Source organism: Mytilus edulis, chromosome 11 (assembly GCF_963676685.1).
Source record: "Mytilus edulis chromosome 11, xbMytEdul2.2, whole genome shotgun sequence".
In the NCBI taxonomy this organism is placed as follows: Eukaryota; Metazoa; Mollusca; class Bivalvia; order Mytilida; family Mytilidae; genus Mytilus; species Mytilus edulis.
In genome coordinates, this window is record NC_092354.1 from 72,210,594 (window position 1) to 72,282,682 (window position 72,089).

Sequence of the window (72,089 nt, forward strand, 5' to 3'; positions counted from 1 at the left end):
ATCTATTTACATGTTAAATTTCATTCTGTACAAGTTGCAGCACTCCTTGATTCGGGAAGTTCAATCAATATTATGTCCACAAGTTTATACAATTCTATTCCACAAGCGTGTAAATCGATGATTGATGTAAATAATGGTGACAATATAAAGTTAGCTAATGACCAAAATGTGCAGGTAAAAGGTACTGCTACAGTGAAAATGTACTATAAGGGTGATAAACATTGTTTACAAGTGTATATACTGGAGCAAACGTCCCATTCATTTATTTTGGGTACATCGTATTTAAAAGACAATAAAATTACTATTGATTTTGGAGAGTCCGAAGTTGTTCAAAAACATGCAAACATAAGGTGTCGAAAACGCATTACTCTAGATCCACACAGCGAAATTATAATATGGGGTAGACTACCGAGAAATATTCACTTCGGTTATCAAGGAATGTGCGAAAGTAGTACTCAGATATTGTCACATGGTTTAATTTCTAGTAAAGCCGTAGTTACTGTATCACAAGACAGAACCGTACCCGTTAAAATTTTGAATCCCGGCAGTAATTCTGTTGTTATTCCGAAAGGTAAAATCATTGCCAAATTTAGTCAATTGACCGAGGAGTACCAGGTCCGACATGTTAATTGCAAGAACAATGTTCCTGTTGTACAAAATATTAATTTAGTGAAACAATGTCCAGCTGAACAAGGTGACAGCATAAATTGCGAATTTCTAGAAAATTTTGAAATTAATCCGAATCTAAAGGACGATCAAAAGATTGCATTAAATCATTTATTATGTGACAATAAGGAGGTATTTGTAACAACGGATAGTCCGAATCTTGGCTGCACTGATATTGCTCAACACCATATCATACTTAAACCAGATATGAGACCTTTACATCAAAACCCGTATAGATTAACTCCTCACAAAAAGGAGGTATTAAGACACCATCTTGATGAGCTTCTACAACAAGGTGTTATTTGTGAACTCAACGCAACTGAAGAGGTACCGATTACGAGCCCAGTTGTTTTAGTGGCAAAACGTTCGAAACCGTCTTCTGAACAAATAAGTGAAAAAACTACTAGTTTAAGACAATTTAGATTTTGTGTCGACTTTCGTTATTTAAATACCCAAACGGAGCCTCTTAAATCATTTATTCCGGATATACAAGAGCTAACAGAATCCTTTACGGAACGAATTCCAAATTATATAGCGTCAATAGACATGAGTAGTGGATTTTTTCAAATGAAGTTGTCACCAAATAGTTCGAAATATACCGCATTTAATACATGTTTCGGGACTTACAAGTTTTTGCGAGTACCAATGGGTTTACACACAGCTCCCAACTCATTTCAGTTGTTAATGGACAAGATTTTACGAGGTTTGACATTTAAATCTTGCTTATGTTATCTAGACGACGTTCTCATTTGCTCCGAAACTTTCGAACAACATATGTCTGATCTTCAAGAAGTTTTTGATCGTTTCCGTAATGCAGGGCTTAAACTTAATCCACAGAAATGTACTTTTGCAAATTCGTCAGCAATATTTTTAGGACACCATATTTCAAAAGAAGGCATCCGACCACCTCCCGACCGTGTCAGGGCTTTGAATGACTTTCCTCCTCCACAGAATGTTAAACAGCTACGTCGTGCGTTAGGTATGTTTAATTGGTTTCGGAAATTTATTCCAAACTACAGCTCAGCGGCCGAACCGCTTACTCGATTATTAAAGAAATCTGCTAAATTTGTGTGGTCACAGGAACAGGAAACAGCATTTACAAGAATCAAACATTTATTGCTAACATCCGCAGTTTTGGCATTTCCTAGATTTGATTTACAATTTTTCCTAGCAGTAGATAGTTCAGCGACAGGTATAGGCTACATGCTTTATCAAAAACACCCAAGTGATACAGGTGAACAAATCCGAGTGGTACGGTTTGGGTCTAAATCATTGAACTCATGGCAGAAATCATACGGACCAACCAAATTGGAATTACTAGGAGTTGTTACAAGTATAGTTGACTGTGCTAGTTATTTACGCGGAGACAGATTCACCGTAGAATGTGACCATCAGGCGTTGCGATCATTATTTCAAAATCAGTTTAAAGGAGCCATTTACGACCGATGGTTAGCTGTGTTACAACAATTTAATTTTGATATCAAATACAAGCCTGCCGCCGATATGCAAGTTCCCGATGCACTTTCAAGAGTCGAAAATGCGCCACTACTGGACGTTAATGCGGAAGAATCACTTAATGAAAATGACCCCCATTTTCCGTATGAAGTCGAAGAAGTTGGAAAAATTTCATTTGTTAATTTTGCAAAACTCAGTACTGACGAAATCGAAACGGGTTATACAGCAGATACCGAGGAGGAGTCGAGTAAATTGACATTCAAACAAGAAAGTATTGATGGACATTCGTCTTTACCGTGCAATTCAGTGACTTTAGCCGATAGTGGGATTACTTCGAATTACCCTGATGATAACCGAACTACTAATGAAAACGATTCACTTTTTATCGATAGTCACTCATGTGACGTAGATAGTTCCGAAAACAATTCTTTTTTACAGAGGCACCCGACGGATTTATTCGATGTATGTGGAAATGAATGCGTTTCTGACTGTGCTTGTGACACTTTGTTTGTAAATAAATATGAAAATGAGACTGATGACTTACGCATTGATGACTTAACTCCTATTTTACAACGGCATCCTATTGATTTTATTGATTCTTGTGGACCTGAATGTGATCAAACTGGTGATAGTTTATATTTACATGTACATAACTCTGGATTTGGTACTGAATTCACAACAGTACAGGATATAAAATTTGTTGGCACAGCTGATAAGACACGTGATCAGCCAACTGATTTTAACAGAGAAAATATTAAACATTTACAAAGACTAGACGAAACATTACTTCCAGTTATTCTTTACTTAGAAAATGGAACATTACCGAAACTTCAGAAGGAAGCTCGTCGTTTGTTATTAAAAGCACCTGATTACAGCATGATCGATGACTTATTATTTCACTCGCGGGTTGCAAAGTCGAAACGCACCCAAAGAATGGGAGAATTTCAGTTAGTTATTCCTAAACAATTGATACCTAAAGTTTTAGAAACTTACCACCAAACACCTTTAGCAGGCCATATGGGTATACAACAAACAGTGGACAATATTTCGGAACAACTTTATTTTCAAAACTTGCCATCAACAGTGTCAAGTTATGTTCGTTCTTGTCACGACTGTCAGGAACGAAAGATGACAAAAGCTCATACGAAGTCCGAAATAATTTCTTTTCGAACGCCTACAGAACCTTTTCAAACTTGGCAGGTAGACTTGTTTGGACCATTGCCAATAACACAAAAAGGGAACGCATATGTTTTCACAGCAGTTGATATGTTTTCCAAACTATTATTTTGTGTTCCGTTACTCAGTTCAGACTCAGTTACAGTGTCACATGCACTTTTTCAATTAGTATGTACTTTTGGCGTGTGTGATTGCGTTATCAGTGACAAAGGTAGTGAATTTATTTCACAATGCACTGATCAGCTTTGCAAAATTTTAGAAGTAAATCAAAACTTTACCCCAAGTTTTATACACCATTGCTTGGGATTGTGCGAACGTACACATAGGACTGTTGCAGAACGTTTAACACCTTATACTAAAAAGGGAATACAGTGGGACAATATGTTACCTGCGATAACATTTTCTTTTAATATCTCGCCAAGTGACTCAACTAAATATTCGCCGTACGAAGTGGTTTACGGATTTCGTCCGAAATTTCCTCTTTCCGTTTCGAAACTTGGAATAGACCTTAATTCGCTTCATAGTGATTATCATAGTTATATGAACCAACAAATAGACAAACTGAAACTAATCCGAGAAGAAGCAGTTGTTAATGCACAAAAAGCAAGTGAAATTATGAAGGAACGCGAAAATAAAAAGACAAATCCGCTTAAACTTAACATTGGTGATTTTGTATATATGTTGAAAGAAGTAGTTGGACCAGGAAAAAAGCTTCAACCAAAATACGCGGGACCATATGTTGTTCATGAAATTTTATCGCCACATTTAGTTAAACTCCGAGAAAAGGACAGTGGTAAATTGTTTAAGAATCCAGTGCATTTGGACCGTCTTAAAATAGCGTTTGTTCGCGCTCCGAATCCGACCAATTATTTTATTCCAATATCAGTGAAAAATGAGCAAACTTTGAATGAAATAGAAAAAGGAGCTATCACTAATTCCGAACCTAATAGTAATGTCGTCTCTGACGAACCAAATAGTGAACCCTCAGTTAACAATAATTTAGGAACAAGACCCGTGAGACAAATTCGTAAGCCAGTGCGGTATCGATCAGAACTAGACAATATAAGTGAAAGTACAGTAGCCGATACTTCATCATCTGAACAGACTGACAATACTTTTTACAAAGTCAAACGCATTTTGGCTCAACGAAAACGGAACGAGTGTTATGAATATTTAGTGCAATATAAAGGTGAACCTGCACAAAATGCGATATGGACTGTGGAGAACCAGTTAAATGAAGCCGCAAAACAATCTATAATAAAAAGACCACCTCCAGTTATAGAATAAGACGTAAAGAGTGATGTTACATTCTTTTCATGGACTTTAAATACCATTTGAAATTACTTCGTTAATTGATATGTTGACAATTTAATAGACATGATTGCATTTCCATATCATAGACTATAGTTATTAATTTGACAAGTTTTTGTAGTTAGTTTTGTGTTTTAGCATTAGTTAAATTTTTCTTAGTCGTTAATTTGCTTTTTAGTAAAGAAGTTAGTTATAATTATAAGAAAAAGAAAAAAAAAAGATAACAATAGAAAAATATAAAGTCTGAAGTTTTTTTTTTTTTTGCTGTGTATTTGTTATGAAGTTTGTTTTTTTTTTTCAATTTATTGTGTACAACTGATATTGTATTTTTGATTATTGATGACTGTTTTACACATGTAGAATTATGACAAATTTCCCTTGAGATAACGAATTTAGGGTTCAATGAGATGAAAACAATTAGAACACATTGTTATCGGATGTCATAAAATATTTTGAGAGGTCAATGAACTATGTGGTTAATTCCGGTTTAAATCGAAACCAAAAATGGAATACCTATTTATAAACAGTTCTCTCGTAAAATCATCCGTATTTTTATGAATTTTCATTAATACCGTTGAAAACATGCTAAGTTTGCAGTGTTGTTCATTTTCTAAGGGTATACATACATGTTACAGTGTTAGGTTATTCACATTGTTGATAAATATTTACTGTGAGTCTAAATATACCACGCAAATGATATTATAGCATTGAGTTTGAGTCTTCGAAAGTAGTAGTATTTGATGATGATTGATCTGTTTGAATAATGTTTTTTAATGTTATGAAATCTCACTGACCATCTGAAACAAAATGGATTTGTTTTTTTGTTGGGCGGGGATGTTAGAATGTAGATTGCCATGGTCAGTTAGTTTTCATAGAGTTATCGTTCTTTGTATAGTTTCTTCAATATTATGGTCCGTTTATTGTTTTGTAATTAGAATTTAGAGATTAGAATAGAATGTTGATGAGAAACGTTTGTTTTTATATGTGCCTCAGCCTACCCAGAAAATGTGAGCTAGCTTCCCTAGATTTACGTTAAAAGTTTTATCTATTCAGTTTATTTAATTAATAAGACAATATATATTTCAAACATGTGTTTCTTGACATAAAATATTATCATCCACAATGCAAAATGCAAATGGACATTAAAATATTAATAATACACAATTTCATTCAAGACATTAACAGTATATTATAAAAACAAAATAAATTAATGTTAAAAGAAAGACTGACCTTAAAAAATTCCATTGCCGGATGTTAGCAATGTCGGGTGCTTTTTTGTGATTGAGAGACATTACATTACAACACGGTGAAATATATATATTTATTTCTTTAAAGAAATTCCAATTTCTTTTTTTAAATACTTTTCTAAGAAAGCCATTCCTTCTTTTAATTTTATTGATATGTAAAACTGTTTCCATTGTATTTGTGAATGTTTTAAAATTACCAACAACCACAATAGCTTATAAATAAACGTGCATTAAGTCATTGTGTATACAATTACAGATTATGACAGATTAAAACCCCTTTAACTTAAATTAGATATTTAAATGATAAATGCTCTCCTAATTCTTAGAAGTGACTAAACAATATGTGCATGTTGGTGCAAATATTCAATTGAATTTATAGAAAGGGTTATGTATCTATTGTATCCGGTTTTACATGAAATCAAATAGACTGAATATGTCGCATTTAACCGAAAAATTGGCACATATAAGTATCGGTGTTAGGCTCATGGACCTTAAATGACCGAAGCATTTTGTAGACAACAATACATATTGTAACAGTTTCATATTTAGTCAAATTTTGTAGTTCAACCCGTATACTATAGATTTCAATATAAATCTAACTGTGACTTTCAATTTTGAGGTAAAAAAAAATGTTATTCCGGTTGATTTATCGCTAAATTCAACAATTCATTGAAAAACAAAATAAATTAAGATCGATAGAAATTATGTTTCAGGAGTTGAATTTAAACGTTAAGAAAAAAAAAGTTCATTCCAAAACGCCTGTTTATTTTAAGACTGGGCATGTTCTTACGCGAAGAAAGTTGGAATATATTTAAAAACACTTGTATTGTCTATATAGTCATATAATCCGGCATGTCATCATTGCTAATAACCAAAGGCGTATGAAAGAGGGATGAAAGATACGAGAGAGACTTTCAAACTCATAGATCGAAAATAAACTTACAAGCTAAGTCAACGCTTAATTATCTAAAATAAAAAAAAATTCTGACAGACGAATACTACTACAAAAAAACTCATTTCGTCGAACAATACGCGTATTTCCCAAATTTATTCTGTGGATTCATTATTATTCGTTGGATAGCAATTTTGGTGGATTTCGTTGAAACCGGGAAAGCACGAATTTCAATGTCCAACAAGTTACACATTTTCTATAAAATGTTTGCAGATTTTTGCAAAACATCGAAATTCAATATCAAAGAAAGTGCAAGTGTTCACAATCGACGAAAATGTGTATCGAAGAAAATAAACGAATCCATAGTATGATTCAGAACATGCATATTTAACCTTCAAAAAAACTTACGCCTTCTAATTATAGTAAGCATTGGGAAAAACGAAACGTATAACATCGCGATTCTGCATAAAATTTCTATAAAAACTATAAAAAAAAAACTGCGTGTTGAGGTCGACCTGGAAAATTGTTCGAACAACTCTTTTATATATTTTATTTACACAAAAAGCAACACAACATAGAACAATAGAAAAAACAATATAAATATGGACTAAAATAAACTCTACAACGACAGATGTAATGTCAAAATAAAACAAGCGTGCTTGTCAACATGTTAAGGATTGTTTATGTGTTCCATATGTTAGAAATAAAATTCACAGAAAATTGAGAACAATATAAGACGAAACATTATCAAACATGCATGTGCATAATTTGGAGTTTAGTATGACGTCCATTATCACTGTACTAGTATATATATCTATATTTAAGGGGCCAGCTGATCTCATCAAAAACAGCGACAAAGTTCCACGCAATACATATTACCTGCATTTTACCCTGTTAAACTACCATATATGTTTTGACGAGGTCAATACGTTATATACGGACCTGTTCATATTATATTGACCGATGACGCTCTCAAACTGAACGTTAAATCCTTCCAATCTGTGACACCGTTTTATTTTTTCTTGTTCTTTCTCGGTGTTCTGGAATCTATATTTGATGGGTGTATATGTTTATCTCGAAATGTATCGTTTCGGTCGTACAAAGCAGATCATATCCATCATCATTACGTCAAACCTGACTTTTTGTTCTCGTGACTCGATACGAATATGCATGTAATATTTGCAACTGAACATAAGGCAGCAATAACTCAATCAAACTTATTACGTGTATTTATTTATACTATAAAATTGAGAATGGAAATTGTGAATGTGTCAAAGAGACAACAACTCGACCAAAAACGGAACAATGCCGAAGGCCACCAATGGGTCTCCACTGCAGCGAGAAAATACGCATCCGGTGACGTGCTTAAGCTGGTCCCTAAACAAAAATACAGTACTAAATCAGGGAATAGACGTCATACTTAACTCCAAAATATATATATGAATTTAAATTCAAGTTCATACAAGACTAACAAAGGCCAGATGTTCCGGCCTTGGGACAGGCGCAAAGATGCGGCAGGGTTGATGTACATATGTATAGATGAACAGTTAAAGTAATATTACATAATATGTATTTTATTCAAATAGATAATTTAACATAAGACATGAACAACCGCAGTATATAATTAAGCGAGTTAGCATGTAATGTGGTATGGGTTTTGTTCATTATTGAAGGTCGTAAATTTGGCCTATAGTTTTTTTTTTTTGTGTTTCAGAGTTGGTAAAATGTCTTATTGTTGCGATAGTCAATTCAGCAGAATCACGCATCGTGAGTGTTTTGTATGTCTCTTCCTTCTTATAATACAAAAACAAAAATGTCTATGTCTTTTAACAAATTGATTGTTCGCAAATGTCTAATTTATGTGAATTACTTTTTGTAGAAATGATGATCACTTTATGAATTATTTTACAAAGTGTATGGCTACTGATGCTAAATTGAGGAGACTGTTTCAGTCTGATTGACTTTTGTCTATTCCTATTAGTATTTGAGTAAATAAAATATTACCAATAGGGTAAAAACATATAAATTACGTTATTAGACATTCGATAGTGGGGGTAAATTAGCGTTTTATTAGATCAAATTACAATAAAATCCGATTATGATTTCAAATATTATATTTTGCTAAATATCCATGTATAAACGTGCACGTTTCAAGGTACCTATATTACTCTCTCTTATGTGGTATCATTATTAATAGAAAGGATGAATTGTTTAATATTTACAAATTAAACAAATGTCGTATAATAAACATCAAAACGTAAAAGATTATTAAAACAAATCGATAATAACAGTATCATAGTAAAAAGTTTTTTTTTTTGTTTTTTCTTGATTTTAATAAGGGAGAAACAATTTAACCTAAAAAAAGGGGAAATGGGTGAATTTTGTCTGAATCAGAATGCATTACTTTTACGTTTTTCAAAAATATCAATCATTTTTTTCTTCAAAATTTATCACTTTAAGGTGAATGCATATGTTGTTCTTCGAATTGAGAACCAACACGTTTTGTTTTATGAAATAATCATAACCCTCTCCCCCTTTCGAAGTTAACTGGTAGTTCTCTAACGAAAGATGTCGATACTTCATGTATCTGTGTCCACCCGTAATTTGATTTTTTTGTTGAAATCGCTTGAAGCAAGTGAAATGAAGCGTTAAGTTAATGTTTAAAAGAACGATTTTAACGTGTATATATAATACATTAAAAACCTTAAATAAACAGGTGAACATATTTGAAAAACAAAATAACATATGAAGTTTAGATTGATCTGGATAACGTACATTTAAATCACTATATTTTATGTGAAATTAGGATATAAAACACACTTTAACTGTTGAAAATGTATAATGTCTAACCTAAACAAGAATATTGTACGAAAGTTATAACTGTTTTTTTATGTTAAATCTAGTGTGTACATGTATGCATTAAAATGGAATATATTCATGAATAGTGATTAAACAGTACTTCATTAAAAACATCTGGATGAAACAATTGTGAATTACACAGATTGTAAAATTTATTTGGGTACCGTATTGGATTGATCAGTGCTCTGCGCCGAGAGACAGATTGTCTTTTTATAATATTGTGTTGCAAAACATGTGTCCTTGTACTGCATATCTATAATTACGACATTCTCTGATTGACAGGAAGTCGACGGGAAGTAGACGACTGGTTTTTGGTATTAATTATGATCAATAATTAATGACTTTCTATTTGAATGCTTGCTTTTGAATGTCCTTAATTAAATAGATGTATAACAGGATTACAAATTATCAATACATTGTTATGTGGGAAAGTGATAAATAATATTACCGAGGACATTAGTATCGATTTTGATCTCTTTTTGTTTAATAACCTCGGGCCGTTTGTACAATAGGTAAATTTGTTAAACTTTTATACAATGAATTCATTTGATTTTTTTTGGATTTTGATATAATCACAAGATAACCATGTGTTTCGAGTTCCTGAAAATATCATCCACGCAGAGTGCTAGAAACTCGAGCCAAAATCCAAAGCGGACAAAAATGCAAGCAGTTAAAGGATTATTTGCTTCAAGTAAGTACTATATATATAAACTAATGATGCAATGAAGAAATCATTATAATCTGACAGCTTAAAATCATTTATGCAAATGCTCATTTGTATGTATTATATAATACATAACTTAACTATGAACGTACGTTTTGTAACGATTATTGTTATAACCATAAAAATGTATATATTAAGCGTTATTTGTATACTTTCTGAAAACGAGGAATGTTTAAGTAATATTTATTATCAAGTTTTCTTCCTTATTTTCCTGTTTCTCTAAAAATTTTAAATAATATGGTATTTAAATTTCGTCAATCATCAACCATTCCATTCATAAAAGTATCCATGGTTCTAGGTTTACAGAATATAAAATATGGACCAATACTAAAGAAAAAAAGACCAACAAAATAAGAATAAACGAATGCAGATAATATACACACACAAGTAAAGAATAAAGAATAATAGGATGTTATGACATTACGAATAGAGTAAACTTGGGGAGGGGTATTTGAATTGTGAAAAATATCATGAAAACTAAAGAATACTGAAATTAATAACTCCCGTTTCTGTATGGCGATAGGATATTAAACATATCCTAATTTAGGTATATATGTGCCTTAGAGTTGGATGATAATCACAGTAACACACATTTAAGAACTTTTCAGAACGTGAACACAGTAATCATTAATATATAATTATAATAAACAATTGTCTGTTTAACGTCCAGCGAAAAATATTTGATGATTATTCAGTACGAGAACAGAGTAACAATTTATATGGGTATACTGATTTGTCGACCGGGCTGAAAGACGCCCAACTATAAGTTTATGTACTTTAAATATTTTAAATATTGTTTTTCGTATTATAACGATGGTTCAGACACTTCTGTATCCAGAAAGTATGAATGATATAATGCATGTACAATGTAGTATGTCCCAGGGACTCAAACAATGTCGGGTTTGAGTGCAGATCTACTATTTGCAAACATTTTACACAGATTTTACCATGTTGATGCATTGCTTGATCCGATCAAGCGGTGTGTAAGCAGTCAGAGCAGACCATTGAGGAAAAGTTCAATTGCTTATTAAGGTCGTACGATAAACTATATTTACTTACATCCATTTCGTTTCGAATGTGGCAGATTTTTTTTTATTTGCAATCATACAGTATCATCATTTTATTCCGTAATGATCTATTTGTCTGTCAGATATATAATTTCCTGAATGTGCATGTAAAATTTTCCTACTGTACGATAGAGACCCTTAAATTAAATATCAGAAATAAACGTTTCAAACAAGTTTTGCAGTAATTGGTGTTGACACAGCGTACAAATATACCACTAAAGCTGTAACTTACGAACATTTAACACATTTTCTGTAGTCGGGTCTAAAAGGATTAAATCGTATCTAACGTTTAATTTTGACTACGCACGTATCTTCCACCCATTCAATTATTGCCTTTTTTACTAAATGCATTATTATATATATATGTTGCTTTGTTACATTTTTATTGAATAAATGATCTGCATGTTACTACTGCAATATCTCATATGCATTAAATCATTGCATGCTTTATTACTATGCACAATGTTATGTTATCTGTTCTTTTTTAATTGTTTTGATTGATTAAATGATCTAACTTCATTGTATCGTATCTACCTAAATATCAAAACTGCATTTTTGGTTTATTTCCCTCCAAAATAGAAAATGAAAAGTAAAGCGTTGCAGTGTTCGTGCAAAAACATAAGTGTTATCCATTTTTATCGGTAGTCAAATTTACTGTGAATAATTATACGATTTCTTTTATCCCTTTATGTCATATACACATTTTATGCAAAAAGGATTTTTTATATATACAATGTAGATGAATCAATATTACAACAATAAACTAGATCACGTGACCTTCCAGATGTTACCCCCTTACATGGGATTTTATCAATATTCAATAAAATAAACGGGGAATTGATGTCAATTTTGATACAAGTGTCATCTTAATATGCATTATATTCTTTGAATTATTATCAACAATTTTAGCATTGGACTAATATTATGCAAACTGCATGTGCATGTTTGGAGAATTCAGCACCAACTTGTTGTGACCTTGAAATTCGGCTATAACAGAAATTGCTCTAATCCTAACTGTATGCAGTGAACTCTCGTTGCACTAAATCACATTACCGATAATTCCCGTGACTTGATTGATATCTGGAGAAAACAATAAGGACCAAGTTTTCTTTTTTACAGTAAAATCCGGATTTGTCAGCAAAGGAAAGACCATGGGTATAATACTAGGAATATTTAATCCTGAACTATCAGACTTCCAGAAGAAGAAATTGAAGCATGAATTCCACGTCTTCTTTGGTATGTCTTATTTACGATTCTAACGATAACGCACTATTTAATGCATTATTGCCTACTAAAAGTGCACTTATTTGTATGTGCATGCGCAAGCAAGGTGATCTGCATGCCTGATAGAACGTCGTGCAAAACATCACATCATCTTTAAGCTGTTCCAGTTTACTATTACATGTATTCTAAATAGCCTCTGTAGTTATGAGAAAAATAAAATGTACAACGCAATATCTTAACTGATTGTTGTTTGCTAACGTCCAGTGGCAAGTATCTTTAAATGACGATTCAACGTATTATATGAATAATGTTTAAACACCACGTGTTTATCAAATACCTTTCCTCGTGCATGCCTGAAATCAAAAACCTTTTTGAAAAGCCGAATATATAAAATGTTTGAGAGCTAACATAATAAATGATACCAAAATGAGTCTGAACAAAGCAAACAACCGTCCAGTTGAAAGAAATAGAGGATATGCCAACTTAACTTTAGTACAATTTAATAATTTATGCAATGGAAATTATTTATTTAAATCGTTCTACTACCGTAGCACTAATGGCAACTGTGAGAATGAGCAATACATCACATCGTCGTCAAGCTATTTCAGTGTACTATTATTCTGAATAGACTGTAGTTATGATTACAAAAAGAAAAACAACGCAATATCTTAATTGATTGTTGTTTGCTAACGTCCAGTGGCAAGTATATCATTGTTCACTGGACGATTCAACCAATGGTATGCATATGTATACATAATACGTGTTACTTATGTACTTAAATAACTTTCGTCATTCATGCCTGAAATTAAAAGCTTGAAAACCCCCAAAATTAAAAATTAAATGTTTCTTAGCATACATACCAAATGAATTTGAACAAAACAGCCAACCGACTAGTAAATAAATTGAGGAACAACAATATAAGCTTAAGAACAATTTCATAATTTTTGCATTGGGAGTTTATCATTTATATCATTCTACTACCGTAGCACTATAGCTATTGAAAGGACAGATAGTGCACGTACAGCGGTGCTGTCAAGAAGACACCCGTAAAATGCTGTTACAGAATGCAGCTATTCAAAATCTGTCACGTAACATTTCAAATAAAGATGAGAGTAACTTCCAATATATATCCATCAACCAAATAAATAAACATGCATGTAGAAAAACAAATCCAGTCGGAAATAAAAAATAAAACATTGCAATTTTAACAGACTATTAATCTATAGAAACTTATAAGACATCAACAACTTGTTTGTTTTTGGTGGGTGCATGTGGTCGAAGTGGAGTGGGATTGGGTAAATACATTATTGTATTCTCATTTCATTTTGAAAATAAAAATGATTAGACGTGTGTTTTTTTAAGAAAATATATAATTCTTAATTTTTAACTCATCATTTAATTTTATATACATTTGTAGGTACATAATATACATGTAATGCAATGAACACAGGAGAACCAGAATAGACACTAATTTAAAAAAAGCAATACAAAGCCAAATAATTTTATAAAATATAAGTTAACATTTACATACAATGACAATACAATTGTATATTATGATTCATACAATCCGTAACAGATGTATAGCTATCGAATGTCATTACGATCGTAATTGAACTTTTTATCATTTAAACCCTCACATAGTTGTGTATTTCTAGTCACTAACTGAAATCTACCAATTGTAATTGAACTTTTTATCATTTAAACCTTCACATATTTGTATATGTCAATAACTTAATTACACCAATAATAGTTATTCATAATGATACAATGATTGTGTTTGTGAATCATGCAATGATAATATGAAATTCCAAAAACCCTATTTATTGATACTAATCGCGATTTAATTCTGCGCTGGAATTGTTAGAGAAGGGCAATCTGCATACTAGATTGAACCAAGATTTTCTTTTTGTGTTTGCACTTGGAGCAACTGTGGTCAAGCTGTATTAGTATGTCATTAACGATGATCAATTAGTCTAGCCTTTCAAAGCTGAGGTTGCGAACTGGTAACAGGTGCGTTCGACTTCGATCTTATTTGTCAAGGATTACCAGTTTACCAGTCGAGGGTCAGCGGTCCATTTTTTCCCCTTTTATTTCTTTTGTACTCGGGAAGCCAATTCAAATATAAAGTGGGCGCCATGATGAAGACAAGGGGATGAAAGTCGGGTTAAACATCGTCAGTCAATCTATTTTGCATTAGTAATACCATGCTTGTATGATTAACAGAGTCAGAATCTAAATGACTATAATTGGTTATTTCATTGTTCGAACACCAAAATGAAAATAACGTCTAGCCATTGGTTGAATGTCCATTGTTTATAATGTTTTCAACCAATCACAATGTGTTGGTGAACACTTTAACAAATATTACGTATATTACATTAGATCTGAAACGGTGAAATACATGATGTCATTCTCTATATATTATACCATATAAAGCATATCTTGCAAGAACGTTATTTATGCCTTTATACAAAATACATTTGTTAGTCACTCACTGACTCTATTGCGCTGCAAACTTGGTGATGCCCTTGACATTTTATAGTTTATCCAACGTTAGCAATCAATTTGGTTACATTATTTATCATATGACTTATAGTAGATGCGGGCTATATGTCACAAAGAAAGCAATCTAACGACAGAACAAACCAGAAAGACACCCAGAGGACAACACCCAACAGGTGTCGAGACATTTTGTCAAAACCTTAAAAGAACCGAATCTAATAAGTTAAATTGATTACAAAAAAATAAAAGAGTTATTATATAAAAAACCATTTCTCCAGATAGACATAGATTGTTTGTTTACAGTATACAAATATGACCCTCTATATTATTAGACCCTTACGCAACAAATATTCATTCAATCGATATAACTTTCCTTGAAAAAATACATTTGTGACGCGTTTTGAAATTATATTGGCATGCATACCACATACATTGTATCTTATTTATTTGTTGGTCATGTAAAGGTCTTACAAAAATCAAAAGTTTCATGTTACTGTGTGAATACAATGCCGTTCGTAGTTTATGCAATGATTGGATGTCAGAATTCGTTATTTATTATAACTCAATTTCATCAAAGTAATAGCGCAAAGAGAGATGTCAAAACTAAATGGATGTTTTTAATTTCTAAATGTTAAACTGACAATAACGATTCTCATTTATTCAGGCATGCTTGTACATTGGTGGGGTTTTAGAGAAAAATATATAGTTATATGCATCTATCCGATTAAATAGTAATCTGCAACAGCTTTGGCTACAGATATATCAAATTTGAATCAAATTGAACTTTAAAAGACATTTCTCTTTAGTTATATAAATACTGTTTGCTATAGAATGATTGATACCAACTAGTTGTGATGCAAGCATTAACCAAGCTTGTGTACCTCAGTCTGATTTCCAATAATTCTGTATTCAAAATTCAGCAGTTAATGCAGCTATTCACGTTTATTGAGATTTATTTATGAAATGAAAAATGCACGATACTGTAGTAATGTATAGTCGATCAAATATAACAGCTTTATTATTTTTATAGACAGATATTATAGCAGACACATTTAGAAAAATACCAAAAGCAACTTTGCTATCGTACAAACACAATAAATAGTTTGACAGTTCTGACTTGTTGTCTTGATTCATTACTGAGGCCAAACTGTACTACGACTATAAAAAAGAACATACATGACATATGTGTACATGTACTTCAACAGAATAACATTAAATCTTTCAGTTAATTAAGTACCATTGCATAGTGAAATTACACAGGAGAGAACCAACCTATGTCCGGCCCTGGTAAAGTTCTTCAACTATGGGCGCCTTAATAGTAAACTTGCTCAATCTACTTTTGTACGCTTCACTCAAACAATCGGTACGGCCCAATGTTGTAAGGCAACATTGCCCTGAACTGCATAGTGTGTTTTACGAGATTTGACGCACATGCACGTGTTATATTAATTATTAAGACTAGGAGTCGATATTAAGAATTGAACGATGGACAGTCAGTGCGTGAATTTTTCTTGCTACCTGATTGGATGATATTACGAGACGTGAATAATCAAAGTTTATTGATTGGTTAGTACAATCCAAACCTAGTAAATGTCCTTCAATCCCGTAGAGTATCGGATTTGTCCTCTCTTCTTTTTAGATATTGGTACACAGGTTACTTTTATCTATAGATAGTCGAATCTTCTGGAGTTTCGTAAACAACAATGTTAAACGATACTACTTCATAACGTGTGACCACATGTGTGTGGTAAAATTTGTTGATTGATGCACATGGCTATTCTAGTAAATGAATTAATCTACAAAGCGAGAGCACTTTTCATTTTCATCAGCTAAGAGTCGACTAGCCCTTTTTGAAATGCTAATGCTTGTGTGTATAAGGAACAAAACAATTATGAGACAAGTGCCTTTGATTTGACGGTACTTTGCCACATAGACTAGTCAGCCGAGAACCAGTTTATTTACATAGATGACATGCTCTGATAGCAAACTTGACGTTGAATATTTTTGTCACGTGTTATTTCCCGCCAAATTTATTTTGACCCATTGTATTAAATTTTGATTACATTGTTTCCAGGATGACTTTAAAACAGTTTTAAAATCACTGTCGAAAGATAAAAAAAAATGCCTAAATATAAATGTTAACAATAGTCCATTTGCCAATTACTGATCTGATTCTGTTATTACACACTTTTTAAACAAATTACTTCCCTTTGTCAATCGTAAACTGGTTCCATATAGAACAACATTGGCTTTTGCCAATACAAAGTATGATGAATTGAAAGTGATGAATCGGCTGTTCAACTAATTTTTCATAAAAAATAATTTCTGATTTCAAAAGTTTTAGATTAACAACAAATAATGTTATAAAAAGATTTGAAAACCTTAAAGATTACTCACATTTCGCACAGGTAAAGGAGTAAGTTCGGTAAGGGCCATATTTGGCCCCAATTATAAAGTTCATAGTTACAAGACAATAAATGCTTTAAAGACATGTGAGAAAGTTAAACAGAACTGTTTTTGTCAAAGTTTAATTCTAACACGTTGATTTTTACATCCCAAAAAGGTCAAGATAAGGGATTTTTGTGAAATTTGACAAAATCAGCTGGATTTCAACCAAATAAAGGACCAGGAAACATAGAGCGCAGGCGTCGACAAGCTTAATATTCAAATAAGACATGTAAAATGTCTTAACAAACATTATTTTAAAAGATCTTTGTTGTCGACGTATGCGCTCTATGTTTCCTGTCCAATAATCTACGGAAATTTACCCATTTTCATTGATTTTTTTGTGAAAAATCAATATGAGTACAACTTGTGACGTCATAATGAAACGCAGAAACGTGAAATTTTCAATAAAATGGCTTATATCCTATCTAGTCAATGTATTAGCTACAATTCATCGTGATATTGGTAAATAAATCCGAATTTGAAATTTACGCTAAAAAAGGGGGCCATTTTAGAACCTTATCGAACGTTCTGTCCCTCATAAGGGAGACAACTGAAAGAGGGATTTCTAATGACAGGGTCAATAACGGGAATTGGCAAAACGGACTGTAACGTACTGACAAACAGGGAAGAGTGACGACAACTGGATGTTCTATATTAAAAGGCACAAAGATAAATGTATAGATTTGGTCATAAAAGCAGATGTTTTTAAAGATATACAAATGAAAAAAAATATATAAGCACGTTTATTAACTTAATTAGTATTATTTTTACAATTTTAGATTTGAATAAAGATGGTATATTAGAATGGAAAGATTTTGACTTGGCTAGAACGGTAAGTACATGTTATTATACTAGACAAGTAATCTTTATATAGCACCTTTTAAAACTGTTATTGGCTGGACACAACAATCGAGTAGACATTCCATGTGTATATAAACTGATCCAAGTTAGCGACCAATTTTCAAATATCTTCAAAGGTGTGCAATAAAAACTACTGTTGGAATCATCAAGCTAGCGAACAATAAGCAGGTGTGGATTTATGATTCGAAGGGCTAATGGGAGAGGAGCGCTCCTGAGAATAAAAAGAGGATCATATGTACCTTATTACAATTTCTTCTTTTGAAAAAAAGGGGGGCACCTCGTCTGATATTTCTCCAACCTTGAGACTTTAACAGTCCATTCATTAGTCTGGTTAATGGAAAAAGACTGGTTTGGACATTCTATTTTTAAAATATGTCATTTTGACTTTGGTTCTTATTATTAGTAGCTTGACATTTTACAGATTTAAGTTGACATTTCTGAGTTTAACATAGAAATAAGACATGTCAAGTTCTAAACGACAAAGGTTAATGTAGAAGACTCTGAAGTGAAAAACGTCTAGTTAAAAATAAGAAATTTATATAACATAATGTCTAGGGAATGTCAATTATCTAGATCTGAATTGTTACAAAAACTTTTAATTATACATTTTAATTCTTTTTTAAGCCAAACTTTGCACCTTTTTATTGTAATGAAAACGCTCTGCATTTAATAAAGCCACAAAAACGGAATCTTATGTGTTTAATGTATGTATGTATTTCGGTTAATTTATCCACATTTCTGATCATTATGAAATTCACTCTATATACTTTATATATCCATGAGGGTTGGAATGGGGTGTCCATCATTTTTTTTTCATTTCATTGTCTTCCATTAGTTTTACCACTTTTTTCGTCTAAATTTGTATTATCAATTTTCTCTTTTCTTTATATTTCAGCACCCTCTTTTATTTATTTGTTGCCTATTTTCTCGTCTGTAAATTCCAGAGTCATAATTTGCTTTTGGAAATACAACTGCTTATAGTGTATATTGGTATCGTCTTCCAATGTCAGTTTATATTTATATCCTATATATATACCAATGTCCACCAATTATGGAGTGCTAAATTAATATGAAAATGTAAATTTTTCTCTCCAGTCTAAGTATACATCAAATATTTGTCGCTGATTGTTAATAAACATATAAATTAATCAATCAGTTTATTGTACAAACAGGATAATCATGAGAGCATTCAAATACATTCAGAAGCGTACATGTACCAGTTATTCATTCAAATACATTTTGAAAGTCCCAGTCAATTATTCAAATACCTTCAGAAGGGCGTTAGTTAACTGTTATAAATATATGCAAATATATTCGGAGGGAAACCCTTTTTTATTTTTTTAACGAGTCAGATATCGAATAAAATGGGTTTTGCATTGATAAATGCACAAAACAAATGCGCCTGTACCATACAATTTGTCTAAATATTGTCAAATCTGGACAGGTTTAAAGAATATTAAACAGACACAACCCGGCAAAGATCGGTTTTCATCATGAAAAGGTAAAGCAGGAAAAATGCATTTGGTCTGATTAAAACATAGACTGTGGCAGTCACGTACACCTTTACTTTGAATCTGTATCAACCTTCTGTCTAAATGAGAGAAATATCAAAAGGGCACAGTGGAGAAACACTAATCCACTTATGATACAATTGTATGTTCCACTGTCGTTACTAAAATCTCGTCCCTTTTACCCTGAATGTGACCTACCGTGGTAGACTTATTAGCGGGTTTGTGCAGATCTGTACTAACACGAGCAACACGGCGGTGGCCACATATAGAACAGGATAAACATTCCCTTCCGGATCACCTGAGATCGAAACACTCCCATTTATGGTTGGGTCTATCTATTTTTCTATGTTGTGTTTTATGTACTGCTGTTTGTCTGTGTGTTTGTTTGTCTGTCTATCTGTTTGTCTGTTTTTGTGTTAGTCTGATTGCCTTTTCTTTTTAAAGTCATAGCGTTGTCAGTGTATTTTCGATTTATGAGTTTGGTATTTTTCGCCTCTCCTTCGTTAGTGCAGAACGAGTATTATATCTAGTTATATCAGTATAATTTCTTAATATTCACATTGGCAGACTAAAACTAATGGGTTATTTCACTGTGTAAGTCATCAATTCAGGGAATGAGAATTTCCACTTGTATAATGATTTAACAATTGTCTTGTAGTTGTGTGTTGACTCAAACATTTTTTATATTGACTTTCTACACCGTAATTACGTCTGAAGAAATCTTGTAGGAAATTCTACTCCTTGAATAATTAATTTTTCGTAACATGACGTTTCATCCTATATTACAATATAATACACAGACAAATTAAGTGGTTCTGTCAACATTGTTTAATGAAACATTTCCAGAAATAGAAAGTAAACACTGCAACTTGTTTATATGAGTGTCCGGTTCATATTTCTGATAAATCTTTTTTTGGTTTGTGTTTTTAGACATTACGACACACGGCACATTTGGGATATTTCGGGTGTATTAATAAAATTGAGAATGGAAATTGGGGATGTGTCAAAGAAACAACAACCCGACAAAAGAGCAGATAACAGCCGAAGGTGACTAATGGGTCTTCAATGCAGCGAGAAAATCCCACAGCCAGAGCTAGTTAAAAATGTGTACTAGTTCAGTGAAAATCGACGTCGTATTAAACCCCAAAACACATACAAGTAAATTAACCAAAATTATAAAAGAAACAAGACTAAAAATTAAATTTTGGTCTGTAGCAAATAAATTCAGCATAGATACCAAGATTAAATATTAAACGCCAGGCGCGTTTTTCTGGTTTTTTTTTATGATGATGATAATTGATGTTTTGTTAAATATTTATGTTTCAGAAAATATGTGATTTAAGTGGATGGAAAGTCGGTACTGATAAATTTCAACAAACAAACGAGCTTTTTATAACAATATGGCGGAGGCTACAGGATGAAGGCGATGAAAATAATGATGGGAAAATCAGTATAGACGAATGGGTGAGACATTATATAAATAACACATAGCTGAAAGGGTCAAAGAGCAGATTGTTGCCCGGAGAAAACATTGTCAACCGCTGCGAAGCCAAAGTTGACAATACTTTTTCGAGAGGTACCAACGATTATAGACGAGAGGGTGACATTAATAAAAATTGTCACCCGCTCAGCCATGTGATAGAGTAAATTAACACTCTCGTAGTAGCCAATCAAAATATGGCATTTTAACGTGAAGTATAATAATTTGCGTTAAATGAGGGTCTGGATGGGGCTTACAAAATACAAAATAATGGTATTATTAAGTACAGAGTAAAAACAAATTATAATGTGCTGTGTCTCCTGCAAGCATTTATTCTAACTGATTAAAGAGGAGAGACTGATTTGCTCGGATTTAGAAAATATATACATTTGTAGTAGTTAGGAGATAGTCTTCCGGTGGACTGCTGATACCTTATTATCTTGCATGCTATATTAAACTCCAACTGAGGATTAAGTCTAGTATGAAGTAGGATATCTATTCATGTTACTGTTCTATTCTGATATTCATGTAATATTTGCTACTGGACGTTCAAAACCGATCTATTCAGTGTGATCTTTTATATAAATGTTTTTGCTATAATTTTCTCCATTCTGAAATAAATATTCATGACGAACTATTTTCTTGTATGAGTATTATTTGTAACGCTTTGATTTCTAACTTAAAAGGTTGTACAATTATTGTTATGGCTGTCCTGTCAAGCAACTCTGACGCGAATACATTGCATGTGGCCATTATTGATCACCTCCGTTTCGTTTTTCTAATAGAATATAAACATGTTTGGTACCAAAGGTTTCAAAAAGATCAACGATTATAGTTTCTGTTTTCAAAAACAACCAGCACGATCAATTCAGTATGTAATGTCATGTAGCTATATATTTATATAGATTGCTTAATTTGTTTATATTAATTTTTGAATCCAAGGAATGTTAAATAAAATGAACAAATTTAATTTGCCTTGACAACAGATTTACAAAATCTGTTTAAAACATGCTAAGAACGGTTATGGTGTGTGCGTGTTTGAGTTAATACGAACTGAAACACGATATCATTTCTGTTCTGTATATCTGCAATCTGTTTAATATAAAGCAGCCATTGAATACCAATAACATCTTGTCCTCAATCTCTAGTAAACTACGCCTTTTACTGATCTAGATCAGAGAATTAAAATGGGGAAAGCGACGACCAAAGAGCAGAACATAACACAAGGTCATCAATAGGTCTTCAACGGAAAGTGGAAAAAAACGTTAAAAGCTTCATCTCGCCGATAAAGAATTATGCAGTATGACTTTGTGGTATAAGCTTTGCTTATTGTTGAAGGCCGTACGATTACCTGTAGTTGTTTATTTCTGTGTCATTTGGTCTCTTGTGGAGAGTTGTAAGATTGGCAATCATACCACTGTGACATATTCTTTTTTTTATATGTATATTAGTTCAGCAAGTATAGTTTATTCATTACAGTTACAAATGTGGCAGAATTTTAATGAGCAGTGTATCAAACAATCAAAGAAAGATAATGAAGAACCACCTGAACGGAAGCTACCAGAATGGTTAGAGCAGTATATAGAATATAAATTTAATTTGTATGATAGAACAGGTTGGTTAATTTTACAAACTTTGATTAGTCAAAAATTATCATCGAATATAACTTTCAAAAACTACCAAAAAAAGAACGCCTTCTAATTGCATTAAAGCCAGTTCTAATGGGGTCGTGCGTTTCGTTATGCGGGATATATGTACGAAATCCCGTCTGGTCGGACCGGAACCTTTAATCCAATGCCTCGTCTATATATAGCTAGGGAGAGTACCACGTTTTTTTTTCACGTCATACAATCATTGTAAGTTATAATTATGAGTGTCCACATGTAGTCAGTTTTGTCCGTACCCATCTTTTCTTTTAAGGGACAATTTGTTCACCATTATTTTACGAACTTATACGAATCAAACCTTGGCATACTTAGTTAGGAGAGGTTCAATTCAATTCAATTCAATTCAATTCAAAGCTTTATTTATAGTCGGCATGTTACATAACAAATAAACATAAGCTCTCTGAGCTTTTATAACCGACAAATACATACATTTACATAACAAACATACACAATACAAATATTAAAACATAAAAGACATAGAACATACATTTCATGCACATTTAGGCTGCACTATTTAAATACTATATTATATGCATGCATAAGAACAAGCACTAAAAGCAAACATAAAAACTAAAGCACAGCATTCACAAAAGGTTTGAACGCTTTCACAATGTTTAACGTCGATCAGCACATTCTGTATATGCATGTTCAAAGTGAGAAGGCTGTGATTCAGTGATAGTCAGACGTAGTTGTACAATGTATGTCACATATGTTGTTCGTTTATTATGTTAGCAACATTCAGACAGTTTGTTTTTCTCATTTGAAATATTTCACCTTTTTTTTCATTTCGAAGCCCTTTATAGTTTTAACATGCGTTTCTGACATGTTTTGAAACGTACGATAATTTCCTGGTATACCTGCGTTTACATGCGTTGCTTTTTTTGTATCCATGCACCACTTGACATGCAAACTCACACTCCGTAAACATTGACACAGGAATAGGACACATTCGGTCCAGACGACTATTCTTGTATTTAAAGATCTAAGATCTAAAACACTTGTCGCAACCGAGTTGAAACATAGACATATCGTATCGGCAAGTCAATGTTGTGTTTATTCCTGTAAAGCGTTTTTATCTGAAGTGACGATTTCACTCGTGAACATACAAAGACGTAATGACGTACGACTATATTTAAACATCCTTGTATCAAAAAGTTTAGTACACGTAGTTCATATAGGATTAATATCATTAGTTTATCAACACTGAGGTTTTGACGAGGTGAGTTAGGCTTTTGCCAGTTTTCCTTCCGAAAGTCGGTGATTCTTTCCAGGTCCTCGGGTGTCCACGACCAAATTAAACTGGTAAGAGTACTGAAAATGGCATTAAAGGGCAACAAACTATTGATAACTATATCGAAAAGTCATTTTATTTTCTATCCTTAATGTTTGCAAATTCAATGTAATTGTTACTACTTATAGGGGATGGCAAAGTAGATGCCGAGGAATTTGAATATGTCTTATCAGATTTCGGTGTTCCTCCAAAAGATGCAAGGTGTGCGTTTCTGATGTTCTCATGTGTAAGTATTTTTTAAAGACGATATGTGTCTGTATGGTGGCTAGCTGTGTAACCTCCAAATTATTTGAATATTCAGAACGAAAAGATGTATATGCGATATAAGTATGAACCATGCTTTGTATAAGTCCAACAAGCTGAACAGGATTTTTAAGGTGCTTTTTCATGAGGTAACAGTCCGCGGCACGGAACCACGCGAATAGCAAGGCGATTATAATTTTATATTCAGTTCTCCAATTTTAACTTTTCCTATTTACATATGTATCAAACCTATAAATCTGCCGGAAGTATGATAAAAATAGCTGATATACGAAAATGTCACAGCAAGTCAAACTACAAAAACTACACTGTCACAAGACGTCATTGCAAATACAATTGCTACAACTTGTTGATAATTTCAAGTTTTTCTTAAATTACAAAATTTTTAACACAGTCTTGTTTTTGTTTAAATTATTTTCAAATGAAAAATTAAGACAGATACGTCCTTAAAGTTTTCTGCCTTTAATATCAAAAATAAAACAGATCGGAATCAAGACTTTGTTTCAGTTTTTGTCTCGCCTGCGATGAAAGTCTTTTTCTGAATATTATGCGACAGGGAGACATATATCTGTGTCAACAATTTATTTTTTATACATCTTCCATTAGAAAGACTATATTATGAAATTGTTGAAATTTATTTATACAGCAAACCTTCTTAAATACAATGAAATAAATATTTTAAATTTATAAAATAGGCTTTAGATAAGTAACTTATTAGCGTTGTGACCCCTATGTCGATATGTAAAACGCTGGACTACCCTGCAAAGTAGATTGATAGTTGTAATATATTTCGAAGGGAGATGACATAAATGTATGCAAAATTGAAGGAATGTAAAGAAAATAACTAACACTACAAACAAACAAACCAAAACACGAAAATCATGGCTTTGAGAAAAAATAGCTTTCGACATTGTTTCCCTTTAAAATGTTAAAACGTTTGATATGATTCCGTATTCCTTACCTCAATTTGTAATTTGTTCTTCATCGATTTACAAAATTTGAAAATCGGTAAAATTCTTCCGAAATATTTATTAAGTGGTTCTTCGCTGTTATTTGTTGAATGCTTTCTGTTTTTTAATTGAATTGTAAGTTTCACTGACACACACTTGTCCCGAGTACACATATCGTAGTGCATTTCCTTTAGACAATAATTTTAAATTTAAAAAAAGATCTCGCCTGCCCTATCTTATGTATTTTTACAATGTAGTGTACTACTTTAGGGACAGTTAATATAAAAATTACATGAACGTCTATATCTCTATCTCAAATCGATGTTGAGAGGGTCTATAATTCTTTGTTAAGAGGGTCTATAATTCTATGTTGAGAGGGTCTATAATTCTATGTTAAGAGGGTCTATAATTCTTTGTTAAGAAGGTCTATAATTCTATAATTCTATGTTAAGAGGGTCTACAATTCTTTGTTAAGAGGGTCTATAATTATATGTTAAGAGGGTCTATAATTCTATAATTCGATGTTAAGAGGGTCTATATTTCTTTGTTAAGAGGGTCTATAATTCTATGTTGAGAGAGTCTTTAATTCTATGTTAAGAGGGTCTACAATTCTTTGTTAAGAGGGTCTATAATTCTATAATTCGATGTTAAGAGGGTCTATATTTCTTTGTTAAGAGGGTCTATAATTCTATGTTGAGAGAGTCTTTAATTCTATGTTAAGAGGGCTATAATTCAAAAAGTGTAAAGAGGGTTAATAATTCTATGTTGAAAGGGTCCATAATTCTTTGTTAAGAGGGTCTATAATTCTTTGTTAAGAGGGTCTATAATTCTATAATTCTATATTAAGAGGGTCTACAATTCTTTGTTAAGAGGGTCTATAATTCTATGTTGAGAGGGTCTATAATTTTATGTTGAGAGGTCCTATTATTCTATGTTGAGAAGTTCTATAAATCTATGTTAAGAGGTTTTATAATTTTATGCTAAGAGGGTCTATAATTCTATGTAAGAGGGTCTATAATTCAGGTCAACAGCTACGGACATAAATGTACTTATACTTTTACCTTTTTTTAACTGGTCCAAACCGTTTTACATATATTTTTATTACCCACATTTTTTTAACATGTTATGTCTACCCCTTTCATAATATTTCGTGTATAAAAATAACGAAATGAATGTGCAAAGAGTGTGAACAAAAGTTATACACTGTCCACACTGGGAACTGAATTTGTAAACAACGAATATCAAAGGACGATAACTGTATCCGTGGTCTGGTTGTTTTGTTTTGTATATAAATATGGAAAGTATTGAATTGTACCCATTTATATATCAAACCCTTTGGGGTTCTGATTAAATGTTTTTTTCATCTACTTAAACATGTTTTTCTCTCTTTCAGAACAACACAAAGAAAGTGGATTTAGATTATTTCAAAGAGTTGTGTATAGACTATTATAGGTCAGATGATATTAGTGCACTAGGCAACTTTATCACAGGAAAATTAGATTTCAATGACTGATGTTCAAAGACAGAATGATTTCATTGTACAATTGTTACTTCACACACAGCAAACACACATGTTCTTTTAATGAATAATACCTCATGGTGTACATTCAAACTGGCGGTGACTGTATGAAAAATTGTTTCATCATTAAATTGTAAATATTCTAAAAATACATTGATTTAATTGAAGTATGACCATTTCTTCTCAAAAGAGGGGCAAAAGATACCAGAAGGGCAGTCAAACTCATAGTTAGAAATGAACTGACACATGGCTATAAATGAAAAATAGTACTGCAACCAGAGTTCATTTTTTAAAACTTTAATGGTCCGGAAGAACACACACCTAAATTATATATCGATGGAAAGACAAAAACGTGTACAATAAGAAAAGTTGGGTCGTAAAAATCCAGAGTGGTCACAATTTTGTGAAATTGAAGTCAAAGGTCAGACCTAAAATTATCAACATTTCAACCACAAGGACAAAAAGGAGAAATATTCTGATATTTATTCAATAGAATGCTACAAAAACGATTCAATCATAAGCATATGCTATAAACGATGTTAAAACGACAAATTTGACTACTTATATGAAAAGCTGCCATTACAAAATGGCGTTTATTTGGAACCTTCTGAATCTTTTCCATTTAAGACATAGCAAAAGAAGAAGTGGCCTTGACCTTTTCACATCCATAAACTTTCATATTGTGTATAGTATTTCACTAAAGTATATTACAGAATTATTTTCTAAAGTATAAAACACCAGTTTATCAAATTATTTCAATATTTTTTCCATCTTTGAAAAAAACAAAATTCAAGCGCTGAAACAGTGTTTTTAATTTTGCTTCTTAAAGGTTGTGTATTTTGTGAAAATTAGTATCTAGTTATAGATAAATACATATTGTGTATTTGCAAAGTCTGGACAGAGCAGTTATAACACAAAATATACTATAGTCACCCGAGGCGAATGCGAGGTTTAAAAAAAAAATGAGTGTAAAACAAAGTCAGTTTGGTGCATGATAATTTTTTTAGTGGGATAATCCTGGTAAAAAAGTTAACTCATTAATTTTTTAAGGGAAGGATGAAAAATTATACAATGCAATGCCAATTTTCTAATGTTGTAATCAAAATCAATCATGATCCTTATATAACTTTTAAAAGCGACACACAATAGCTCAAGTATTCAGAAAATAGGGACATGAATCAATCTCTTAGTCATCATATGCGGATTCAGTACGCGTATTAGCATTACAAGACACTTCACTTTTTTATAAGAACAAGTTCGGCACAGGACAGAGTTTGTTCAAAGCAAACACAGTTTTTGAGTACAAATGCTATCTGGAGCTTAAATACCGTCACGATTCGGTCAAACTCGTCAGATATAGTCTTACCTTTGCATAGGAAACACAAAATAAATGTGAGTACAAAGTTTCGATCAATGTTCGTGACCCATATTCCCATATGCATATGCATGATGTATCTGCACTGCCAATTCCAAATGTAATGGTGCGAATGTTGCTACAGAAACGCTTAATTTTGTAATAGCCATACATTTACGAATTTTTGTTATCTTTAAGGACAGTATACGGTTCAGAAGCGCCTTTGCGTTATTTTTCATCAATTAACTAACAAATGAACTTTTGAGCCTAGGCTCCGTGTTGAAGACCGGACCGTGACCTATAATGGTTTACTTTTATAAATTGTGACTTGGATGGTGTGTTGTATCATTGGCACTCATACCACATCTTCCTATATCTATTAACAAGCTATGCGGGCATCATTTCCATAGAAATATCAAAACGAGGACATAGCTCATAAGAGCACTGGTGGCAGGGTGAAGTAATTGTTCTTCTTTTAATGTATCCTTGATATTTTCAGACACACCTTGGTGTAATTCTGAAAGTCTTAACATATATATAGACTTCAATTTTCCTGCAGCAGATATGGCATCCCCTAAATTGAGTTCAGAGCTAAACTCTATATTTCATATCCCTTGGCCCCACTGTGTCTGAATTGCGTAGTTGTCTGGGTTTTTTTTTAAAGGTTTGTCTTTTACACAAAAACACTGTTCTCATATCCAAACTACAAGGAAGAAACTGAGCGCGAGATCGTATAAAAGTGTCAGGTTGTGAGGATACATGTCGATCAGTTTGATCACATATATGGATTTTTGTTGTTTCTGATTTAAAGTTCCCCAAGGGTGACTGGGGAAACGAAACATGATCACTTTGTCTTTTCCCGACCGGCAGTAAAACGAAGTGGGGCGTCCGTTTGGCTGTGCGGGATGTATCAAGTTCGCAATCACGTCCGGTCAGAATGGGGACGTTAAGTCCGATGCCTGTGTAAAGGGAGTGTCACGTTCTTTGCACGTTAAAAATCCTGGCATCAACTCTTTGAGGAGTCCGTAGATGGCATGTTGCAATGGAAAATTTCTGTCCCAATCCAATATACCATCATTTTCCAGTGGCAGTCTAAATTTTCCCGATCATCATCCCGAATGGCCTCTATTATGACAAAACCTACCTATTGTTTTTATTGTTAACTTGTTCTCGTTCTGAACATGCATGAAATATTTGTCACTGGACCTTAAGCAACCAACAATCAATCAATCAATCTAATTTAAAGACGCACCAATTTTGCCTTCTGGTGCAAGTCTCATAACATCACTGATGATTCGCCCACTGAAAGCAGAATATTAACAGAAGTTGGTTTTAGCATCACCTTGCCACACACCAAATCTCTGCGAATCTTCAATAGTACTTTTCCCCCGACCACTTGCATGCATATTAATTGCTCTGAGGTTAAACATTGACATACAATGTATTTTCTATAGTCATTATCCGGAAAAATCTCTTATCCGAAGGATTTGGTTAACTTTTATATAAAGTTAAAATTTTATTAACAAAACTATAACTGATTTACAGAAAATACACGAAAGAAATACTATATATATTCAAATAACTCAAAAATAAATTAACTTCTCCTACAAAATCTACATAATCACATCGAAACTATCAAATTGATGGTGAAGTAAAAAATAAATGGTGGAGCTGATTGACGGATAGGAAATTTCCGTAATTAAAAAAGGTACAAATGATGTTTTTATTTTTGAGTTTTTGACAAAATAGTTTGGAATTTGCCCAACAAAATTTGCATGCAGTATCGAAATAATATGTTTTGTCCTCTCAAATGTCAAATACTATTTTTTAATCATATGTTTTCTCGTTTTCAAAGAAAACGCGTTAAATTTCTATCTAAAAAACAACCAACTTTAAGTTTAAAAGTTTTACTTGGAGATGGTATTATATTTATGTCTTCATCATTCCGATGATCCTTGATGATATGTGCATAGAAAATATTTACGAAAATAGCGGGAAATTTAACCAAAAAACATATTTTTGGATTTTAAGGTAACTACCCAAAACCGTAAATTGGGGGGTACCCCCATTAAAGGGATAAAATACAAAAATGTGACCATAGAAACTTTTTACGACCCGACGGAAATTAAAATATAGATATTATTCTATCATTTAAAACAATTTGCAGCCGTGTGTTATTCCGGACCATTAAACTCGTTAACTAAGCGTCTTTTTCGATGTCAGTTGCAGTACTAAAAGACAAACAGACAAATAATAGTCCACAAGAAACAACATAGAACACTAATGACTAAGCAATACGAACCCAACATTATAACCAATCTTAACTCAATCTCTAAACATATGGTTATCTATATTTCAAAAAGTTCTTTGTTAAGTGAATAATTTAATTTTTGATGTAACGCGTCTTCTGATTGGCTGACGTTATTTTGTTATCATCCCATAGATATAATTTAGTCATGTGACCCTGACGTCATCAACGTTTTTTTATGGTTTTCTACGGTTTAAAATGAACTTAAGAATTAAATTATAAGCATTGACTGTAATATTTTGTCTGTCTATTGGAAATAGCATAAAAATATGGTGCACACTGTTAAATAACCCGCTACGCGCGTTATTCAGTGTGCACTAAATTTTTTATGTTATTTCTTCATAGACGGAAAAAATATTACAGTCATTCCTTAAATGTTTTTCTCTACAAGGGACTTATTTTCAAGAGTCAATACCAATAAAAAGGATGTGTTATGATTGCCAATGAGAAGTGTCTACTAGAGACTAAATGCAACAGGTATAGAAGTTAACAACTATTGGTCTTCGTAATCCAGTTCAACACTGAACAAAAACGTTACCGGATAGAAGGCAAAAAATGTAAACAATAAAAACAAGAAACTAACGGCCTTTTAAGTACAAATCAAAAAACTAAAACAAATATATGATATGCAGCACCAAACACCAAACACTAAATTACAGGCTTCTTACTTAGGATTAGCACAAAGAGAACTTCCGGAGTTAAACTCATTAGCTGGTGCACAAATTTACTCCTTACCTGGACAGTGATGTAAAAGTACAAAAAAGAGCAACTCATTACAACGTTGAAAAGGGCAATCATACCAATTACCAGAAAACTTGTTTGTATTAAGGAGGTAGACCTAGGTTAAGGGAAATAACTCTTAAAATCATCAGTACGTTTGTGTCAGCCATTTTCATAAATATGTTCTAAGCTTCCTGGATACACAGATTATTTCCAATCTGTTTCAGGTAAATGCTTAAAATTCATTGACGAAACTTGACTTTTACAAACGCATTACTGATTTAAAGAGTTATCTCCCTGAACCAAGGTCTACCCCTTTAAATCATCAGATAAATACAAAACACATTGTTCACTACAATAGTATGTGTTTTAATTATTTATGTGAAATTGTAGCTTTAATTTATTAAGGAAAACAATCGAATTTCTTTATAAATCATCTGTACATAATCAAGAAAAGACAAGAAAATCTTAACAAAAACTCACAAGTCAACAAGTCCAGGTTTGAGAATATGTATTTAAGAACAAAAATTTGAATACTTGTTTTAAAAAAAAACCCACTTTAATCAGGGTATGAAATTAGCAGGGGCCCACAGGCCAATGTCATCTAAAATTCGGTGTGGGCTACTGAAATTTCTGCTTTTCTTGTATATATGTAGGCTACAAAATTTAAGCTGTTGGCTACCATTGCCAAAGTATTAAGTACTATCCCCGCTTTTAAACTGGAAAAACTGAGTGTTATAGCTACCTGCAAAAGTTTTGTCACTGATGAAATTGCTCTACATTTTCACTTATGAATTACCATTCACTTTTTCATTATATTTTTATAGCGTTGATCTATTTGTGCTAATTAATTGTTGAAAATATGGAAAATTAAATGCGTACTTATGGGGTTTGTTAGATCATTATCTGGTAAATATTGAAATTGAAAAGCAAGGAAACGTTAGATCTTCTCTCTTCAAAGATTGAGTATCATACGGTTAATGAGACATTTTCTATTTTTTTAAACTCCTTTGTGAGTTGAAAAGTTTATACGAGTACGAGTTCAAATTAACAATGCAACCGGAAGTTGGTAGCCTGCAATCGTGTATCTGTTATACTATACTTTGACATATATCACTCATCACGCTGCGTAGCGGAATATCTGTCCTCAATCAAATACGAAATCAAGCGTCAGACTTGGACCTCTTTTAAACCAAGTTTTACTGTGCGTACTGCTGTGTGTTTCTTTATTTCTCATTTTGTAGATGTTTTGAGGGAGGTTGAGATTCCATACAATATGTTTTATCCCGCCGCATATTGCGCTTGTCCCAAGTCAGAAACCTCTTGCTTTTATTAGTTTTATAAATTTTCTTTTAATTTTGGTTTCTTTATACATATTATATGTTTCTGAGTTTGGTATGACGTCCTCGTTTTAACTTAACCAGCACATATTTTGTGTATATTGCAGCTGTACCCGCTTGCGGGTGTGCGAGTTTCTCGCTATGCCGAAGACCCATTTGTGGCCTTGCTAGACAATGTTATGTCTTATTAGAGCACAGATATATATCATGTATAATTTTTTTCTCTCGGTCTTTTTTATTTTGGGGTGCTCAATATATAATTTTGTAGTTTTGTGGGATAGCACACTGCTTAATCTAAATTTGTTTTAGAGAAGCACACTGTTTTATCTTTATTTTTTTGGTGAACATACTGTCTAATCTATATTTTTTTGGTGAGCACACTGCTTCATCTTTAGTTTGCAGGTTTGAGGGTCCATATTGATCAAGCTATAACTTTTTAAGTTTTTGGTGGGTCCAAACTGATCAGTCTTTAGTTCTGTTAAAAAATTGACTGTATTATATTTTTTTCTGTATTATGTACGATTCATAAAGAAAATTTTTTTTTCTTTATAATTGAAAACTACCCTTTCACACGAAAAACAAATAATATTGTGGTGAAAGATTATAAGTATCCCATCCGACAAACGTCTTATGGAGTACATGTATATCAATTACAACAATGCTTAACAACACTCGCATATGTACCATAAAGGTCAATCACTATCAATCGGAGTTTCAAATAGCGTAATTATTCTCATGACAATACTGGCAATCTTCTTATAATAATTTATCTGATTGTTTCAAATATTGGTTTGCAAAGTCAATCTCAAGTTCATATCATCACATGAGCAAAACATTTGGCGTGTATGTTTATTTGATTGGTGACCAATGAAGAGAAACGGGAATGACACGTGTAGGATTGAAATAAAAGAATTTGCTATCCATTAATAAAAAGCAAGTGGCTCAGCTCATATGATAATCGACTATCGAATGTTTTAAGCAAAAGAAGAGCGACAAATAATATTTTGCAATAATGGCTTTTGGTGGTAGATTATTCATCTATGAAATTCAATCGGACAAGGACGAAAACTTGTTAAGAGTTATGACATGCAGTTCTGTTATTACGTATTGTTATTACGTATGTGTCTATGCTTTTCAACATGATTATATTCGTTATTTTGTGCCGGAAAAATATGATCTCTCCTACTACGATTCTTATGCAAGGTTTAGCTGCAGCTGATTTTCTAACTGCATTTTCATCCTATGGATTAGAACTTGTATTCCAGACATTATATGAATGTGAGTACGACCGTTTGGGTCGTGATTTAACCATTTGTCATTTACAATACCCGTATTGTTCGATCGAAAATCATTTGTCAATACTGTCGTCTATGTTTCATAAAGTATCATATTTGATGACAACATTTCTAGGTTTGCAAAAGGTTATAGCCATTTTGTTTCCAATTTGGACCAAATTTAACCTGACTAATCGTAAAGCAATACTTTGTTGTATTTTAGCTGTTCTATTATCAGCATCAATTAGTCTTCCAAGGCATTTTAGCTTTTCTTTACAATATAACCCGACTTTTAAATGCATTTACATTGATAACAAATCAAGGAAAGAGATTCTAGAATATAGTTCTGTTTATTACCTTATGTTGCAGACTGTTTTGCTGTTTTGCTGTTGCGTTTTAATGCTTATGTCAGCTGTTATTATTACCTACAAATTAGCAAATAATCAGTTTCGAGGACGAATGACGGACCAAAGAAAACCGGAAAGAAAGTCGGTAGTAATGATCGTGATTGTACTAATCACATTCCTGATTACAGAGGTTCCGAAAGTATACATTTATTTATGGTTTAGCATCATTTACATAAATGGACATTATTTTAACAGAATTATTGATGATACATCTTGGTCATGGAGTATGGTAGTGAGGTATGAAGCTGGTATGGCATACTTCATAGATATATTTTCAGACGAATCATACAGAAATCAAATGACCAATGAAGAGGAACTGATGTCGCGATTACTTTCTACGAATGGCATCCATAATATAATCAGTAATTATGATAACAGTAAAATGGTTATATTGATGTTTGTTATGGAACAAATCAAGCTTTTAACAGTGATAGGTTGTTTGTCGAATTTTGTCATTTATTTGCTAATGAGTGCAAAATTGAGGAATGAAATAACTTCACTGTTTTAAAAAATTAAGATGTATAAAGTAACGAACATGTAATTGCATCCAGTGCTAATAACTATATTGTGTGAAAAAAACCACCATACTGTGACCGAAATTTCTAAAGGGTGAAGGTTTTGAAACGTTAACATCCGCTGTATTTGCTTGCACCTGTTCTAAGTCAGAAATCTGATGATCAGTAGTTGTTGTTTATTGATGACAGTAGTTGTTGTTTATTGATGACAGTAGTTGTTGTTTATTGATGATCAGTAGTTGTTGTTTATTGATGACAGTAGTTGTTGTTTATTGATGATCAGTAGTTGTTGTTTATTGATGACAGTAGTTGTTGTTTATTGATGATCAGTAGTTGTTGTTTATTGATGACAGTAGTTGTTGTTTATTGATGATCAGTAGTTGTTGTTTATTGATGACAGTAGTTGTTGTTTATTGATGATCAGTAGTTGTTGTTTATTGATGACAGTAGTTGTTGTTTATTGATGATCAGTAGTTGTTGTTTATTGATGACAGTAGTTGTTGTTTATTGATGATCAGTATTTGTTGTTTATTGATGACAGTAGTTGTTGTTTATTGATGATCAGTAGTTGTTGTTTATTGATGACAGTAGTTGTTGTTTATTGATGATCAGTAGTTGTTGTTTATTGTTGTTGTTTATTGATGACAGTAGTTGTTGTTTATTGATGACGTTAATAAGCGTTTCTCGTTTCTCGTTTTTTAATATAAATTAGATAGTTGGTTTTACTGCCTGAATGGATTTACAGCAGTCATTTGTAGAGCCGTTTAAGGGGTGCTGTTCAGTGTGAGGTCAGACTCTGTTCGCGTGCTTAATACCGCACTTTGACCTATTATGGTTTTTACTTTTACGTAATGTGACTTTGATAGAGAGTTGTCTCGTTGGCACTCATACCACATCCTCCTATATCTAGAAATATCTAAAAATTGATATTTCAAGGCTAACACTTTACACTTTACTTAGAAATAGACGATTGAATTTATATCATTTAGAAGATCTGTAGATGCCATCATTGTCTAATTTGAGGACATACACTATATTGTTTCACGTGAAATATACAAAGAATACAAGTTTATTGAGGATTTTTTTTTCAGTGTTTTACCTTTGTATATAAACATTGATTTGCTTATTTGTAGTTGTTTAGTTGACAACAACAAACAATATATAGATCGGATTAAGATAAACATACAACGTCATAACCTCCCCTGTAACTGTATTGTATGCCCTTAATGAGATACTAGATGGACAGATTCAGATTGCTTTTTTGAACTGGATTTATGTTTAATGTATTATTAAATGTTTGCTCTTTTTATTCTGTGTTTCTTTATTTACTCCCTAGTTTTAATAACTTGGGTTGATTTTGTTTTTCTATTTTCGACTTTTCACGGTTGAGTTGAGCGCCAAAGAATGAATAAATAATTAATTTTAAATCGGTACTGATTATGATTGTGTTACTGTATGTTGTGTTTAGTTTTAAAACAAAATGGATAAGAAAACAATGGATACGTAAATTTTATATTCAGTAAAAAAAGTATAGGCAGTGGAATAAAACATTCATTTCCCTTAGCTTGTTTCGTGAGATATGACAATTTGTACGCCCTCGAAAAGACATATTTCCCTCTGGCGATGCCCTCGTGAAATATGATTTTTCTTGTGTGTACAAATCCTCATATTTCCCTCAGACACGGGAAATAAATATATATTGTTCACCGCAGAGTAGTCATATTTCATAAGGTATATATGATTTGTCGAAAAAGCAAATCTTCAAATCTCCCTGATTCACTGTAAATTAATGTTGTATTCCACGGTGTATGTTATGTTGACTATATGAACATCAAATAGTAGATTACATACATTAATGTTTTAACTAATGAAAACTTGCCGCCACAAAATCCTAAATGCAGTGTTTAAAAGTAGCGTTAAAACACCAAAATTCAAAATGAAATCATTAATTTGTAACCTTTCATTCGATTGTTTTATAATTTAACACGACATACATTGATAGACAATAGGGATAATACGTTAATTATTTGACTTTTTGTTTTGAACGTCTGAAATAAATTTGAACATGATACTTTGTTTTTTCTATCGCTATCTAAAAAAAACGTTCAAAACGTTACGTACAATAACTGCGCGTAACGGCGTACAATGCAGACAGACTTTTCACAGGGGAATATGAAGATTTTTTTCGATTACAATTGGGATAGTTCAACCGATTAAATTTTGATAAAACTATCAATATGTATGAACATTGAAATAATGACAAAAGACCAGCTTTCTGTGCATTTATTTTCACATGCAATGCCGACTAGCTGTCTGTGCATTTGTATTGACATGCAATGCCATGAATGTGTTTTCTGTGTTAATTGACTGATGATAACAAATTGATTCTTCAAAATACTTACTAAAGATAAACTAACTGAAGGTAGATATTTGACAGAACTTTCAAACTTTCAGATTGTAATGCCTTTTAAGTGGTATTTTTTAAACCTCATATTATTTAGATGTGTGCACCATTCGTCTAATTTAAAGTGAAAACGCGCGTCTGATAACATGAACAATTTACTTTTTAACCCATTTCTCTGACATCCATCTATTGTTATAAAAGTATATATGTCATTGTATGTTCGGATACCTTAAAATAAGCACCAACTGTACGTGTTAAATAGTTTTCAGTCAAGAACAATAAGATTTGCTAGGGAAATATTCTTCTAGAATAAGAATGGTTGGTATACAACCTGTTGAAAATGATATCTTAGGTAACTGGTATAAAAATATTTAAAATTACAGGAAACTTACTCTTGTTGCCACATTACAACATTTGTGAAACGATTATTTTTTTCCTCATGTAAAGCTCTGTTTCCTCGTCCTGCTTTGGCTCTATTCATTTGCCTTTTTGGTTTACATCTCTGGATCTTTTTATTAAGCTTTGATTTTCAAATATGTTGGTACTCAAACATTATTGGAGAGACATTGATTTTCAAAATGCACATCTGAGGCAACAAAATGGTATTATTTATATTATTACTACCACTAGGTTGAATTCTCTGCAAGTGAACTGATTTATTCGGGTTATCACGAGCTCAGTAACCAGTACACTGGTATAGGCAAGTAAACACATTTTGTTGTTATTGAAATATTCCTGTTTCAACATTTTGAAATTATTTTGAATTAAGGAATTATCTCCATCATGCGGAGCTTTGATTCCTTGCCTTGCTTTGACAATTTTTTTTGTCATTTTTGGTTTAGAGCTCTACATCTTTTAATAAGCTATTGATTTCTAAATATTTTGGCTCGAAAATCTTTTAAGTCGAAATGCGGAATTGGATCAAACACCGTTTATGTTATTACAGTCAACCATCAGTGTACATAAACCGTTTTCATTTAGATTTTTCACTTTCAATTTTTGCTCAGTCTTCATTAACATTATGTATACATATTCATTTGTATTATGATAATAAAAACTAAAAGAGAAATAGTACACTTAACCAAAACTATCTACACTTCATTGTATATAAAAGACCTAAAAGTGATAACGATATTCGGAAGTTTCAGAAAAGATAGACAGGGCTAATTTGTTGTTTAGTTTTCTATGTTGTGTCATGTGAGCTGTTGTTTGCTTGTCTTTTTCATTTTTAGCCATGGCGTTGTTGTGTCATGTGAGCTGTTTGTTTGTCTTTTTCATTTTTAGCCATGGCGTTGTCAGTTTGTTTTAGATTGATGAGTTTGACTGTTCCTTTGGTATCTTTCGTCCCTCTTTTCCAATCGTTGTTTTCCTTACTATGACCATTTAATTAATCTTTTCCCGTGAAATTGAGAGAAAACTCATTTACGTGAATGATATTATGTGAAATAAAACTGTCAGGTAAACTTGTTAAACTGTGTCACATTATCTATCATGGGATTGTCGTGCTAATATAAATCACATACAAATGTGGTGTCAAATGATAAATTCAAAATAGATTTCAATATCAACATTCAATCTTAGATTTTAATATTCAGTATTTGTTTTCATCTCTAAACAATAATTCAAATTATCATTGGCATACCAGCAAAAGTTAAAGTTGAAAATAAGCCCAAGGCTGAAAACAGACAAACGAACAAACAATAGTACACACCACAACAAAGATAAATAAATCTTGATCAACACAAACACACCAAAAACGTAGGGTGATCTCAGGTGTTCTGAAAGGACGTTCGTTTCAATCATGCAGAATACAATTTCAAAATTCAAAACTTGATCTTCAAATTGAGGAATTTATTCTTCATTTTATTTTCCCTCACTGGTCTTATACTATACACTGGAAACGTTTGTCCTTAACAACTATTTTCAACGGGATAAAATATATAACAAAAAAATCACGTTTTCAAATGCAGTTCGTTTGTAAGTCCTCTAAGTTCAGTATTTTGTGATTTTACTTTTTTGTAACGATAATTTGACGTTGACAAATATTTTGAAGGGGTAAATTCCACGTTATACCAGTTCGTAACTAAGAAAGCAACCAAATTGAATTACAAATTTTGTTTGTAAGTAATTTTTTAACAACAAAAACATGAAAGTCACATTTTGAGCCTCAGAATTGTGCATGTTGTGTTTTGGTCAACTTTGAAACCATTCTGAAGCGTAAGAAAGATATAAATAAATACGTCTAGAGTTTTATTTTTGCCATCATGAATATATATATGGCGTCACATTGTTTAGTTTTACTACGTGTCCATTGAGAGACATATTATTCAGAACATTACGAATGGATATCATGACGTGAAGATTTGATTGCATTAAAATATTTTGATTAAATTTAAACAGGATGAAACATATTACGTAACAATTTACAAGGAATCTACAAGTTTTTTAATTGTACAATTTTTAGATATAAAAAAACGGAAACTGCAGTTAAAGAAAAACAGATTTTTATACTCAATATTGTTATGTACTATATATATGATACACGATATCAACAGGATACTTTCTCTAATTTCATAACTTTAATTTGCAATGCACTTTTTATGCAGGGTAAATGGACAAATCTCTACCTTAGTACCTTACAAAAATATCATTGTACAAGAGTATTCATTGGTTGACGCATCAAACAGATTAATAAAAGTCATTTCAAAATATGCACTTCATAACTCATATTCACACGATGTTTGTACGAAAGATTCATAAGTTTATGTAACATTTATCTTTATTAGAAAACACCAAAGAAATGGCTAAATCACACCTCGCATATTTAACACTTACAGTATTAAAAATACAGCTCCAATCATTTGAGGTGACGAATTGTAATTAGTGAATATTCCACAAAGTTTAATATGAAAATATCAAATTATCACTTTCGTCGAAATATTTTCTATAAAAGCAAAGGAAATATGTACAGAACAACATTAAATAGAAGTCTCCCAGTCAGAAGTGTCTAGATCTACTTGTTCAACAGACATGTCGATCGTTTTACCTTGCAATTTGAGATTGTCCGAAAATGTATTTGTGAAATTATCAAAACTGTTAACGTTAACGGTTTCTAAAGTGACATATGAAAGGCAGCATGTATTCCAATTCTCAGAAAATCAACAACAATCAAATCAGGAAGTATTTGTACTTGCCTTGAATCGTTACTGCATTTGACATGATGAACTTTCAGTACTGTTATATTTGCACTGTTATACATTTGAAACGTGACAGGAGATATTTATTGGTTGATGATAACTTTTTTTAAAAGTATTGTATATTGGCGTGGTAACGAATACTTCTGGGGCAAACGAAGAGACCATATTATTTTCATTGTGATTTACCATGTTTTGCATATGAAAAGCAAAACCTGTTTATGACAGTTTATTTTGTTTGAAACTCTAAATTACTTCTGGAGCAAACGGACTTACAAAATTATGTTTTGCATATGAATAATCAAACCTGTTCAGGACTGTTAATTTTGTTTGAAATAAATTTATAAAAAAAAATCAAATGTGGAATTTTAATGTATGCATAACTTTGTGTGATAAATTATTAATGCATTTTCAGTCTAATTTACTACACATAGGAAGTTGGTTTGGTAGTTGTTGTTTTTTAAGCAGAGTGTTCGCTAATTTTTGGAAAATCTACATATTTATTTGTGTTTAGTTTTAAAACAAAATGGATAAGAAAACAATTTATATGTAAATTTTATATTCAGTAAAAAAAAGTATAGGCAGTGGAATAAAACATTCATTTCCCTTAGCTTGTTTCGTGAGATATGACGATTTGTACGCCCTCGAAAAGACATATTTCCCTCTGGCGATGCCCTCGTGAAATATGATTTTTCTTGTGTGTACAAATCCTCATATTTCCCTCAGACACGGGAAATAAATATATATTGTTCACCGCAGAGTAGTCATATTTCATAAGGTATATATGATTTGTCGAAAAAGCAAATCTTCAAATCTTCCTGATTCACTGTAAATCAATGTTGTATTCCACGGTGTATGTTTTGTTGACTATATGAACATCAAATAGTAGATTACATACATTAATGTTTTAACTAATGAAAACTTGCCGCCACAAAATCCTAAATGCAGTGTTTAAAAGTAGCGTTAAAACACCAAAATTCAAAATGAAATCATTAATTTGTTACCTTTCATTCGATTGTTTTATAATTTAACACGACATACATTGATAGACAATAGGGATAATACGTTAATTATTTGACTTTTTGTTTTGAACGTCTGAAATAAATTTGAACATGATACTTTGTTTTTTCTATCGCTATCTAAAAAAAACGTTCAAAACGTTACGTACAATAACTGCGCGTAACGGCGCACAATGCAGACAGACTTTTCACAGGGGAATATGAAGATTTTTTTCGATTACAATTGGGATAGTTCAACCGATTAAATTTTGATAAAACTATCAATATGTATGAACATTGAAATAATGACAAAAGACCAGCTTTCTGTGCATTTGTGTTAACATGCAATGCCGACTAGCTGTCTGTGCATTTGTATTGACATGCAATGCCATGAATGTGTTTTCTGTGTTAATTGACTGATGATAACAAATTGATTCTTCAAAATACTTACTAAAGATAAACTAACTGAAGGTAGATATTTGACAGAACTTTCAAACTTTCAGATTGTAATGCCTTTTAAGTGGTATTTTTTAAACCTCATATTATTTAGATGTGTGCACAATTCGTCTAATTTAAAGTGAAAACGCGCGTCTGATAACATGAACAATTTACTTTTTAACCCATTTCTCTGACATCCATCTATTGTTATAAATGTATATATGTCATTGTATGTTCTTCTTTCGAATATCGGATACCTTAAAATAAGCACCAACTGTACGTGTTAAATAGTTTCCAGTAAAGAACAATAAGATTTGCTAGGGAAATATTCTTCTAGAATAAGAATGGTTGGTATACAACCTGTTGAAAATGATATCTTAGGTAACTGGTATAAAAATATTTAAAATTACAGGAAACTTACTCTTGTTGCCACATTACAACGTTTGTGAAACGATTATTTTTTTCCTCATGTAAAGCTCTGTTTCCTCGTCCTGCTTTGGCTCTATTCATTTGCCTTTTTGGTTTACATCTCTGGATCTTTTTATTAAGCTTTGATTTTCAAATATGTTGGTACTCAAACATTATTGGAGAGACATTGATTTTCAAAATGCACATCTGAGGCAACAAAATGGTATTATTTATATTATTACTACCACTAGGTTGAATTCTCTGCAAGTGAACTGATTTACCCGGGTTATCACGAGCTCAGTAACCAGTATACTGGTATAGGCAAGTAAACACATTTTGTTGTTATTGAAATATTCCTGTTTCAACATTTTGAAATTATTTTGAATTAAGGAATTATCTCCATCATGCGGAGCTTTGATTCCTTGCCTTGCTTTGACAATTTTTTTTTGTCATTTTTGGTTTAGAGCTCTACATCTTTTAATAAGCTATTGATTTCTAAATATTTTGGCTCGAACATCTCTTAAGTCGAAATGTGGAATTGGATCAAACACCGTTTATGTTATTACAGTCAACCATCAGTGTACATAAACCGTTTTCATTTAGATTTTTCACTTTCAATTTTTGCTCAGTCTTCATTAACATTATGTATACATATTCATTTGTATTATGATAATAAAAACTAAAAGAGAAATAGTACACTTAACCAAAACTATCTACACTTCATTGTATATAAAAGACCTAAAAGTGATAACGATATTCGGAAGTTTCAGAAAAGATAGACAGGGCTAATTTGTTGTTTAGTTTTCTATGTTGTGTCATGTGAGCTGTTGTTTGCCTGTCTTTTTCATTTTTAGCCATGGCGTTGTTGTGTCATGTGAGCTGTTTGTTTGTCTTTTTCATTTTTAGCCATGGCGTTGTCAGTTTGTTTTAGATTGATGAGTTTGACTGTTCCTTTGGTATCTTTCGTCCCTCTTTTCCAATCGTTGTTTTCCTTACTATGACCATTTAATTAATCTTTTCCCGTGAAATTGAGAGAAAAAAACTCATTTACGTGAATGATATTATGTGAAATAAAACTGTCAGGTAAACTTGTTAAACTGTGTCACATTATCTATCATGGGATTGTCGTGCTAATATAAATCACATACAAATGTGGTGTCAAATGATAAATTCAAAATAGATTTCAATATCAACATTCAATCTTAGATTTTAATATTCAGTATTTGTTTTCATCTCTAAACAATAATTCAAATTATCATTGGCATACCAGCAAAAGTTAAAGTTGAAAATAAGCCCAAGGCTGAAAACAGACAAACGAACAAACAATAGTACACACCACAACAAAGATAAATAAATCTTGATCAACACAAACACACCAAAAACGTAGGGTGATCTCAGGTGTTCTGAAAGGACGTTCGTTTCTATCATGCAGAATACAATTTCAAAATTCAAAACTTGATCTTCAAATTGAGGAATTTATTCTTCATTTTATTTTCCCTCACTGGTCTTATACTATACACTGGAAACGTTTGTCCTTAACAACTATTTTCAACGGGATGAAATATATAACAAAAAAATCACGTTTTCAAATGCAGTTCGTTTGTAAGTCCTCTAAGTTCAGTATTTTTGTTTTTTCATTTTTGTAGCGATAATTTGACGTTGACAAATATTTTGAAGGGTAAATTCCACGTTATACCAGTTCGTAACTAAGAAAGCAACCAAATTGAATTACAAATTTTGTTTGTAAGTAATTTTTAACAACAAAAACATTCAAGTCACATTTTGAGCCTCAGAATTGTGCATGTTGTGTTTTGGTCAACTTTGAAACCATTCTGAAGCGTAAGAAAGTATAAATAAATACGTCTAGAGTTTTATTTTTGCCAACATGAATATATATATGGCGTCACATTGTTTAGTTTTACTACGTGTCCATTGAGAGACATATTATTCAGAACATTATGAATGGATATCATGACGTGAAGATTTGATTGCATTAAATTATTTTGATTAAATTTAAACAGGATGAAACATATTACGTAACAAGTTTCAAGGAATCTACAAGTTTTTTAATTGTACAATTTTTAGATATAAAAAAACGGAAACTGCAGTTAAAAAAAAACAGATTTTTATACTCAATATTGTTATGTACTATATATATGATACACGATATCAACAGGATACTTTCTCTAATTTCATAACTTTAATTTGCAATGCACTTTTTTTTGCAGGGTAAATGGACAAATCTCTACCTTAGTACCTTACAAAAATATCATTGTACAAGAGTATTCATTGGTTGACGCATCAAACAGATTAATAAAAGTCATTTCAAAATATGCACTTCATAACTCATATTCACACAATGTTTGTACGAAAGATTCATAAGTTTATGTAACATTTATCTTTATTAGAAAACACCAAAGAAATGGCTAAATCACACATCGCATATTTAACACTTACAGTATTAAAAATACAGCTCCAATCATTTGAGGTGACGAATTGTAATTAGTGAATATTCCACAAAGTTTAATATGAAAATATCAAATTATCACTTTCGTCGAAATATTTTCTATAAAAGCAAAGGAAATATGTACAGAACAACATTAAATAGAAGTCTTCCAGTCAGAAGTGTCTAGATCTACTTGTTCAACAGACATGTCGATCGTTTTACCTTGCAATTTGAGATTGTCCGAAAATGTATTTGTGAAATTATCAAAACTGTTAACGTTAACGGTTTCTAAAGTGACATATGAAAGGCAGCATGTATTCCAATTCTCAGAAAATCAACAACAATCAAATCAGGAAGTATTTGTACTTGCCTTGAATCGTTACTGCATTTGACATGATGAACTTTCAGTACTGTTATATTTGCACTGTTATACATTTGAAACGTGACAGGAGATATTTATTGGTTGATGATAACTTTTTTTAAAAGTATTGTATGTTGGCGTGGTAACGAATACTTCTGGGGCAAACGAAGAGACCATATTATTTTCATTGTGATTTACCATGTTTTGCATATGAAAAGCAAAACCTGTTTATGACAGTTTATTTTGTTTGAAACTCTAAATTACTTCTGGAGCAAACGGACTTACAAAATTATGTTTTGCATATGAATAATCAAACCTGTTCAGGACTGTTAATTTTGTTTGAAATAAATTTATAAAAATAAATCAAATGTGGAATTTTAATGTATGCATAACTTTGTGTGATGAATTATTAATGCATTTTCAGTCTAATTTACTACACATAGGAAGTTGGTTTGGTAGTTGTTGTTTTTTAAGCAGAATGTTCGCTAATTTTTGGAAAATCTACATATATTTATTTGTGTTTAGTTTTAAAACAAAATGGATAAGAAAACAATTTATAAGCAAATTTTATATTCAGTAAAAAAAGTATAGGCAGTGGAATAAAACATTCATTTCCCTTAGCTTGTTTCGTGAGATATGACGATTTGTACGCCCTAGAAAAGACATATTTCCCTCTGTCGATGTCCTCGTGAAATATGATTTTTCTTGTGTGTACAAATCCTCATATTTCCCTCAGACACGGGAAATAAATATATATTGTTCACCGCAGAGTAGTCATATTTCATTACTAGATTACATACATTAATTTTTTAACTAATGAAAACTGTCCGCCACAAAATCCTAAATGCAGTGTTTAAAAGTAGCGTAAAAACACCAAAATTCAAAATGAAATCATTAATCTGTAACCTTTCATTCGATTGTTTTATAATTTAACACGACATACATTGATAGACAGTAGGGATAATACGTTAATTATTTGACTTTTTGTTTTGAACGTCTGAAATAAATTTGAACATGATACTTTGTTTTTTCTATCGCTACCAGCTTTCTGTGCATTTGTGTTAACATGCAATGCCGACCAGCTGTCTGTGCATTTGTGTTGACATGCAATGCCATGAGTGTGTTTTCTGTGTTAATTGACTGATGATAACAAATTGATTCTTCAAAATACTTACTAAAGATAAACTAACTGAAGGTAGATATTTGACAGAACTTTCAAACTTTCAGATTGTAATGCCTTTTAAGTGGTATTATTGGAATCTCATATTATTTAGATGTGAGCACCATTCGTCTAATTTAAAGTGAAAACGCGCGTCTGATAACACTATTCACTTTTTAACCCATTTCTCTGACATCCATCTATTGTTATAAATGTATATATGTCATTGTATGTTTTTCTTTCGAATATCGGATACCTTAAAATAAGCACCAACTGTACGTGTTAAATAGTTTCCAGTCAAGAACAATAAGATTTGCTAGGGTATTATTTTTCTAGAATAAGAATAGCTGGTATACAACCTGTAGAAAATGATATCTTAGGTAACTGGTATAAAAATATTTAAAATTACACGAAACTTACTCTTGTTGCCACATTACAACATTTGTGAAACGATTATTTTTTTCCCTCGTGTAAAGCTGTTTCCTCGTCCTGCTTTGGCTCTATTTATTTGCCTTTTTGGTTTACAGCTCTGGATCTTTTTATTAAGCTTTGATTTTCAAATATGTTGGTACGCAAATATTGGAAAGACATTGATTTTCAAAATGCACATCTGAGGCAACACAATTGTATCATTTATATTATTACTACCACAAGGTTGAATTCTCTGCAAGTGAACTGATTTACCAGGGTTATCACGAGATCAGTAACCAATACACTGGTACAGGCAAGTAAACACATTTTGTTGTTACTGAAATATTCCTGTTTCAACATTTTGAAATTATTTTGAATTAAGGAATTATCTCCATCATGCGGAGCTTTGATTCCTTGCCTTGCTTTGACATTTTTTTTGTCATTTTTGGTTTAAAGCTCTACATCTTTTAATAAGTTATTGATTTCTAAATATTTTGGCTCGAACATCTCTTAAGTCGAAATGCGGAATTGGATCGAACACCGTTTATATTATTACAGTCAACCATCAGTGTACATAAACCATTTTCATTTAGATTTTTCACTTTAGATTTTCGCTCAGTCGTCATCAACATTATGTATACATATTCATTAGTATTTTGATAATGAAAAATAAAAGAGAAATAGTACACTTAACCAAAACCATTTACACTTCATTGTATATAAAAGACCTAAAAGTGATAACGATATTCGGAAGTTTCAGGAAAGATAGACAGGACTAATTTGTTGTTTAGTTTTCTATGTTGTGTCGTGTGAGCTGTTGTTTGTTTGTCTTTTTCATTTTTAGCCATGGCGTTGTTGTGTCATGTCAGCTGTTGTTTGTTTGTCTTTTTCATTTTTTAGCCATGGCGTTGTCAGTTTGTTCTAGATTTATGAGTTTGACTGTCCCTTTGGTATCTTTCGTCCCTCTTTTCCAATCGTTGTTTTCCTTACTATGACTATTTAATTAATCTTTTCTCGTGAAATTGAGAGAAAACTTATTTACGTTAATGATATTATGTGAAATAAAAACTGTCATGTAAACTTGTTAAACTGTGTCACATTATCTATCATGGGATTGTCGTGTTAATATAAATCACATACAAATGTGGTGTCAAATGATACAGCCCTTGGATGGTGTAAACTTCCAAAAAAAACGTGTATGGTGTAATGGTGTAAGGTGTATGGTGCAATGGTGTAAGGTGTATGGTGCTATGGTGTATGGTGTAAGGGGAATGGTGTAATGGTGTATGAGGAATGGTGTGATCGTGTAATGGCAATCGGGAATGGTGTGAATGAATGGTGTACGACATTTCATTGGTGGAAATCAAAGTTCTTTTTATTTTAATTTTTCGGATTGTAAACATAAACAATAATAATAATCTTAATTAATATTTTTCCAGAGTAGCAAATTACTATACCCGGTAGTCTAAATATATATTATAGATAAGGATACGAAAAAAAAATATTTTTAATGTGTTTATTAAAGTAATTATTTAATTTTTTCATATTCTTATTTATAGAGAACAATGGCTATCAGATTGGACACAGGGGCGGATCCATCCATTTTAAAAAGGAGGGGGGGGGGGGGGGGGGTTCCCAACCCAGGATAAAGGGGGGATTCCAACTATATGTCCCCATTCAAATGCATTGATCGGCCAAAAAAAAGGGGGGATTCCAACCCCTGGAACCCCCCTCTGGATCCGCCACTGGGACAGTTATTTTCACTTGCAGCTATCATTAATTAAAATAAATAATTTTTTTTTAAGTAGAAGCCGTATACAGAGGTTATCCGCGCATAGGAACATTATTTTTATATCATGGGTTATCAACATCATTTTTAACTTTGTTTCGTTCCCCATTTTTGACAGGCTCTTCATAAATATTCCTTCGTAATTCACGTTTGTTTGCCTTGTATTCACGATTCTGTTTTCCAGAAAATGTTCAAAAGGAAATTGTACACTGTACAGTGTTACATGTATTGCACATAAGGTGTTGTATAACTATGAACAATCTCGTCAATTGTGTTAGATTTGTCATTATAAACTATCATTTATATTCATTTTTTCCTAGAACAATAAGGTTGTGGAATTCCCTACCATACCAAGTAGCCTGTAGCCCAGACTTAGAAGCTTTTAAGTCTGGTGCAAAACCACATATGTACTGCTAAACCAAACCATGTTTTTATCTATATACAAAAAATTTAAAAAAAAAATGTTTTTTGAAATTAATGTAAATATGTTTAGTTAATTTGTTTCCCTAGTATGTGCCTTCTTGTAATCTTCAACATATTGAAGTTAAGAAGTATTATGTAGATGTAGATGTAGATAAATTATAAATGATACCGTGAACGTTCGAAAAAATACTTATGCGAATAGGAATGAAATATTTGCCACTTGAAATTTAGCTACCAACAAAATCAACCAACCGACATAATAAACTATATGTAACAGTATACTTTTCCAAGAAGAGAACTCTCATTATAATGTCATGAAAGTATCTCTCATGTCAGTCACATTGTTGAGGGATGTACTACTGGGTTAGTTTTATAAACCTTATCGCTATTTGTCTGCCATCAATAGACATGTAAAATTGCCCGTGAAATTTTGATGTCATAAAACAAAATATATGACGCCACTATGGAAAAGTGATTGTTTAGTATATGCATGAAAAGTTCAAGCATCCGGCTCAGCCAGGATTAGTGATATGGTGAATCTTACAAAATATCCTGAACCACTGGGTTTAAATGAGCACACCGCAGCAAGCATGACTTATTAATGCGCAGATCCACCAATCAAACAATAGCCAAAATAAATTAACGGCATACCCATCCATGTTCAGAAGTTTGAAATACAGATACAGATACTGACTTCAGTGACTGTTTTATATTACGTAAACAGAAAAGAATCAAAATATTGCTAATTTGCTATGCTGCTATATAGATTTACATAATAGACATGATTAAGTGCTTATATGGTTAGTTTTGGTTGACATGTTTAAATAATTTTATTATGTGTCAGCATGGTCAGCCTGAGGTTTCAAATCACTGAAATTTTGTTGCGAGACAATATTTTGATTAAAAAAAGACATGCCAACAATCAACAAAATTTATATAATGGCAATCCATTCTGACATCAAAATATTGCTAATTTACTATGCTGCTATATCATTTTGTATATATTGATTTACATAATAAAGAGCGAATATGGTCAGTTTTAAAATATAATTTTATTATTTGAGTCAGCTTCAGCATTGTTGAGGTATCAAATCACTGAAATTTTGTTGACACGCTAAAATAATTTTATCATGAGTCAGCTTGAGGTATCAAATCACTGAAATTTTGTTTACGTGTTAAACTAATTTTATTATATGAGTAAGCTTCAGCATTGTTGAGGTATCAAATCACTGAAATTTTGTTGACGCGTTAAAATAATTTTATCATATGAGTCAGCTTGAGGTATCAAATCACTGAAATTTTGTTTACGTGTTAAACTAATTTTATTATATGAGTCAGCTTCAGCATTGTTGAGGTATCAAATCACTGAAATTTTGTTGACACGCTAAAATAATTTAATCATGAGTCAGCTTGAGGTATCAAATCACTGAAATTTTGTTTACGTGTTAAACTAATTTTATTATATGATTCAGCTTCAGCATTGTTGAGGTATCAAATCACTGAAATTTTGTTGACACGCTAAAATAATTTTATCATGAGTCAGCTTGAGGTATCAAATCACTGAAATTTTGTTTACGTGTTAAACTAATTTTATTATATGAGTAAGCTTCAGCATTGTTGAGGTATCAAATCACTGAAATTTTGTTGACGCGTTAAAATAATTTTATCATATGAGTCAGCTTGAGGTATCAAATCACTGAAATTTTGTTTACGTGTTAAACTAATTTTATTATATGAGTCAGCTTAGCATTGTTGAGGTATCAAATCACTGAAATTTTGTTGACGCGTTAAAATAATTTTATCATATGAGTCAGCTTGAGGTATCAAATCACTGAAATTTTGTTTATATGTTAAAATAATTTTTATTTATGAGCCAGCTTCAGCATTGTTGAGGTATCAAATCACTGAAATTTTTTTTACACGTTAAAATAATTTTATCATATGAGCAATGATGAGTCAGCTTGAGGTATCAAATCACTTAAATTTTGTTGACGTGTAAAAATAATTTTATTATATGAGTCAGCTTCAGCATTGTCATGATTGTTGAGGTATCAAATCACGAAAATTTTGTTGACGCGTTAAAATAATTTTATCATATAAGTCAACTTGAGGTATCAAATCACTGAAATTTTGTTGACGCATTAAAATAATTTTATTATATGAGTCAGCTTGAGCATTGTTGAGGTATCAAATCACTGAAATTTTGTTGACGCATTAAAATAATTTTATTATATGAGTCAGCTTGAGCATTGTTGAGGTATCAAATCACTGAAATTTTGTTGACGAGTTAAAATAATTTTATTATATGAGTCAGCTTGAGGTATCAAATCACTGAAATTTTGTTGACGTGTTAAAATAATTTTATTATATGAGTCAGCTTGAGGTATCAAATCACTGAAATTATGTTGCAAGACACTATTTTAAATAAAAAGAGGATATGCTGGCAATCTAAATGATTGGAATAAATTTGTGTTGACATTGTGTTGCAATGTTACTGTCGACTCATTTGTATAATGCAATGCATTCTGATATCAAAATATTGCTGATTTACTATGTACATTTACTGTGCAGCTATATATATATAGGTTTACATAATAAAATGTAAATATGGTCAGTTTTGGTTGATGCATTGATATAATTTTATTATGCAAGTCAGCTTGGGGTATCAAATACTGAAATTTTGTTTATATGTTAAAATAATTTTTATTTATGAGCCAGCTTCAGCATTGTTGAGGTATCAAATCACTGAAATTTTTTTTACACGTTAAAATAATTTTATCATATGAGCAATGATGAGTCAGCTTGAGGTATCAAATCACTTAAATTTTGTTGACGTGTAAAAATAATTTTATTATATGAGTCAGCTTCAGCATTGTCATGATTGTTGAGGTATCAAATCACGAAAATTTTGTTGACGCGTTAAAATAATTTTATCATATAAGTCAACTTGAGGTATCAAATCACTGAAATTTTGTTGACGCATTAAAATAATTTTATTATATGAGTCAGCTTGAGCATTGTTGAGGTATCAAATCACTGAAATTTTGTTGACGCATTAAAATAATTTTATTATATGAGTCAGCTTGAGCATTGTTGAGGTATCAAATCACTGAAATTTTGTTGACGAGTTAAAATAATTTTATTATATGAGTCAGCTTGAGGTATCAAATCACTGAAATTTTGTTGACGTGTTAAAATAATTTTATTATATGAGTCAGCTTGAGGTATCAAATCACTGAAATTATGTTGCAAGACACTATTTTAAATAAAAAGAGGATATGCTGGCAATCTAAATGATTGGAATAAATTTGTGTTGACATTGTGTTGCAATGTTACTGTCGACTCATTTGTATAATGCAATGCATTCTGATATCAAAATATTGCTGATTTACTATGTACATTTACTGTGCAGCTATATATATATAGGTTTACATAATAAAATGTAAATATGGTCAGTTTTGGTTGATGCATTGATATAATTTTATTATGCAAGTCAGCTTGGGGTATCAAATACTGAAATTTTGTTGCGAGACACTTTTTTGGATAAAAAGAGAACATGCTGGCAATCTAGATTGACTGAGATAAAAATTGAAAATTATTTATTAAAAGAATCAAATTTTAAAACCAGACAATTAATTTCTAAATTAAGGGTTAGTGACCATAACCTAGAGGTTGAAATGGGAAGATATAAAAATGTACCCAGAGATCAAAGGTTATGTAAACTTTGTAATAAAATTGATGATGAATACCATTTTTTTCTATATTGCAAACTAAACTCAACTTTAAGAGATTGCTTATTTTTAAAGATTAATAATATAAATCCTGATTTTACAAATTATCAACCACTTTTAAAGCTTAAACAACTTTTAAATCCTAAATCTGAGCTTTTGACAGAAATTGGTGACTTTATAAAGCAATCTTTAGAATTGCGAAAATGAGGTCCATGTCCATCAAAGGTTACATTAATTACCATTTATAACTATGTTTTTTTTTATGTTTATATTTGTAATTCTTCACTGTCTGTATTAAATGTTGTATTTGTATTTGCTTGACCCATATGGGTGTATTTTGCAAATAAAATTATTATTATTATTATTGAAATAAACCTGTTAAATAAATGCGTGCAAATGTAATCAAAAGCTGAGTGGAAACGTAAAACATTTTAATTCCCAAATGTGTGCAAACGTAGTGCGCCCATTAAAAGGAGATGTGTGTGTTATATGTGTAGTATATGATTGCTAATGAGACCACTCTCCACAAGAGACCAAAGTAAGTTAGCTATTAAAGGACCCGAGATGAGCATATTATCCTGTCTGAAAAAAGGATTCAATTATTTAGTCATGACACGAGATCCTAAGTATTTATAACGTACTTCTGGAATATTTGCTGCTGCACAATAAGGGAGGCAACATATAACGTGCAATGGGGATTTCAAACTTATAAGACGAAAACATACCGACAATGCCAGACAAAATAAAACGAAAAACACCAGAGTTCTTTGAAATGTCAAAATTGCCTTATTTTGAGCAGGGACTTTCTATACCAAGTCCTTGTTTTGAGGAACTTCGTGTAACGCAAAGTAGTAGAAGTAGTACCAACATGGTACAATTAAATAGCTGGTGGTATAATTTTATTGTCGATTTCATGTTTGTAGTAAACAATATATACATGTAGATTAAGCATTATAAAGGCCATGATAAAATAAAATATACTGGGAGTTTTGTACTGTGTCATTCAAGGTTCCCCCCTTTCTTTTTCACTTGTGTTAAAGAGGTGTGATTCGTACTATAAAATTCCGGACTAATAAGAACAATATAAACATCGATCACATTTTAGGCGAAGAAAATATTTAAGAAATACATAATATAGGAGCAAGAAATACAAACTCCCATGCTTTCAACGCATTTCAACACAGATTATGTGTAATGAGGATAAATGAATCGGGTATTTTCTACAGTTCATAACTAAAGAAAATATCAAAACATATGTTTGTATATCATGTATATACATGTAGTTGTCCATTTGTCTATCACAATTCCTTACCCGGTTTATTTTCACATGTAGACTAAACGCATTAAAGATAAAAGTTTGAAAAATTGTTTTATATAATTTCACTCATTCAAGAAACGTTTTACTGCATGCATGAATGAATTTAAATTAGATATATATATTTAATCGTTTTGGCTTTGACAGAGTTTAAACACTAACATATTTATCTCAGTACCTGATGGTCACATGAGTATGATGATAGTCCATCAAACATATACAATATACAAGGTTGTCGGGTAAAGAAGTTGGATATCAAACTTGGAAAAACAACCTGAGGCGAATTCCACACGGATATGTATTTTCTATTCAACAATATTCTAATTCTCTTTATTTTCATTTAAACTTGGCTAATACATTTTCTGGCACATACAATAAAAATAAACATACGATAAAATTGAGAATGAAAACGGGGAATGTGTAAAAGAGACAACAAAACAACCAAAGAGCAGACAACAGCCAAATGATTGATCTAATATAAACTATACCACAAGATCACAAGATACCCTTTGCATATATTTACATACTTAATATATTCTATGGAATTTATTTCTGCACAGAAACGAATTCAGAAAGTTAACTAACTTGTTGAATTCCTATTTTAGTGCAAAATTTGATCAATTGATTGTTGATTGCCTAACGTCCAGTGGCAAACATTTCATGCATATTTAGGACGAATATTATTTTTAAAAAAAATATGGGAGGGTTGGGATCCCGCTAACATGTTTAACCCTACCACATTATTTATGGATGTGGCTGTCCCAAGTCAGGAACCTGTAATTCAGTGGGTGTCGTTTGTTTATGTGTTATATATTTGTTTTTTTTTCTGTTTTTTTTTTTTACAAATAAGGCCGTGAGTTTTCTCGTTTGAATTGTTTTACATTGTCATATCGGGGCATTTTGTAGCTGACTATGCGGTATGGGATTTGCTCATTGTTGAAGGCCGTACGGTGACATTCAATTGTTCATGTCTGTGTCATTTTGGTCTCCTGTGGACAGTTTTCTCATTGGCAATCATACCACATCTTCTTTTTTATATCATTGAGTAATACTTGTGACATATATAAATGTTTCGTATCATTTGGTAAAATAGCTAAAGTCAACTTTGCCTATGTAGATAGAATGAAACCGAAAGAAAAAAAAGTTTAGCTGAAGCGTGCTCCTTATTAGTATTTAGTGCAAAAAAAAAGTTTGTGAACTGTTTAAGACAGAGTGGACTCCTTAGCAGCCGAGTGTTTAGACGCACCCGGCTGGGAAATCGATGTGCTTTATATCTTGTTCCTTTGCAAGACTTGTCATTGTCTCATTCATTCATATTCTTTAGTACAGGGCATATTATTTCTCCGCTAACAGTCAACAAGTCTACTTTATACCTGACACGCAATAGTATTTTCAAATTTCTTTAATTTAATACCAAGATAAATAAAAACCACCTATATTATTTTGATACTCAATATGTTTCCTTGCATATAAACATATTCTCATTCGGTCAATAAAATATTAAATTGATATACAGAACATTCAGAAATGTGAATGTTATAAAAATGTTGTTATATCAGAGATAGGTATTTAACGCCATTATAAAAAATGAGCCTTTAATATACATGTTGATTTGTAATACCCGGAAATGTCAAGGTATAACACTACCTATATCATTGTATATAGCCAAACAGAATGGGTCATACATGTAAATGTGAAAGAAATTCGTAAAGCATGACCATTCATGATTTAAGTGGGGTTCTAATATGTGCTACAGTACAATATATTTACAAGCAGTATTTTTAATTGGTTGAAGGAAGTGTAAAATTAAGTCCTAAGAACTTTACTATATTTGTTATGTCAGAGAAGAAGGCAATTGAAAATAAATAATATCCATTGCCATGAAATATTGTTTCCTAAGTGGACAGCATTTTACAGCGACAGTTATGAAATATGGTCCATCTACAGATCAAACTGTTGTAGTAAATGTTATTAAATTGTGTCCTTTAAGGAAAATAATACTGTACAGCATCTGTTACTTATTTGAGTTTGAATTATGCATGTATATAATTATATTACGAGATATAAATATTAAGATAAGGATGGTATGAGTGCCAATGAGACAACTCTATGTCAAAGTAACAATTAATTAAAGTTTGCAATTAAAAGTTAAAATGTGTCCAGTAATAACAAGGCAATGGATATCATTTAATACTTAAATCCCATCAAAAGATGCCCTGGTGGACACAATGTCCTCTGAAAAAATGTCCCCCCTGGACAATATTATGGTAGTGAATAATGTTTTTGTTCATGGACTCTTTTTCATACTTAAGGGCATATTTTCATAGGAAATTGTGCCCAGAACACATTTAAATAATTAGATATTGTCCATGGGTAGTATTTATTATGAAAATGTGTCCAGTGTCCAGACAAGAAATAAAAAAAAAATTTAAAAAATTAAAAACATAAAAAATCTGCCGACCGAGTCCCTGAGGTAATTTTTTAGATATTTAAAACCGAACTTAGAGAGATATTTTTAATTTTCATAATATAATGCGGGCATGCACGTGTCATCGATTACACACCTACTCAGCCGTGAATTACACAATCAACAACATCGATTAGGATATCCTTATTGCTTATGACTATAATGATAGCAGAAGCATTCCACGGGGAGCAGAAGCAATCCACGGGGAATTATTATGAACTGTTTTATGTATTTCATCCTTCAATGTTTGTCTTTTTGGACAATGAAGTGAAGTTACAAGCTACTACATGCATTAAATTAGGAAGTACCCATGCAGCAGCAGTAAGAAGAAAGTATGTTTCAAAAAAGGAAACATTTGCCGTGTAAACTGCCGTTTCCAAGTCCGAATAAGGGTGGAGGGAAGTCATTCTTCTTCTAATTGGCGCAATCGTATGATTAATTTTTGGCGCAAATGATACCATGTAATTTTAAAACAGGTGGCGCAAACGTAGCATTGGAGAAAAAAAGTTGTGGCGCAAAAGGACGCATTTTTGGCGCAAACGGATCTCTCCCAATGATATGAGAACAACGTTTAAATAAAATATAATAATACATGTTCAACAATGTTTCTGAATTGTTCCATGTTATCAAATACATTAAGGATAGTGCATTTCAGTGATTATGGAGACTGAGACAAAATATATAATAATTGACATTTTGTATTGATTTGAATTGAATAAATTTTAATTACAAAGTTGCTTTATATATAATAGTTCAAGAAAAAACACAGCACTATCTTTAAAATGATTTTTTTCTTGTTCAAAGAAATATATTCTAAAAACCGAATTCTAATTGTCTAGATAGCAAACCATGATCGCACACAAATCATCATCTAAGTTAAATGCTTCCCTTTTTTCGTTTGTTGCAAACCATGATCGCACACAAATCATCATCTAAGTTAAATGCTTCCCTTTTTTCGTTTGTTGAATGAATTTTGTATTTATTTTTTTTTGTTTTAGTTCTCTTAATATTCCTTTATTTATTTTTGTGTCTTATCCAATTTGTACTTGAACAAATAAAATTTGTTTAACTAAACTAAATTGTGACTTTTTGTCCTGTGACTTTCTGTCCTACATTCGTTTATTGGACATGAATGACCACCTATAGAATATACATCGACATCCTGTGACACGAGTGTAATCTGTTGACTACCCTCAAAACTACACCATTGTACACATCCAAAGTTTTATAAAAAAAATACAATTAGCAGTATACGGCGTCAACTCATTCAACATTTTGAAGTCTAATGATAACTTATAAAATATCATATTGCAATTATGATAAAAAGAAACATACTATGGACTTTGCTCATTGTTAAAGGCCGTACGGTGACCTATAGTTGTTAAATGTCTGTGTCATTTTGGTCTCTTGTGGAGATTGTCGCATTGGCAATCATATCGCAACTTTCTTTTTTCATTTATACGAATAACAGCAGATAATTTCAAGATTTTTATAGTGTATTATTCGCCATAAAGACAAATCTTATTGTCATATAATAGCGGTATTTTTAACATTGCCTATAAGAGAGAGAGGGTTTGGCTTGCCATAAAACCAGGTTCAATCCATCATTCTTCAATTGAGAAGATTCACAATATTACTTCCATGATTCAGTGTAACTTCATTTACCGGTAAATTTTATTTTAACTTCTCTGACGAAACCCCCCCCCCCCCCCCCCCAAAAAAAAAAACCAACACCTTTGTCAAACATGGATTTTTTTTAACTTTACGAGCTAACAATTTGCCAGAGCAATTTCAAGGTTGATTCATATTCACCATTTGGTACATGTATATGTCCGTGTTTAAAGCGATACGTACATGCAGGAAAAATTATTTTATTGAATGAAATCATATTCTAATGGGTGCCGTAGGAGAACCACTAGAGTTTTGAGCAAGAATTTCTTGGCATGAAACAGATCGAAATCTCGGAGTTATGATATTTCATGTATATTTTGAACTCCGTATAAACCCGGTAACCTTTGCCCAAAAAAATGAATGGTAGTTCCACTGCCGTATTCGATGTTTATTCTGAGTCAAGTGTTTGTGCGGAAACTCCCAAGTAGACAACATGCATGTGTATTAGACCATAGCAGGCTTTTCTTATAAAATAACGAGTGGTGCCTGTCCGGTACACGAAAAGATCGGTTAGAAAGCAAGTTTTTTATTTTAGTTAGTTTGGTAAGCTTAATTCGATGGTTGAAAATTGTAAGCGCCAAAAAAAGGAGGTTTGAGTGGTCCACTGGCAATATTTTTATTTAAAAAACGGTACATTTGATAGGTTTATATGTTCTTTTATCTAATCTTCTTAATAACTAATGGATGCCGTAGGAGGTCCAACAGAGTTGTGATCAAGGATTACTTGGCATGACCAAAAATATGTTGGTCCGAGAAACGTTAACACTCAAACCTGACAAAACTTGAATTTCTGCGGACCAATGTCCTTACTGAGTGATACATACATTTTATTAACACCAAACGAAAACTTTGACTGTTGAACGTATAAGGATTATTACTTACAAAAAATTGAGATTTTTTTTCACAAATTTGAGGAAAAAAATTCAAGTTTCATTTTAAAATAATACATCGTATCGTACTTTAAAGGAACAAAAATGCGTTTTCAATCTCGACATTTTAAGGGAGGGGAAAAAAAAGTAATTGCAAAAATTTACCGGAATATTTTTAGGTTCGTTCGTTTTAGTTTTTAGTGAAGATGAGATGTGAAAGCTATAATTTTTGTGGATAATTCAATTAATTGAATAAAAGAGGATATGTATGAATGTATTGTTGATTGGTGCAGAAAAATAATAATCATTTATATTACGCTGGCCATAAGCATGAATAGTTATTGCACGACGGGATCGTAAACTCGCAAAACCGAGTATACTCGATTTTTAGAATTCGCCCTGACCGGTTAACTGTACACCAATATCGCTTTCGTGATTATATATGAATATTTTATATGATCTTAGTTCTATTCGTTTTCTGCATTGTTTGTCGACTTTATCTGAAAACCAAGTTTTTTTAAACTTACGCTACATTTTAAAACCGATCAGAACTTAATAACAAAAGCAGTGAAACCTATATCGTTATTTATTAACGGAGGCCAGTTCGGCCACGCGTGTACGCGCAGACACAGCCTCTACAGGAAGGCAGATCACGGCTTAATTTATACAAGCAAAGTTTTATGCGTACTTTATTTACAAATACATGTATTTGATCTGTATTGTTTACATGACCATGATCACGGAAGTCTTAATTTTATATATTAATTTGCAATATTGTTATCAAAATTCGTTTTTTTAAACAAATAAATAATTTTGTAGTCGTTGAAATTTAATTGCATTATGGGTAATTTCGGATCGTGTAGATAGAATGGGGAATGGTGTATGGTGTAATGTGTAACGTGTATGATGTAAAGGTGTAACGTGTATGGTGTAATGGTATAAGGTGTATGGTGTAATAGTGTATGGTGTATGGTGTAATGGTGTATGGTGTTAGTGGGAAGTTTACACCATCCAAGGACTGTAAATTCAAAATAAATTTCAATATCAACATTCAATCTTAGATTTTAATATTCAGTATTTGTTTTCATCTTTAAACAATAATTCAAATTATCAATGGGATACCAGCAAACGCATAAGTTGAAAATAAGACCAAGGCTTAAAAAGAGACAAACAAACAAACAATAGTACACACCACAACAAAGATAAATAAATCTTGATCAACACAAACACACCAAAAACGTAAAGTGATCTCAGGTGTTCTGGAAGGACGTTCGTTTCTATCATGCAGAATACAATTTCAATATTCAAAATTTGATTGTCAAATTGAGCAATTTATTCTTCATTTTATTTTCTCTCACTTTTCTTATACTATACACTGGAAACGTTTGTCCTTGACAACTATTTTTAACGGGATGAAATATATCACAAAAAATCACGTTTTCTAATGCAGTTCGTTTGTAAGTCCTATAAGTTCAGTATTTTTGTGATTTTACTTTTTTGTAACGATAATTTGACGTTGAGAAATATTTTGAAGGGGTAAATTCCACGTTATACCAGTTCGTAACTAAGAAAGCAACCAAATTGAATTACAAATTTTGTTTGTAAGTAATTTTTAACAACAATAACATTAAAGTCACATTTTGAGCCTCAGAATTGTGCATGTTGTGTTTTGGTCAACTTTGAAACCATTCTGAAGCGTAAGAAAGGTATACATAAATAAGTCTTGAGTTTTATTTTTGCCATCATGAGTATATATATGGCGTCACATTGTTTAGTTTTACTACGTGTCCATTGAAAGAAATATTGTTCAGAACATTATGAATGGATATCATGACGTGAAGATTTGATTACATTAACATATTTTGATTAAAGTTGAACAGGTTGAAACATAGTACGTAACAATTTCCAAAGAATCGACAAGTTTTTTATTTGTACAACTTTAAGATATAAAAAACCGGAAACTGCAGTTAAAGAAAAACAGATTCTTATACTCAATATCGTTATGTACTATATATATGATACACGATATCAACAGGGTACTTTCTCCAATTTCATAACTTTAATGTGCAATGCACTTTTTTTGCAGGGTAAACGGACAAATCTCTACTTTAGTACCTTACAAAAATATCATTGTACAAGAGTATTCATTGTTTGACGCATCAAACAGATTAATAAAAGTCATTTCAAAATATGCACTTCATAACTCGTATTCACACGTTTGTACGAAGAATTCATAAGTTTATGTAACATTTATTTTTTATTAAAAAACACCAAAGAAATGGCTAAATCACACATCACATATTTAACACTTACAATATTAAAAATACAGCTCCAATCATTTGAGGTGACCTTATACGAATTGTAATTAGTAAATATTCAACAAAGTTTAATATGAAAATATCAAATTATCACTTTCGTCGAAATATTTTCTATAAAAGCAAAGGAAAGATGTATAGAACAATATTTAATAGAAGTATTTCAGTCTGAAGTGTCTAGATATACTTTATGTCTTCCAGTCTGAAGTGTCTAGATATACTTGTTCAACAGACATGTCGATTGTTTTACCTTGCAATTTGAGATTGTTCGAAAATGTATATGTGAAATCATCAAAACTGTTAACGTTTACGGTTTCTAAAGTGACATATGAAAAGCAGCATGTATTCCAATTCTCAGGAAATCAACAACAATCAAATCAGGAAGCAATTGTACTCGCTTTGAATCGTTACAGCATTTGACATGAAGAACTTTCAGCACATTTATACATTTGAAACGTGACAGAAGATATTTATTGGTTGATGATAACATTTTTAAAAAGTATTGTATATTGGCGTGGTAACGAATAATTCTGGGGCAAACGAAGAGACCATATTATTTTCATTGTGATTTACCATGTTTTGCATATGAAAAGTCAAACCTGTTTATGACAGTTAATTCTGTTTGAAACTCTATATGACTTCTGGAGCAAACGGACATACAAAATTATGTTTTATCATGTTTTGCATATGAATAGTCAAACCTTTTCAGGACTGTTAATTTTGTTTGAAATTAATTTTTTTTTTTAAATGCAATGTGGAATTTTAATGTACGCATAACTTTATGTGATCAATTAATGCATTTTCAGTTTCATTTACTACACATAGGAAGTTGGTTTGGTTGTTGTTTTTTAAAGCAGAGTGTTCGCTAATTTTTTGAAAATCTACATATATTTATAAATCAAATTGTAAATACAAACACAGGAGCATGTATTCGGACACGAATTAAGAATATACTAAGAATAAAATAAAAACAATCTAAATTGATAACCAATGTGTGTTCATAAAGAGACATGTTATGCAAGTACTATTATGACCAAATGTAACTTTTGGGAACATAGCGATCAATCTATAATTGTGTTGTGTTTGTGGGAAGTATTCTGCGTAAGCTATGGTTTGAATTTTGTGAAGAGAACATACCGATCAATCTATAATTGTGGTGATGGGGGGGGGGGGGGTATTCTGCTTAAAATCTTTAGTTTGAATTTTGCGATGGGAATATACCGAGAGTATTCTTCTTAATCTATAGTTTCGTAGTTTTTAATGGTTCGATAATGATCAATCTATATTTTTTTTAGTTAGCTTCTATGGAACTTTCTGGGGTTTTTTTCCGTTGGCCATTGTTTTCTGTTCTAAAAATGCCTCCGTATCATATTTTTCTTCTGGATTATGTGCGATTCATAAAAAATCTTCTGTTTTTTTCTTTATGGAGCACATCAATTACAAAATGAATGTTTAACAACACCTGCACATGTACTATAAAGGTCAATCACTGTCAATGGGATTTTCAAATAGCGGAATTATTCTCATGACAATATTGGCAATTTTCTTATAATGATTTATCTGATTGTTTCAAATATTGGTTTGCAAAGTCAATCTCAAGTTCAAATAATCACATGAGCAAACCATTTGACATATGCGTTTTTTGATTGGTCAATCATACTGAGAAACTGGAATGACACGTGTTGGATTAAAATAAAAGTTTTGGTCATGTATTCATATGCAGTATAAAAAACTTATCACAAATGATAGTCGCCTATCGAATGTTTTAAACAAAAGAAAAGCGACAAAAAATATTTTGCAATTATGGCTTTTGAGGGTAGATTCTTCATCTATGAAATAAAATCGGACAAGGACGATAACTTGTTAAGAGTTATGACATGCGGTTCTGTTATTACGTATGTGTCTATGATTTTCAACATGATTGTATTCGTTATTTTGTGCCGGAAAAATATGATCTCTCCTGCTACGATACTAATGCAAGGTTTAGCTGCAGCTGACTTTCTAACTGCATTTTCATCCTATGGATTAGAACCTTTATTCCAGACACTATATAAATATCATGAATAGAACTGTCTGGTTTGTGATGTATCAATTTATTATTTACAATATTCGTATTGTTCTATCAAAATCATCTGTCTATACTGTCCTCTATGTTTCATACAGTATCCTATATGATGACAACATTTCTAGGTTTGCAAAAAGTGTTAGCCATTTTGTTTCCAATTTGGACCAAATTTAACCTTACAATTGGTAAAGCAATTAGTTTCTAATGATTATGTCAGTTGTTTTTATAACGTACAAACTAGCGAACAATCAGTTTCGAGGACGAATGACGGACCAAAGAAGACAGGAAAGAAAGTCAGTAGTAATGATCGTGATTGTACTTATCACATTCCTGATTACAGAGGTTCCGAAAGTATGCATTTATTTATGGTTTAGCATCATTTACCTAAATGGACATTATTTTAACAAAGTTTCTGATGATACATCTTGGTCGTGGAAAGTGGTTGTGAGATATGAAGCCGGTATGGCATTCTTTATAGATATATTTTCAGACGAGTCACTAAGAAATCAAATGATCATTAGTGAAGAGGAACTTAAGCCGCTATTACTTTCTACGGATGCCAACATTAATTTAATCAGTAATTATGATAACAGTAAAATGGTTATATTGATGTTTGTTATGGAAGAAATCAAGCTTTTAACAGTGATAGGTTGTTTGTCGAATTTTGTCATTTATTTGCTAATGAGTGCCAAATTGAGGAATGAAATAAATTCACTGTTTAAAAAATTAAGATGTATAAAGTAACGAACATGTAATTGCATCTAGTGCTAATAACTATATTGTGTGAAAAAAAACACCATACTGTGACCGAAATTTCTAAAGGGTGAAGGTTTTGAAACGTTAACATCCGCTGTATTTGCTTGCACCTGTTCTAAGTCAGAAATCTGATGATCAGTTGTTGTTGTTTATTGATGACAGTAGTTGTTGTTTATTGATGACAGTAGTTGTTGTTGTTTATTGATGACGTTAATAAGCGTTTCTCGTTTCTCGTTTTTTTATATAAATTAGATAGTTGGTTTAACCGCTTGAATGGTTTTACAGCAGTCATTTGTAGAGCCCTTTAAGGTGTGCTGTTCAGTGTGAGGTCAGACTCTGTTCGCGTGCTTAATACCGCACTTTGACCTATTATGGTTTTTACTTTTCGTAATGTGACTTTGATAGAGAGTTGTCTCGTTGGCACTCATACCACATTCTCCTATATCTAGAAATATCTAAAAATTGACATTTCAAGGCTAAATAAAGGCAACAGTAGTATACCGCTGTTCAAAACTCATAAATCCATGGACAAAAAACAAAATCGGGATAACAAACTAAAACCGAGGGAAACGCATTAAATATAAGAGGAGAACAACGACATAACACTAAAATGTAACACATATAGACAAAATCCCACGAGAATAACAAATATAACATATATATATATAACATCAAAACCAAATACATGAATTTGGGATAGACAAGTACCGTGACACGTCTTATCGCAATGTGAATTTACACTCAAAAATAAGAGAAAACAAACGACACAACGTAATAATGTAATACACACAGAAACGAACTATAATATAACAATGACCATATTCCTGACTTGGTACAGGGCATTTTTAAAGGAAAAAATGGTGGGTTGAACCTGGTTTTGTGGCATGCCAAACCTCGCACTTTTATGGCCATGTGAAATATAACATCAAAATGATAACACAGGACTACAATATAAATAAATTGGAGAACACAATTGACAAAGAATCACACGAACAACAGCCAACAAAAGGCAACAAGTTCAAAATTTTAATACGCCAGAAGTGTATATTGTCCACACAAGACCTATGTGTGACGCACAGATACAAAAGTTTGAAAGCCGAAACGAGTACAAAGTTGAACAGCATCGAGGACCAAAAGATCAAAAAGGTTGTGCCAAAAACGGCAAGGGTTTTCCGTTAAGTTACCAGAAAATCCCTATAATTTAGAGTAATTTATACTTTTGCAAACAGTAAATTTAATAAAATGAATATTCAAAAGATGTACATGATAAAGCTGAAGTATAACACTTTACACTATACTTCCAAATAGACGATTGAATTTATATCATTTAGAAGATCTGTAGATGCCATCATTGTCTAATTGGAGGACATACACGATATTGTTTCACGTGAAATATACAAAGAATACAAGTTTATTGAGGATTTTTTTTTCAATGTTTTACCTTTGTATATAAACATTGATTTGCTTATTTGTAGTTGTTTAGTTGACAACAACAAACAATAAATAGATCGGATGAAGATAAACATACAACGTCATAACCTCCCCTGTAACTGTATTGTATGCCCTTAATGAGCTACTAGATGGACAGATTCAGATTGCTTTTTAAAACTGGATTTATGTTTAATGTTTTATTAAAGGTTTGCTCTTTTTATTCTGTGTTTCTTTATTTACTCCTTAGTTTTAATAACTTGATGTGATTTTCTTTTTCTATTTTCGACTTTTCACGGTTGATTTGAGCGCCAAAGAATAAATAAATGATTAATTTTAAATCGGTACTGATTATCATTGTGTTATTGTATGTTGTGTTTGTTTTAAAACAAAATGGATTCGAAAACAATGGATACGTGAATTTTATATTCAGTAAAAAAAGTATAGGCAGTGGAATAAAACATTCATTTCCCTTAGCTTGTTTCGTGTGATATGACAATTTGTACGCCCTCGAAAAGACATATTTCCCTCTGGCGATGCCCTCGTGAAATATGATTTTTCTTGTGTGTACAAATCCTCATATTTCCCTCAGACACGGGAAATAAATATATATTGTTCACCGCAGAGTAGTCATATTTCCCTCTGGCGATGCCCTCGTGAAATATGATTTTTCTTGTGTGTACAAATCCTCATATTTCCCTCAGACACGGGAAATAAATATATATTGTTCACCGCAGAATAGTCATATTTCATAAGGTATATATGATTTGTCGAAAAAGCAAATCTTCAAATCTCCCTGATTCAATGTAAATTAATGTTGTATTCCACGGTGTATGTTTTGTTGACTATATGAACATCAAATAGTAGATTACATACATTAATGTTTTAACTAATGAAAACTGCCCGCCACAAAATCCTAAATGCAGTGTTTAAAAGTAGCGCAAAAACACCAAAATTCAAAATGAAATCATTAATTTGTAACCTTTCATTCGATTGTTTTATAATTTAACACGACATACATTGATAGACAATAGGGATAATACGTTAACATGGTTAATTATTTGACTTTTTGTTTTGAACGTCTGAAATAAATTTGAACATGATACTTTGTTTTTTCTATCGCTATCTAAAAAAACGTTCAAAACGTTACGTACAATAACTGCGCGTAACGGCGTACAATGCAGACAGACTTTTCACAGGGGAATATGAAGATTTTTTTCGATTACAATTGGGATAGTTCAACCGATTAAATTTTGATAAAACTATCAATATGTATGAACATTGAAATAATGACAAACGACCACCTTTCTGTGCATTTGTATTGACATGCAATGCCATGAATGTGTTTTCTGTGTTAATTGACTGATGATAACAAATTGATTCTTCAAAATACTTACTAAAGATAAACTAACTGAAGGTAGATATTTGACAGAACTTTCAAACTTTCAGATTGTAATGCCTTTTAAGTGGTATTTTTTTAACCTCATATTATTTAGATGTGTGCACAATTCGTCTAATTTAAAGTGAAAACGCGCGTCTGATAACATGAACAATTTACTTTTTAACCCATTTCTCCGACATCCATCTATTGTTATAAATGTATATATGTCATTGTATGTTCTTCTTTCGAATATCGGATACCTTAAAATAAGCACCAACTGTACGTAGTTTCCAGTCAAGAACAATAAGATTTGCTAGGGAAATATTCTTCTAGAATAAGAATGGTTGGTATACAACCTGTTGAAAATGATATCTTAGGTAACTGGTTTAAAAATATTTAAAATTACAGGAAACTTACTCTTGTTGCCACATTACAACATTTGTGAAACGATTATTTTTTTCCCTCATGTAAAGCTCTGTTTCCTCGTCCTGCTTTGGCTCTATTCATTTGCCTTTTTGGTTTAACTCTGGATCTTTTTATTAAGCTTTGATTTTCAAATATGTTGGTACTCAAACATTATTGGAGAGACATTGATTTTCAAAATGCACATCTGAGGCAACAAAATGGTATCATTTATATTATTACTACCACTAGGTTGAATTCTCGGCAAGTGAACTGATTTACCCGGGTTATTACGAGCTCAGTAACCAGTACACTGGTACAGGCAAGTAAACACATTTTGTTGTTATTGAAATATTCCTGTTTCAACATTTTGAAATTATTTTGAATTAAGAAATTATCTCCATCATGCGGAGCTTTGATTCCTTGCCTTGCTTTGACAATTTTTTTTGTCATTTTTGGTTTAGAGCTCTGCATCTTTTAATAAGCCATTGATTTCTAAATATTTTTGCTCGAACATCTCGTAAGTCGAAATGCGGAATTGGATCAAACATCGTTTATGTTATTACAGTCAACCATCAGTGTACATAAACCGTTTTCATTTAGATTTTTCACTTTCAATTTTCGCTCAGTCTTCATTAACATTATGTATACATATTCATTTGTATTATGATAATAAAACCTAAAAGAGATATAGTACACTTAACCAAAACTATCTACACTTCATTGTATATAAAAGACCTAAAAGTGATAACGATATTCGGAAGTTTCAGGAAAGATAGACAGGGCTAATTTGTTGTTTAGTTTTCTATGTTGTGTCATGTGAGCTGTTGTTTGCTTGTCTTTTTCATTTTTAGCCATGGCGTTGTTGTGTCATGTGAGCTGTTTGTTTGTCTTTTTCATTTTTAGCCATGGCGTTGTCAGTTTGTTTTAGATTGATGAGTTTGACTGTTCCTTTGGTATCTTTCGTCCCTCTTTTCCAATCGTTGTTTTCCTTACTATGACCATTTAATTAATCTTTTCCCGTGCAATTGAGAGAAAACTCATTTACGTGAATGATATTATGTGAAATAAAACTGTCAGGTAAACTTGTTAAACTGTGTCACATTATCTATCATGGGATTGTCGTGCTAATATAAATCACACACAAATGTGGTGTCAAATGATAAATTCAAAATAGATTTCAATATCAACATTCAATCTTAGATTTTAATATTCAGTATTTGTTTTCATCTCTAAACAATAATTCAAATTATCATTGGCATACCAGCAAAAGTTAAAGTTGAAAATAAGCCCAAGGCTGAAAACAGACAAACGAACAAACAATAGTACACACCACAACAAAGATAAATAAATATTGATCAACACAAACACACAAAAAACGTAGGGTGATCTCAGGTGTTCTGAAAGGACGTTCGTTTCTATCATGCAGAATACAATTTCAAAATTCAAAACTTGATCTTCGAATTGAGGAATTTATTCTTCATTTTATTTTCCCTCACTGGTCTTATACTATACACTGGAAACGTTTGTCCTTAACAACTTTTTTCAACGGGATGAAATATATAACAAAAAAATCACGTTTTCTAATGCAGTTCATTTGTAAGTCCTTTAAGTTCAGTATTTTTATGATTTTACATTTTTGTAGCGATAATTTGACGTTGACAAATATTTTGAAGGGTAAATTCCACGTTATACCAGTTCGTAACTAAGAAAGCAACCAAATTGAATTACAAATTTTGTTGTAAGTAATTTTTAACAACAAAGACATTAAAGACACATTTTGAGCCTCAGAATTGTGCATGTTGTGTTTTTGTCAATTTTGAAACCATTCTGCAGCGTAAGAAAGGTATAAATAATACGTCTAGAGTTTTATTTTTGCCATCATGAGTATATATATGGCGTCATATTGTTTAGTTTTACTACGTGTCCATTGAAAGACATATTGTTCAGAACATTATGAATGGATATCATGACGTGAAGATTTGATTGCATTAAAATATTTTGATTAAATTTGAACAGGATGAAACATATTACGTAACAAGTTTCAAGGAATCTACAAGTTTTTTATTTGTACAATTTTTAGATATAAAAAACCGGAAACTGCAGTTAAAGAAAAACAGATTTTTATACTCAATATCGTCATGTACTATATATATGATACACGATATCAACAGGATACTTTCTCTAATTTCATAACTGTAATTTGTAATGCACTTTTTATTTTGCAGGGTAAACGGAAAAATCCCTACGTTAGTACCTTACAAAAATATCATTGTACAAGAGTATTCATTGGTTGACGCATCAAACAGATTAATAAAAGTCATTTCAAAATATGCACTTCATAACTCGTATTCACACGTTTGTACGAAAAATTCATAAGTTTATGTAACATTTATTTTTATTAGAAAACACCAAAGAAATGGCTAAATCACACATCGCATATTTAACACTTACAATATTAAAAATACAGCTTCAATCATTCGAGGTGACCGTATACGAATTGTAATTAGTGAATATTCAACAAAGTTTAATATGAAAATATCAAATTATCATTTTCGTCGAAATATTTTCTATAAAAGCAAAGCAAAGATGTACAGAACAACATTTAATAGAAGTCTTCCAGTCTGAAGTGTCTAGATCTACTTGTTCAACAGACATGTCGATCGTTTTACCTTGCAATTTGAGATTGTCCGAAAATGTATTAGTGAAATCATCAAAACTGTTAACGTTTACGGTTTCTAAAGTGACATATGAAAAGCAGCATGTATTCCAATTCTCAGGAAATCAACAACAATCAAATCAGGAAGCAATTGCACTTGCCTTGAATCGTTACAGCATTTGACATGAAGAACTTTCAGCAATGTTATTTTTGCACAGTTATACATTTGAAACGTGACAAAAGATATTGATTGATTGATGATAACTTTTTTTAAAAGTATTGTATATATTGGCGTGGTAACGAATAATTCTGGGGCAAACGAAGAGACCATATTATTTTCATTGTGATTTACGATGTTTTGCATATAAAAAGTCAAACCTGTTTATGACAGTTTATTTTGTTTGAAACTCTATATGACTTCTGGAGCAAACGGACATACAAAATTATGTTTCATCATGTTTTACATATGAATAGTCAAACCTATTCAGGACTGTTAATTTTGTTTGAAATAAATTTATAAAAAAAATGCAATGTGGAATTTTAATGTACTCATAACTTTGTGTCATAAATTAATGCATTTTCAGTCTCATTTACTACACATAGGAAGTTGGTTTGGTTGTTGTTTTTTAAAGCAGAGTGTTCGCTAATTTTTTGAAAATCTACCTATATTTATAAATCAATTTGTAAATACAAACACACGAGCATGTATTCGAATACGAATTAAGAATATACTAAGAATAAAATAAAAACAATATAAAATTATAACCAATGTGTGTTTATAAAGAGACATGTTATGCAAATACTATTATGACCCAATGTAACTTGGTAAACACGTTCTGGTTTGATATCATTTTAATATCTTTATAACAAAAAAAAGATGTGGTATGATTGTCAATGAGAGACAAGCTGATACAGAAATAAACAACTATAGGTTGTCGAGGCTAACTTCTAATATCGTATACAGAAAACAATACAACCATACAGTTTGACGTTCACTTCATTATAACATAACTGCTAAGGCGACGTCGCACACTGACGTCAATCCTAGATACATAACGGTAAATTGCGACGTCTTGACTCCCGCGGTATTCTCGACATAGGTAAGTATGATCTTCAACAATGAGCAAAGCCCATAACGTATAGTCAGCAATTAAAGGCCCCTAATTGAAAAATGTTAAACTTTTGCATTTTTCATTGAATGTACTACATATAAAGATAAATATTCAACATAAGTGTGCAAATCTTTTAACATAGAAAAATAACAAAGACAAAAATGCTAAAAGTTTGTTATGTTAATTTCGTATGCATCATTCCAACTGAAGATGTTTATGGTACATACATAAAGGAACAACATAAACAATCACAATCATTGTCATTTGTAGCGTAACTTTACAACCACATTTCCCTGCAATAAAAATAACGTTACAATGAGATGTAACGCATTATGTAACGTTGCAATATTTAGATACATCCGTTATTTAGAAAGAACAAACCCATGCTTTTATCATCTGTTTAAATTCGGTTTATATTTATGAATACAAAATGTATAATTGTTAATGCTGATTAGTTCTGTTGTTCTGTCAACACATTTAATTTAATAGAATGACAATTGTTAACACCTAGTTGTGTTGCTGATAGAACACATATCTTATTGGTCAAAAGTGGTGTTTGTTAATGAATAGACTGATGCATTTGTTGTCGATGAGCACTGTCTTTAAAAAAGGGACGAAAAATACCAGAAGGACAGTCAAACTCATCAATCGAAAATAAACTGACAACACCATAGCTAAAAATGAAAAAGACAAACTGACAAACAATAGTACACGTGATACAACATATAAAAGTAAAGAATAAGCAACACGAACCCTTAAAAAATCTCAGATGCTCCGGAAGGGTAAGCAGATCCTTCTCCACATGTGGCACCTGTAGTTTTGCTCATGTTATAACAAATCCGTTAAATAGTAGGTCAC

At 31.7% G+C, this 72,089-nt stretch overlaps 1 protein-coding gene across 1 annotated transcript; it reads left to right on the top strand.

The window, feature by feature from the left end:
• The first annotated feature begins 9,816 nt into the window (after positions 1 to 9,816).
• On the top strand, positions 9,817 to 27,260 carry LOC139496199 (calexcitin-2-like). The gene is made up of 8 exons (XM_071284667.1): positions 9,817 to 9,920; positions 10,186 to 10,297; positions 12,517 to 12,633; positions 18,351 to 18,403; positions 21,270 to 21,407; positions 22,903 to 23,038; positions 24,510 to 24,607; positions 26,986 to 27,260. Exons 2-8 carry the CDS (start codon positions 10,192 to 10,194, stop codon positions 27,103 to 27,105), a joined length of 768 nt encoding a protein of 255 aa, XP_071140768.1. The 5' UTR covers positions 9,817 to 9,920; positions 10,186 to 10,191; the 3' UTR covers positions 27,106 to 27,260.
• The last annotated feature ends 44,829 nt before the right edge of the window (positions 27,261 to 72,089 follow it).

Bases quoted from the DNA above. Each gene is read 5' to 3' on its own strand.
- LOC139496199 (XM_071284667.1), top strand. From the start codon at position 10,192: ATGTGTTTCGAGTTCCTGAAAATATCATCCACGCAGAGTGCTAGAAAC. The intron at 12,634-18,350 runs GTATGTCTTATT...TTACAATTTTAG, and splicing joins TGAATTCCACGTCTTCTTTG to ATTTGAATAAAGATGGTATA. The intron at 24,608-26,985 runs GTAAGTATTTTT...TCTCTCTTTCAG, and splicing joins CGTTTCTGATGTTCTCATGT to AACAACACAAAGAAAGTGGA.